The 59,778-nt window shown below is 68.0% G+C and overlaps 5 protein-coding genes across 6 annotated transcripts; 2 read left to right on the top strand and 3 right to left on the bottom strand.

The window, feature by feature from the left end:
• Nucleotides 1-1,113: 1,113 nt before the first annotated feature.
• SORT1 (sortilin 1) lies at nucleotides 1,114-10,630 on the top strand. Of its 2 annotated transcripts, none has more exons than XM_055819702.1 (20): nucleotides 1,114-1,310; nucleotides 3,241-3,300; nucleotides 3,558-3,631; nucleotides 3,757-3,859; nucleotides 3,999-4,163; nucleotides 4,403-4,476; nucleotides 4,682-4,731; nucleotides 4,939-5,069; nucleotides 5,181-5,325; nucleotides 5,682-5,837; nucleotides 6,006-6,112; nucleotides 6,425-6,527; nucleotides 6,615-6,783; nucleotides 6,917-7,107; nucleotides 7,712-7,901; nucleotides 8,027-8,143; nucleotides 8,333-8,441; nucleotides 8,664-8,770; nucleotides 9,010-9,133; nucleotides 9,253-10,630. In XM_055819702.1, exons 3-20 carry the CDS (start codon nucleotides 3,600-3,602, stop codon nucleotides 9,265-9,267), a joined length of 2,088 nt encoding a protein of 695 aa, XP_055675677.1. In that variant the 5' UTR covers nucleotides 1,114-1,310; nucleotides 3,241-3,300; nucleotides 3,558-3,599; the 3' UTR covers nucleotides 9,268-10,630. The 2 variants fall into 2 exon arrangements, with proteins under 2 accessions (XP_055675677.1, XP_055675676.1); XM_055819701.1 differs by having other exon boundaries at nucleotides 1,239-1,310; nucleotides 4,942-5,069.
• A 103-nt stretch (nucleotides 10,631-10,733) lies between these two features.
• CPNE5 (copine 5) lies at nucleotides 10,734-23,519 on the bottom strand. Its single transcript, XM_055819704.1, is given in 22 exon segments — nucleotides 10,734-11,599; nucleotides 12,110-12,183; nucleotides 12,595-12,652; nucleotides 14,235-14,337; nucleotides 14,409-14,536; nucleotides 14,621-14,802; nucleotides 14,911-14,957; nucleotides 15,248-15,309; nucleotides 15,393-15,446; nucleotides 16,153-16,228; nucleotides 16,316-16,357; nucleotides 16,852-16,874; nucleotides 16,876-16,957; nucleotides 17,173-17,276; nucleotides 17,530-17,593; nucleotides 17,692-17,751; nucleotides 18,036-18,112; nucleotides 18,220-18,259; nucleotides 18,747-18,850; nucleotides 20,779-20,825; nucleotides 20,891-20,931; nucleotides 23,411-23,519. Coding segments are annotated over 22 exon segments (1,740 nt in total). The 5' UTR covers nucleotides 23,494-23,519; the 3' UTR covers nucleotides 10,734-11,410.
• Nucleotides 23,520-25,602: 2,083 nt separating this feature from the next.
• Nucleotides 25,603-28,365, bottom strand: PPIL1 (peptidylprolyl isomerase like 1). The gene is given in 5 exon segments (XM_055819731.1): nucleotides 25,603-25,937; nucleotides 27,375-27,443; nucleotides 27,520-27,541; nucleotides 27,543-27,675; nucleotides 28,196-28,365. Coding segments are annotated over 5 exon segments (501 nt in total). The 5' UTR covers nucleotides 28,252-28,365; the 3' UTR covers nucleotides 25,603-25,716.
• Nucleotides 28,366-28,576: 211 nt separating this feature from the next.
• On the top strand, nucleotides 28,577-32,235 carry LOC129785754 (basic proline-rich protein-like). Its single transcript, XM_055819722.1, has 7 exons — nucleotides 28,577-28,632; nucleotides 29,365-29,430; nucleotides 29,510-29,567; nucleotides 30,449-30,776; nucleotides 30,980-31,137; nucleotides 31,345-31,528; nucleotides 31,629-32,235. Exons 3-7 carry the CDS (start codon nucleotides 29,510-29,512, stop codon nucleotides 31,726-31,728), a joined length of 828 nt encoding a protein of 275 aa, XP_055675697.1. The 5' UTR covers nucleotides 28,577-28,632; nucleotides 29,365-29,430; the 3' UTR covers nucleotides 31,729-32,235.
• A 127-nt stretch (nucleotides 32,236-32,362) lies between these two features.
• On the bottom strand, nucleotides 32,363-59,440 carry CELSR2 (cadherin EGF LAG seven-pass G-type receptor 2). Its single transcript, XM_055819950.1, is given in 47 exon segments — nucleotides 32,363-32,524; nucleotides 33,654-33,847; nucleotides 33,849-33,892; nucleotides 34,025-34,231; nucleotides 34,425-34,574; nucleotides 34,675-34,763; nucleotides 35,406-35,536; nucleotides 35,623-35,745; nucleotides 36,433-36,559; nucleotides 36,948-37,024; nucleotides 37,100-37,212; nucleotides 37,831-38,005; nucleotides 38,633-38,815; nucleotides 38,817-38,834; nucleotides 39,263-39,389; nucleotides 40,010-40,177; nucleotides 40,633-40,726; nucleotides 40,729-40,881; nucleotides 41,391-41,517; nucleotides 41,519-41,535; nucleotides 42,013-42,196; nucleotides 42,940-43,149; nucleotides 43,226-43,320; nucleotides 43,804-43,905; nucleotides 44,191-44,374; nucleotides 44,466-44,586; nucleotides 45,155-45,296; nucleotides 45,783-45,795; nucleotides 45,797-45,842; nucleotides 45,844-45,896; nucleotides 45,898-45,957; nucleotides 46,728-46,841; nucleotides 47,003-47,188; nucleotides 47,764-47,778; nucleotides 47,780-47,931; nucleotides 48,008-48,133; nucleotides 48,725-48,827; nucleotides 48,829-48,889; nucleotides 49,587-49,666; nucleotides 49,668-49,745; nucleotides 49,998-50,086; nucleotides 50,849-50,964; nucleotides 51,605-51,627; nucleotides 51,629-51,852; nucleotides 53,269-53,794; nucleotides 53,796-53,914; nucleotides 55,756-59,440. Coding segments are annotated over 47 exon segments (9,192 nt in total). The 5' UTR covers nucleotides 59,387-59,440; the 3' UTR covers nucleotides 32,363-32,502.
• Nucleotides 59,441-59,778: the final 338 nt, after the last annotated feature.

Genomic DNA, 59,778 nt, shown 5'->3' with positions numbered 1-59,778 from the left:
CCCCCTCCCATATCCTCTGGCTATGGGCTACCTGCCCGTTGGGCGAGTGGTGGCCCCCAGCAGCTTGTTGCTGAGGGAGGGGTCCCGGTGCCCTTCACGCACTGACACCCCCCCACACACCCCCCCCCCCCCCGCCAAACCGCCTTTTCTCAGGGGAAGAGGAAGGAAAACAACCGGCCCGGGCGGCAGGATGACACAGCAGCGCAAGGACAATTCACTTTTCGGGACCGGGGGGGTTGAGCAGGAGCTCACCGAGGCTCTGGGGGGTTTGACACCCCCCTCTGCGAAGCTGGAGGTGCCGCGGCAGAGCCCCCCCGGGCCCCCCCTCCGCCTGCCCGGGGGCACCGGGGCACAGCCCCTCACCCCCCTCCGGGAGCTGCCCGGCCCCTGTCGCGCCGTGTATTGCACCAGCGCTCCGGGGGGGCAGGGCCCCGCTCCAGCCCGCTTGTGCAACGTGGCCGACGTGCGAGGCTGTCACCGTCACCGGGCACGGGAGGACCCGGCCCCGCCGGTGCCAGCCCGGGGCGAACGGGGGCGGCCAGCCGGAGTGGGGGGGCACGCCGCTGAGCCCCCTGCCCTGCCGTGCGCCCCCGCAGCCGTGCGCTGACCCCCAGCCTGCCTCCCCCCCCCTCCCCAGGCACTGCGCTTCTCCCGGGACCCCCCAGCCCGGGGAGGGCCCGCGCGGGCGTGGCGGCGGGCCGGGGGCCGGCCTGGCGCGCCCCGGCTACCTGTCGCTTCGGCCAATCAGAAAATCGCTCCGTCTGTCCCCCTATGGCGGCGCAGCCAATCAGAGGCTTGTCGCTAGGTAGATTAGAACCCGGGGTCAAACGCGAGAGGGGTGTGCTCGCACCCATCGTGCAAGAGCTGGCGGCCAGTCGCGGAGGAGGTGGGCGCTGATTGGCAGCGCGATGAGCTAACCGGAGGGCGCGGGGTGGGGCGGGCCGCCAAGGAGGTGCGCCTCGGAGTAGAGCGGCGTCTCCCGCAGCCAATCAGCGCGGGGGGGCGCGGCGCGGGGGCGGGCGGCGGGGCGGTGGCGGCCAATGGCGGGCGGGGGGCGGGGGGCGGCGGGCCCGGGCGCGGGGCGGCGGCGGCTGCTGCCGGAGTCGCCATGGGGCGGCGCGGGGCGGCGCGGCTGGCGGTGGCGCTGGCGCTGGCGCTGGGGGCGGCGGGGGCGGCGCTGGGGCTGCGGGCCCGCGACCCCCCCCCGCGGCGGCGGCGCGGGGGGCCTGGCGGCGGCGGCGGCAGCAGGCGGCGAGGCCTGCGGCGGCCTGCGCGGGATCCCGGCCGCCCTCGGTAACAACACGCACCAGGTGAGCCGGCGGGCGGGGCCGCGGGCCGGCAGCGCCCGGGCGGGGACGGGGACACCCCTAGGAGGGACCGGGGACCCCGGGGACCCCGCGTGTCAGCACCCCCGGCCGGGGGCGGGCGACACCTCCTGCCCGGGCCCTGGCGGTGCCTGGCGCCGGCCGCCGGTTGGGGAGGCGGGACCGGCGGGCGTCACTCCCCGTACAGCTCCGGACGTTCCCCTCCCCACGTCCGCTGGGACAGGCAGACCGGCAGCTCCCCCCATATCCCCTGGGAGGGACAGACACCCTCCTGCATCCCGTCCCATGGCATAGACAGACAGACAGACACCCCCCCGTATCCCCCTGGGACAGACAACCCCCTGCAATCTATGGGGTGGACAGGCAGGTAGACAGACCCCTCCTTGTATCCCCTGGGACTGACTGACACCCTCCTGCATCCCGTGGGATGAACAGACGGACAGACACCCCCCCGTATCCCCTGGGACGGACGGACAGACACCCCCCCGTATCCCCTGGGACGGACGGACAGACACCCCCCCGTATCCCCTGGGACGGACGGACAGACACCCCCCGTATCCCCTGGGACGGACGGACAGACACCCCCCTGTATCCCCTGGGATGGACAGACACCCCCCGTATCCCCTGGGACGGACGGACAGACACCCCCCGTATCCCCTGGGACGGACGGACAGACACCCCCCCTGTATCCCCTGGGACGGACGGACAGACACCCCCCGTATCCCCTGGGACGGACGGACAGACACCCCCCTGTATCCCCTGGGATGGACAGACACCCCCCCGTATCCCCTGGGACGGACGGACAGACACCCCCCTGTATCCCCTGGGACGGACGGACAGACACCCCCCTGTATCCCCTGGGACGGACGGACAGACACCCCCCGTATCCCCTGGGACGGACGGACAGATGGCCCCTGCTCTCCCTGTGCCAGCTGGGGCAGGACAGGGCAGGACTAACAGCCATTCCCAAGCCCCCCCCCCGCCCCCCCCAGCAGGGAGCAGCCCCCTCCCAGCCCCCATGGGCAGGCAGACAGCCGCCGGGGGATCCTGACCTCATCCCTCGCCAGGATGGCTGGGAGTTGAACATTAACTGCAAGGGCGGGATCTGCACCGGGATCTGCTCTGGGATCTGTGCCGGGATCCACTGGCTCTCAGCCACCGGCTACGCCTGCTCTGCTGGCCCGGCTGGTTGCCACTTGGTGGCTTTGCCATCCCAGTTTGACCAGTCCTTTGACTGGTCTTGTGCCGATTCACGTTTCTTTCCCTTTTTCCCTTTTTTTTTCACCCGTAAGGAGATGCCTCCTGCAGAGCGGGGTGTGGGGACGGGGTGGCACTGTGGGGACCCCTTCCTGCCACCTCACCCCCACCCGTGGGTGATGGGGATGGCTGTGGCTGTGGCCTTGGTCCCGCTTCGGGCTTCCCTTCTCCCTGCCTTAGGATGGGCAGAGCCGGGAGCTGCCAGCACCTCTGTCCCCAGGCACCCTACGTGTGTCCCCAGGCACCCCATGTGCCACTAACTACCCCCACCCCACTGCCATCCAGTCACTCCAGTCCAAACCAGTGTCCCCTAGTGCCACCAAGGGGGTCTTTGGCTGGCAGGCAGCTGCCCAGCACCCTGCCTGCTCCGGGAGGTGGATGCAGGTGGACGTGGGCTGTGGGAGCCTTTTCCAGGTGTGGGGGGGTCCCAGCGTGGTGACAGGGGGCTCAGTGGCGCAGAGGGGACCCTCCCTCCCGTGTGCCATGGGGACAGGTTAGTGTCACCTTCCTGGGTGGGTGACAGGGGAAGGCTCCGGGACTCATGTGTCCCCTGCAAAGGGGTGGCCATGGGGCACGCTGCAGCTCTGCCCTGCTGGGGGGAGGGCAGTGCTTGTCCCCCCCGGCTGTAGGAGTGCTTTTGCCATCTCTTCCCTCACAGTGTGTCTTCGATGACCTCAGCGGCTCCGTGTCACTGTCCTGGGTGGGCGACAGCACAGGGGTAAGTGCCGGGGGGGGGGCTTCCCCCCCCCCAAAGCAGCTGATGCCTCTGGAGGGGACACGAGTGGCCCCCTCCTGTGCCCGAGGGGCTGTGGGGCTGGTGGGACCTGAGGCAGGGGCTCATCTGGGGCTGGGACACAGAGGGGGGTGCCTGGGGAGGGGTCAGCCCTTCCCCCTGGGGGGACAGGGGGGAGCCCACGGCCAGGGGGACCTTGGAGCTCCGGGTGTGACCCTGCCTGTCTGCCTCTCCCTGCCCAGGTCATCCTTGTCCTGACAACGTTCCAGGTGCCGCTGGTGATCATGAGCTTTGGGCAGTCCAAGCTGTACCGCAGGTGAGCCCCCTCCCCCCGCCACCCTGGGGACCCGGCGGGTGGCACACTGGGGACCGTGGGGTGCGCCGGGAGCAGCCCCCGAGGCGCTGTGCTGGCTCACCACCGTGATGATCCCTCCCTTCCAGCGAGGACTACGGGAAAACCTTCAAGGACATCACCGGCCTCATCAACAACACCTTCATCCGGACCGAGTTCGGCATGGCTATCGGCCCGGAGAACTCGGGAAAGGTAGGAGGGGCGGCATGCTGGCTTGGCAGCGAGCCAGAGCTGTGCCTGGCAGCCCCCCACCCCGGGCTGGATGGGTCACCGTCATGGTGGTCTTTGGGAGTTGCCGCCATGGCTGAGCCCCCCCCTTCCCTGCACCCAGGTCATCCTGACGGGTGATGTCTCCGGCGGCAGCCGCGGCGGCAGGATCTTCCGCTCGTCAGATTTTGCCAAGAATTTTGTCCAGACGGATTTGCCCTTCCACCCGCTGGTGCAGATCACCTACCACCCCCAAAACTCGGACTGCCTGCTGGCCCTCAGCACCGAGGTGAGGGCTGGGGAGCCAGGATGAGACCCTGGCTGGGGATGGCGAAGGCTACTGGTGGTGCTTCTCCAAGGATCAGCCGGGTTGTGGCTGCGTGGCCTGGGCTCCATCCCCACGCCAGGGGGATGTGTGTGGCCCCAGGGGGGGGGAACACGGCTGGGGATAGGGGTTTGCGGCCCCAGAGCTGGGGGGAGGCTGTTGCGAGGGGTGGTCAGCCATAACCAACCTCTTGGCTCTTGCAGAATGGCCTCTGGGTCTCCAAGGATTTTGGGGAGAAGTGGGAAGAGATCCACAAAGCCGTCTGCCTGGCCAAGTGGTGAGTGGCTGCCCGCGGTGCCGGGGCATGAAGTGATTTGGGGGGGGGGCTGGTCACAGCCTGAGTGGGCAGGGGGACCCCCACCTGCCCACCCGCACCCTGCAGAGCGGTGCCACAGCAAGGGATTGATCTGTGGGCAGTGGCATCCTGAGCCACCATGTCCCACCTGCCTTCGGGTGTGTGTCCCCCCACTTCTCTTCCCCAGGGGTGCGAACGACACCATCTTCTTCACCACCTACCTGAACAACTCCTGCAGTAAGTACCTCTTGATCCTGAGTCACATCTCTGGTGTCCCCATCACTCAGGGGGGTGGGGCTTGGGGGGGGTGATGCCCCAGAGAAAAGCTGGGATTAGCTGGGAATGCCCAGAGCTGGGACACTGGAGGGGGACACAACTCCGGTGACAGCTGACGAAGCTGGAGGCAGCTCTGGGCTCGTTAATCCACTGTCCCTTCTTCTTAAGAAGCTGATCTGGGGTTACTGGAGCTAAAGAAAACCTCCGACTTCGGCAAAACCTTCAAGGTCATCGGCACCAAGATTTACTCCTTCGGGCTGGGAGGACGCTTTCTGTTCGCCTCCGTTATGACAGAGAAGGTCCTTGTCCCCCCTCCTGGTACTACCAGAGAGCGGGCAGCAGCGGTTGGTCCCTGCCTGCAGCTCTCCCCAGCAAGGAGGGTGAAGGATAACGATGCTTTGGTTCCCCAGGGTACCACAAGGCGCATTCACGTCTCCCTTGACCAAGGCGAGACCTGGAACATGGCCCAGCTCCCCTCCGTCGGGCACGAGCAGTTTTACTCCATCCTGGCCGCTAACGATGACCTGGTGTTCATGCATGTGGACGAGCCAGGCGGTGAGTGGCACTGGGGACAGGGACACATCCTGGGGCTGGGGACCACTGGAAACCTCTGCAGCAAGCCAGCCAGCTCCTCACCTGAGCACAGGGCTCTCTCTCCATGCTGCAGCAGCTCTGCTGTGCCTTGGAGGAAGGGCTTCCTCATTAAGGCATCGCTAATTAGCTGGCTGCTTGCTCCGGTTTGCAGCATGCAGGGACCGTGACCACACTGGGTCCGTTTTGTGGCGCTCGGGGGGTTTCTCCTCTCCCCCAGACACCCCAGGGCTTGCTGGTACCAGTGCCAGTTTAGGGGGGCCCCATGGGAGCAGCCCCCCCAGCCCCACCTCACTCCTGTCCCTGTGTCCTTCCCGCAGACACGGGGTTTGGTACCATCTACACCTCCGACGACCGCGGCATTGTCTACTCCAAGTCCTTGGAGCGGCATCTCTACACCACCACCGGCGGCGAGACCGACTTCACCAACGTCACCTCGCTGCGGGGCATCTACATCACCAGTGTCCTCTCCGAAGGTGGGCGGGCCGCGGCTCCCTCCCTCTCCCCAAACTGGGGTTGTGCCCCCCCCAGGGATGGGATCTGGCCCCTGGGGTTGCTGGAGGGGAGCGTGACCCCGGTGCAGGGAGGGGGGGATGGGCTGGGCATCCTCCTGACCCCTCGCATCTTCCTCCTCCTCCCACCAGACAACTCCATCCAGTCCGTGATCACTTTTGACCGCGGTGGGGAGTGGGTGCCGCTGCGGAAGCCCAAAAACACCACCTGCGACTCCACGGCCAGGAGCAAGGAGGAGGTGGGTCTGTCCCCTCCGGGGGTCTCGCCGCGGGTCCCCGGGGTGCCCTCTGCCTTGGCTCTGCCGAGGGGGTGCTCGGGGGGGCAAGCTGCACCTGAGATGCTGAGGGTGCGGGGCCGGCTTTGCATGGGCTGAGGGTTGCGCCGTGGGGCTGGGGGTCACACCACGGGGTGCGTGGCAAGCCCTGAGCAGGCTGGGGGGGGGGGTCCCAGGGGTGCTCCCCAGCACCCACTGGGAGTTAATGGGTGACTCTGCCCGCCCTGTCCCCGGTACCTGCGGGCTCCTGGACTGGCTCTGCTCTTGCGCTTGCAGTGCAGCCTCCACATCCACGCCTCGTACAGCATCTCCCAGAAGCTGAACGTCCCCATGGCGCCGCTCTCCGAGCCCAACGCCGTCGGCATCGTCATCGCCCACGGTACCGAGCCTCACCGGGGTGGGCGGCGGGGACAGGGAGCCCGTATCCGCGTGTGTCACCCCCACAGCTCATGTCCCCCCCTCCCAGGGAGCGTCGGGGGGGCCATCTCGGTGATGAGCCCCGACGTTTACATCTCGGATGACGGGGGCTACACCTGGGCGCGGATGCTGGAGGGGCCGCACCATTACGCCATCCTGGACTCGGGCGGGCTCATCGTCGCCATCGAGCACACCAGCCAGCCCGTCAACGTCATCGAGTACGCACGGGCTCTGCTGTGGAGGGGCGGCTCGCTGGGGTTGGGGGGGGTCCCAAGCAAAGGTGGGGTGGGAGGGAGCTGCGGGAGGTGCCTCCTGGACCAGCCGGGTGCTGACAGACCCCTCCCGTGCCAGGTTCTCGACAGACGAGGGGCAGTGCTGGTACCAGTACGCTTTCTCCAAGGAGCCCATCTTCTTCACTGGGCTGGCGTCGGAGCCGGGGGCGCGCTCCATGAACGTCAGTATCTGGGGCTTCCGCGGGAGCTTCCTCTCCCGCAAGTGGGTCTCCTACACCATCGACTTCAGCGAGCTGCTCAGCAGGACCTGTGAGAGCGGCTGGGGACAGGCGGGCTGGGGGACAGCTGGGCCGGGGACAGCCAGGGCCGGGGACAAGTGGGGCTGGGGGACAGCCAGGAATGGGGACAAGCGGGGATGGGGGACAAGCGGGGATGGGGACAAGCGGGGCTGGGGGACAGCCGGGGATGGGGACAAGTGGGGCTGGGGACAAGTGGGGCTGGGGACAAGCAGTGCTGCTGACAGCAAGCACTGGTGACAAGTGGGACCAGGGACAAGCAGGGTTGGGACAAGTGGAACCAGGGACAGCCAGTGTCGGGGACAGCCAGGGCTGGGTGGGGACAAGTGGTGCTGGGGACAGTGAGGGCTGAGGACAGCCAGTGTCGGGGACAGCCAGGGCTGCGCTGGGGGACGCTCCTGCCCCAGCCCCCGGTGCAGGTAGTGTTCAGGGTGTCTCTGCCAGGGCAGCGTGGCCCTCGGTCCCCTCCGTGGGGACGGGGTGAGGGTCGGGTTGGCACACCCAGCCTGTGGCTCATGCCAGGCGGCTCCCCCCGGCACAGCGCCCTGCCCAGCGCCACGGTGGTGCCATCCCCCGGGGACGTGTCCCTGGCCACCGCTCAGCCCTCTCCTTCGCAGGCGAGGACAAGGACTACACCATCTGGCTGGCGCACTCCAGCGACCCCAGCAACCCCAGTGACGGCTGCATACTGGGCTACAAGGAGCAATACCGACGTCTCCGCAAGTCCTCGGTGTGCCAGAACGGCCGGGACTACATGGTGACCAAGCAGCCGTCCGTCTGTCCCTGCACGCTGGAGGATTTCCTCTGGTAGCCTCCATCGCCTTCTCTCCCACCTGCTGTCCCCGCTGGGGACTGGTTGTCACTCTCCTCCAGCCTGGCTCCTGCCGGGTCCCCCAGCAGGGTCCCATCGTCCTTCCCTCTTCTTCCCGCAGCGATTTTGGCTACTACCGCCCGGAGAACCAGTCTGTGTGTGTGGAGCAGCCGGAGCTGAAGGGACACGACCTGGAATTCTGCCTCTACGGCCGGCGGGAGCTGCTCAAGACCAGCGGGTAAAGCTCGGCCGGCGGCGGTGCCGGAGCCGGGGTTGGGGAGCAGCAGGGTGGAACCCCCGAATTCCTCAGGGAACCCTTCAGTGCTGCACCCGGTGGGGCCAGATCCTGCCCTGTCGCCTTGGATCGGGGCTGGCGGTCCCTGGGAAGCGGCTGTGGGGTCACCAGGTGTCACCTCCCTGTCTCCAGGTATCGGAAAATTCCAGGGGACAAGTGTTCGGGAGGGGAGAGCCCGAGCCGGGAGGAGACGGACATGAAGAAGAAATGCACCAGCAACTTCCTCAACCCCAGCCAGCTGGTAGGTGACGGTGACAGCGGCCGGGGCGGTGACAGCTCCGGGCATCGGGCCAGCTCCTGGCCGTACCCTTGGAGCCAGCAGATCCATGCTGGGCTGGGCCGGGCTGGCTGGATGCTGTGGGGACATCAGGACATTTGTCCCCCGGGATAAATGGGGGTGCTGGTTGTGTCTGGGGGGCTGGTGGTGCCCCCCAGCTCCGGCCACCTCCTCCTCTCCCCACAGGCAGCATCCACCAGCTCCACCCCCATCATCCTGGCCGTCGTGGCCGTGCTGCTTGTCACCGCTGTGGCCGGAGTCCTCCTCGTCAAGAAATACGTCTGCGGGGGCAGGTGAGGAGCAGATGGTGGCTGGATGCTGCGCCCCCCCCCCCCCCCCCCCCCCCAAGCATACGGCAGGGGTGACCCTGCCCATCCCCCATCCCGGCAGACCACCCCCCAGGCAGACCCTGCACCCAGCCGCTCCATCCTGCTCCTCGCAGGATGAGTGTATCCTGGGGGGGGGGACATTGCCAGGGGTAGGGGCAGTGTGGTCATGCCCCCCCCCGCCCCCCCCCCCTTTGCTCCTGCAGGTTCCTGGTGCATCGCTACTCTGTCCTGCGGCAGCACGCGGAGGCCAATGGCGTCGAGGGCATCGACACGCTGGACCCTGGCACCCTGGCCAGCAAGAGCGGCTACCACGATGACTCCGACGAGGTGAGCGCGGGGGTCCCGGTGTCCCCCCACAGGCACCCCAGCCTCCCGGGGGTGTGTTGGGGAGGCAGGACAGGGACCATGCTGGGGACGGGGGGGGTGACGGTCCCATCTCTCCCCAGGACCTCCTGGAGTAGCGGCACCGATGCCAGGGACACCGCCACGCTGCTCGCAGGGACCCCCCACAAGCAGGACCCCCCGCGCAGGCAGGGTCCCCTCGCACGGGGGTGGCTTTGCTGCTGGGGGGGGGACACGCAGGGGTTTAACTTAACTCCACTTTAATATTTCCTTCCAGCGCGGGACAGGGGCTTTTACGATCTTTTTATTTTTCCCTTTTCTGGGTTGTTTTATTTTAAGGATGACTGAGTAGGAACTGCTGTCCCCCGTGGGGAGTAGCCCCCCCGCCCCCCCCTTCTAACCGCAGCATCAGCCCCAGGGTGCTGGGGACAAGCCCTGAGGTGTCACCGCTGCTGGGGGGGAGGGGGGCAGCAGCCAGGCTTGCCTGCAGCCCCCAGCCCCGCTGCCTCTTTCTTCTCCAAAGCAATACAAGCTGGGCTGCCCGCGCCGCGGCCGGGCCCCTCCCTACGCCCCCCAGCTTGGGGTGGGGGTCCCCATGGCCAGGGGGTGTAACGGCCCAGCTCTGGCCCCCCCGGGCTGGCCTTGGCCGAGGGAAATGCAGCAATAATGAATGGAAGCTTGAAGCTCTTTACCGAGGGGCGGGGGGGGGGCTCAGCCCTGGCAGCCCCCCAGCAGGCAGGGGTGCAGGCAGGACGGGAGGGGCTGGCCTGGCCTGGCCCCCCCCCAAGTGCTGGGTCAGTCCTCGCCCCCCCGGCCCCCCCGCTTTGCACCCTGCCAGGATTTGGTCCCAGCACTGTTACAGTCTCCTTACACTGGAAATCTCCTTTTCTTTAGGGGAGGGGGGGGGCTGCACCCCCTGACAGCCCCCCCCACCCCCAGCCAGGGTGCCCGGCTCCTTGTGACCCCCCCCCCCCCCAGCTGGGCTGCAGGGGCTTCGTCTGACCCCCCCCCAAGCTGGGGCACGGGGTGCAGTGGGATGGGGGTGCAGGAGGAGGGGGGGTACAGACCCTCTTCGTACCCTTCAGCCCCTCGTGCCCCACCACGGTTATCGCAATCTGGCCGTGCTGTCATGACATATGGCTTCCGCTCTCGCCCCAGTGACTGTGCAAAGCCTGCTGCCCCCCCCCCACCCCCCCCCCCGCCACAGCACGGTGCCGGGGGGATGGGGGGGGCCGTGGCCCCAGCGCCCCTTGCATGTGCTTCAGCGTCCCCATGGGACTCGCGGGGGGGCAGGGACGGAGCGTAACCCCCTAACTAAAAGCCATAGCCCTGTGCCCCCCCCCCGCCTGGCTTGGGGGGGGGGACACACACCAAGGCCAGTGCAGAGTCCTGTAAATAAACCTGGATGTGTTAATAACTTTGTACTGGTATTTTTCTGTATATTTGCAATATTTGGGTTATTAGAAATAAAGCCAAAACGGACCCTGTGTGCCCTGATCTGTGTCGGGGGGGTGGGACGGACAGTGGGGGGGGTGTCACCCCTTGCAGGGGTGATGCTGGAGGGGGCCCGGGGGTGGCGGTAATTAAAAAGGCTATAATTTATTCCGGTTTAAGGCAACTCAATACAAACCCACAGCAGATGCACAGGCGACAGTGCGGGGGGGCACGGAGGGGGGCTGTCCATGCAAATAGAAAAGTGGAGGGTGGGGGGACACACACAAACAGACCTGCCCCCCCTCCCCAGGAGGGGCCGGCACTTGCTGCCGGAGGATGGGGGGTGCCTATGGGGCTGGGGCGGGGGGGGGGGCATGCATCACCTCTGCGGGGCTGGGGATGCTCTGAATGTCACTGGGGCCACCAGAGGGGACCCCACACCTCGGGAGGGGGGGAAAAGGGTAGGTGGGAGAGCTGGAGACCCCTTGCCCCTTTTGGGGGGGGGCAGGATGCGGTCCTCAGCACCAGTCCAAGGTGTGCCAGGATGGGGTGAGCTGTGATGGTCTGGGCTGGATATGGGGGGGGTCCACCACTGCCAAGAGTGCTTGGCCAACACCAGCGCCAGCGCCTCCATCCCTGACCCCCCGGGGACCCCAGAAAAGGTGATTTATGGGGGGACACACATGGAGTGGGGTGGGACAGGACCCCCCAGGGCCCTGGCAGGGTGCTGCTGCCTTTTATCCCTTGAAAAAGGAAAGAGGGGGCTCAGAAAAACATCCAAGGCCCAGGGCTGGGGTGGGGGGGACACGGGGTGCCAGCCAGGTGCGGTCAGGGCTGGGGGGGCACTGGGGGGCCGGGTGGGTCGGGGCTGGGGGGCGCCGGCTGGGGTTTGATGCCGCGTGCCTTCATGTAGGAGATGAACTGGTCAGGGATCTCGGCCAGGACATCCTTGGCCAGGCGTGCCATGCTCAGCACCGGGCTGTCCCCCCCGTCCAGGTAGTCACGGAAAGGGACAAACTGGGGGGGGGACAACGGGATTGGAGGGACCCCCAGGGACTGGTCCCCCTGGCCAGCATGGCCCTGTGTGTCTCACTCACTGCAGCCCCACATCCCAGTGCCCCTCCCTTCCCTGATGCCCCAGTGTGTCCCCAGATCCCAGTGCACCCCCAGATCCAAGCACATCCCAAGCCCCAGTGCACCCCTTCTTCCCAGTGCAGCCCCCCTCCACGTCCCAGTGCACTCCCCCACAACCCAGCACACCCCCTCGAATGTCTCAGTGTATCCCTCCATGGCCCAGTGCACCCCGATTCCCAGCAGCGCCCCCCCCATGCCCCTGTGCTCCCCCATGCCCCAGTTCACCCATGTCCCAGTGCCTTTCCAGTATGCAGCCCACCTCGTCACCCTCCATGCTGGGACCAGTCAGTGCACCCCAGGAGTAATGGGGCTGATGTGGGGTGCCCAGGGAGCCCTCCACACCACCACCACAGCTGGTCGGGGTCCCCGATCCCCACCCGGGGGAGTTGGTACCTGCACGATGTCACGCTCCGCCACCTTCCCACGGGAGGAGATGCGAATGTCATCCCCATCCAGCTCCACCATGGCTGCGGGGGGGAAAGGTGCGGGGGCTTAGCAGCACCCACGTCCCCCCCACCCCAGGGTGACACCCTTTGACACCCCCAGCCCAACCCCAGCAGCCCCCCAGCCCTGGCAGCTGCAGGCAGGCGGGGGAGCCGGGCTGATTCATCACTGGCAGTTCCCGGGGGAGCTTTAATTTGCCTTCACCGCAGAGCAGCCGGCTGCTGGTGGGGGGGCTGCCCGTGCCCCCCCCACCCCGTACATCCCGGGGGGCTCATTCAGCCCTAATGAACACCTCTGCTCATAACCACCCGCACGCCGGCTTGTGGCAAGACCTGCTGAGCCCCAGTAAAATCCAAGTCCCATTGCCTCGGTGGCCTCCGTGCCCCCTCGGGGGCTGCTGAGCCGGGGTGGGATGGGGGCGCCCATAGCCTTACCGTCGAACTCAGCCTGGCCGACCCCCACGATGATGATGGACATGGGGAGCTTGGCAGCCTGCAGCAACGAGGGAGAAAAAACCAAAATAAGGCACCAAAATTGCTGAAGGCAGCCACCAGCCCAGCTCCCAAGGGTCCCACCCCCAGCATTGGCCCCCCAGCACCCACCGGGCCCCAGGGGACAGGGTGACAGTGGGGTGCTGCGCAGGTGCAGATGGGTACCCTACCCCTTTGGGCCACGACGGGCACCCGGTGCCGAGGGCCAGGATAGACACCTCATCCTCAGGGCTGCGATGGGCATCCCGTGCCCAGGACCATGGTGGGCATCCTTCCCTTGGGGTCAGGATGGGCACCCTGCACCGAGTGCCATGGTGGGCATCGGTGCTCAGCACAGAGATGGGCATCCCATAGCCAGGGCCGCGATGGGCACCCTGCACCCAGGGACACGGTGGGCACCCCGTGCCCGGGGACATCCTCAGTGCCACGATGGGCACCCCCGCACCCAGTGCCATCGGGGGCATCCCTTGCTGGGTGGCACCACGACACCCCCCCAGCACCGCAGAACTGCACCGCCGGTCAAGGGAACCCCTGGGCTCAGCACGGTGCTCCCGGAGCAGCACCAGGCTCCGGAGGGAACCCCAAGGGCATCCCAAGGGCACCCTGCCCCCCCCCCCCCCCTCGCCCCCCCCGCCCCGGCTGCGGTGCCCGCGGGCAGGCAGCGGGCCACTGCGAGGTGCAGCAGCTGCTGGCACTGAGCGGCCCGAGCTGCCGGCACAGCCGCACTGCGGGGATATTAAAGCAGCAAACAAATATTACCGGAGCCGTTCTCCTGCCCGACTCCCGCCAATGCCCAGCATCGCCCCCCGCCCCCCCGGGCACCCCCAGCCCCCTGCTACGGGGCTGATGGCTCCCCCAGCATCCCTGCTCAGCTCCAGCATCCCTGACCCTCCCGACGCCCCACGTATCGGGGAGCAGAGATGGGGCTGAGCTGCTGTGAGGGAGGCTGGGGGATGAGGAGGAGGAGGAGGAGGAAGAACAAAGCTCCCAGCTGGCCCAGGCGCTGGGCTGAGCGGGGAGGGGGGCACACAGCGGGCTGGCGCAGGCACGGCACTTGCGAGGGCAAAGGTGCCGCTGGTGCCTTCCAAGAGCCATCCCGGCGCCAGGATTGCTTTTTCCTTCCCAGGCCCCTCGTGTGGAGGAGGCAGGAGCTGCCCGCCACCCCCTTGGAGGGGACACCGTGACCTTGGCCACCAGCGCCCCCCCCCCCCCCCCCAGCTTGCCCTGGCACCCCAGCAGCTCAGGGCACCCCATGTGCCTGGCTGGGAATCGTGCCCCAGTTTGGGCAGGTTATGGCACCCCGCTATGGGGGGGGACCCCGTGCACCCAGCTGGATGTTGCACCCACTTCGCGGTACCCCCTGCAGGTTGTTGCACCCACCCAGCTCACTGCACCCCATCAGGGGCACCCCAGGCTCCAGCCAGTCTGGTCACCCTGCCACCCTGGGGCTCCCCAGCCAGTTACCGCACCGGCACAGCCCGCAGCGCCCCGTGCACCCCGCTGCTGCGGCACCCCAGATGCCTCAGAGCACCCCAGCCCCGGGTGGTCCTCGCACACCAGCACCCACCACCCGCGGGACTCACGTTGACGATGGCCTCCTTGGTCTGTGCCATGTCCGAGATGACGCCGTCGGTGATGATGAGCAGCACAAAGTACTGGGACCCATCCAGCACCGCTGCCGCCGAGCTGCGAGGGACCCCATGAGGGACACCGGGGTGGGCACGGACCCCCGGCGGGGGGGGCTGAGACCCCCTTACCGGGCAACGTGGTTGACCACGGGGGCGAAGTTGGTGGGTCCGTAGAGCTGGACGCTGCGCAGGCTGCGGTGATACGCCTCCAGGACGCCCTCGATGCCGCTGCACGCTGGGTTGGCCACGTCACCGTTCTGCGGGACAAGGAACGGCGGTGACAAGGACGATACCACAACGTCCCCGACCCCGTCGAACCCCACCTTGGGACAGACCCTCACCAGCGGGAACTCATGGGACACGCGTCCGTCCGGCGGGATCTTGGCGCCGAAGCCGAGGGCTGGGAACATCTTGTCGCTGTCGTAGTCCTGGATGATCTCGCCCACCGCCTTGAGGGCCATGGTGTAGGCGTTCAGCTGGTAGGGGCTCAGGTAGTGCAGCGAGGTGGACTGCGAGGGGTTCCCTGTGCGGGCGGGGGGCTCAGCCGGGCCCAGCCCCCCCCTCCAGCAGCGGTTTGACGAGTCCCCCGCTCGTTAAATACCGCTGGGGACATGCGCAGCCCCGCGCTCACCGTTGGATGCGGTGAAGTCGATGGCCACCGTGAAGTTGATTTGGGTCCTGGGGGGGTGACAGCAGCTTTAGGGCACTGGGGTGGGTGATGCAGGATGTGACCCATGGGGGGGTGGCCAGCCCCCTCCCCGGGCCAGCCCGCAGCCTGGCTCTCCCCAGAGGAGCACCCAAGGATGGGATGTGCCCACCCCCCAGTTCAGATCACCCCCAAATCTCCCTCCGCTGTCCCCCCCCCCCAGGCAGCAGCTGCGGGTGCTGGGGACGCCCTGTTCTGGGACCCCACATCCATCCCCCGGATACAGACGGGGAGACTGAGGCACGTCCCCCCCCTCGCTCACCCGCCCCTGATGTAGTCCAGGAAGGTGTGGTCGGACTCCACGGCGAAGGACAGCAGTGTCACCTGCCAGGGACACCGGGCTGAGCAGGGACAGTGGCTGCGCCCCCCCACCCCCTCCCCTCCCCGTGTCCCCCCCCAATCCTCACCGTCCCCGAGTTCAGGTACTTCTTCTTCTTCATCTTCTTCCTGGGGTTCACCACCTGGGGGGGCGGAGGGGAGCTGCTCCCCACCGGAGCCGCGGCACCCCCGGGGTGCAGGGGGGGCACCACGGGGACCGTAACACCCCAAGGTGGGGAGCAGCACAGGGGGACACCCCACCAGGGTGCAGAGGGGCACCCCGAGGGGGGTGCAACACCCCAGGGTGCAGAGCAGGGGGCTGTGGCACCCAGGGGTGCAGCCCAGGCACCCTGGAGATGAGGACTGCAATGTCCCAGGGGTGCAGCACGGGGACCATGACACCCACGGGTGCAGCACAGGCACCCAGGGGACTATAATGTCCCAGGGGTGCAGCACAGGGACCATGACACCCATGGGTGCAGCATGGGAACCCTGGGGACCGTAACACCCAGGGGTGCAGCACAGGGACCACGGCACCCATGGGTGCAGCACGGGCACCCTGGGGACCGTAACAGCCAGGGGTGCAGCACAGGGACCACAGCACCCATGGGTGCAGCATGGGAACTCTGGGCTCCACGACACCCATGGGTGCAGCACGGGCACCCTGGGGGACCGTAACACCCACGGGTGCAGCACGGGAACCACAACACCCACAGGTTCAGCACAGGCCCCCAAGGGACTATAATGTCCCTGGGGTGCAGCACAGGGACCATGACACCCAGGGGTGCAGCAAAGGGATGGTAGCACCCATGGGTGCCACTGGATCCCGTCCCTGTTTTCTGGCCTCACCTCGTAGACATTGAACTGGCTCTGCCCCCGTGCCAGCTCCCGGTAGCTGGTGGTGAACTCCCCGATGAAGTCGTGGCTGTGGGGTGAGGGGTGGGGAGGGCACTGTCAGCTGGGGGGGCGGGACAGGGTGTGGGGGGGTCCCCAGGGCCACCCCCCAGCTCACCTGCCGTCACGGTCCCAGTCGTACACCTCCACTTTGATGGCTCTGCAAGGCAAGGGGGGGGGGGGGTCACAGCCACCACCTGGCACCCCCAAAACCCAGACCCCCACCCCAGGGGCTGTGGTGAGTCCCTGGGGCCCACTCCCATGGGCTTGTTTTGATGCCTCCGTGGGCCTTTTCCTCCTTCCTCCTCTTCCTCCTCCTCCTCAGGCTTTTTCGGTGGGATATTTTTATCCGCCGTTGCCCACAGCAACGTCCGACATGGGGCCAAGCCGGCGGCACGACGAGCCACCAAGCCACTGCTGATTTTTGTTTGCCAGGACACGCAGCCGGTGACACCCGTTTTGGAGGGGGAGGGACACCCCCCAGGGATGGCTCTGTCATAGCGATGAAGCCCATTGCCCAGATGGGTAAACTGAGGCACGCAGCGTGGGCGTGGGATGCTGGAGGGCTTAGGCACGAGCGTAGGTACCACAGAGACTGTGGGAAGAGGGTGCAGAGCGGCCACCCCCGCCGGCCCTGGAGGACCCACAGCTCACCTGTCGTAGTCGCCGTTGCAGAGGGGCGCGCACCGGGATGGTGAACGCCTGCCACACCGGGTTCAGCGTGTTCCTCACCACCTCCGTCTTGTGGCAGATGGTGAAGCTGGGGGGGAGGAAATGTGGGGGGACAAGGGGGGTCACCCCCGATGGCAACACCCCTCCCACATCACCCTAGAGAGGATTTTTGGAGACACACACCCCCCCAACGCTAGCCCAGCCCCATGGGGACAGGAGGTGTCCCATGGCCAGGGCTGTCCCCCCACCCCTGGTGCCATGAAGGTGCCACTGTGTTTTGGGGAGGGGTTGGGGGTCACTCACGTCCCATCCTCGTTGCTGCGGTAGAAGACCATGAAGGGGTCGGATTTGCCGAAGAAATCCTTCTTGTCCAGCTTGTTGGCGCAGAACTGCAGCGTGGCCACGTCCTGCGGTGGGGACAGGGGAGTCACCAGCCCAGCACCCCCAGGGACATGGGGGGTGCAGGATCTTGGGGGGGTGCTGAGGGACCCAGGACCCATGGGGACACACCGTGGGGACAGGTCAGCCTTGACCCTCATCTTCCTCACCCCAGAGTGAGGAAGACCTAGGGGGCGCAGCCGGGGTATGGGTGGGGGTCTGTGCCCCCTCACGTTACCGGGGTGTCCCCAACCTGTCCCCCCGCTCCCCAGAGCGGCTCACCCGGCAGTTGCCCAGCTCTTCGGCGAGGAGGATGATGGTGCCGCACTTCTTCCCGGGGATGCCGCTGCCAGGAGGGGCCGTGAGCCGGGGGACACACACACACTGACACGGTGACCCTGGTGTCCCCCCGGACCCCCCCAAGCTGGGCACCCCAAAACTCACCCATTGGAGACAGCCGGAGCGGGTCTTCTGCCCCGGCCGTGCGTGGTCACTGTCCCCATCCTGTTGGGACAGACACTGAGGGGTGACAGAGGGGACCCCCCCCCTCCCAAAAAAGCCACCCCCTACCCCCCATGGGGAAGCTGAGGCAGGGGCTGGGTAAAGGACAGGGGGAGCCCAGGGCAGCTGGAGCCGGGGCTGTCGGCACCGGGGTCTGGTCTCCATCCCAGACACCCTGATAAGGACCCGGGCGCGTCGCCAGTGCAGGGAGGGGACACAGGACAGCAGGCAGCCACCCCAGCGCAGGGCCCTCCCCGGGGAAACTGAGGCACGGGGCAGGGGCTCACGTCAGGGGCTTCTCCAGGCGGCTGCCGGCTGAGCCCACGATCTCGCCCAGGGTGCAGAAGGCCTGGCCAAGGAAATCCTGCCGGAGCCGTGGTGTCACCGGGGTCTGTCCCTGTCCCCTCCCTGTCCCCAGCCCCACAGGGCTCAGGGAGGGGGGGTGTGGAACGGGGCTGGCCCCCCACTTACATGCTTGGAGAGGTCGGGGCTTTTGGAGTCCACATCGTACCTGGGGACAAAGTGGGGACCTGTGGCTGAGGCAGCAGGGATGGGGTGGCTGTGGGGACAGGGATGGGGACAGACATGGGGACTGGATGCAGATGGGGGTCGAGGTCGGGCAGGGACAGGATGGGACACAAATAAGGATGGGGACAGGACAGGGATGGGTTAGGGATGGGGACCGGGACAGGATGGAATGTGGATGGGCACAGGGATGGAGACAGGGACGGGGATGGGACGGGGATGTGAATGGGGACAGGGATGGTGATGGTGCAAGAATAGGTTCAGAACAGAGAGGGGGACAAGCACAGGGACCAGATAGTGACAAGGACATGCCTGGGACAGGGACCAGCGCCAGTGCCCGCCTGGCATCCCCAGGCACTGGCTGAGCCACCGCAGCCAGCCCCACGGGGCGGGGGGGGGGAGGGGCTGTGCTGGGGTGCTGGGGGCTGCAGTGGCCAGGGGGATGACACTGGGGGGACAGTGGGGACACTCACAGGTCAAAGCGGAGGTTCTGCTTCTCCTCAAAGAAGTAGTCGAGGACGAACTTGCGCAGGAAGTCGGGGTTCAGGGAGTTGTCGATGACCTCGGTCCGGCCAAACTGGGGGACACAGGGACAGCAGGGTGACACAGGGATGGGGACATGGGGATGGGGACACCAGGACACCAGTGTGACATGGGGATGAGGACACAGGGATGGGGACACCAGGGTGACACGGGGATGGGGACATGGGGATGGAGACACCAGGACACCAGAGTGACATGGGGATGGGGACACGGGGATGGGGACACAGGGAAGGGGAAACCGGGGTGACATAAGAATGGGGACATGGAGACATCGGGATGGGGACACAGGGATGGGGAAACCGGGGTGACATGAGAATGGAGACATGGGAATAGGGACATCGGGACATCAGGATGGGGACACAGGGACACCAGGGTGACATGGGGATGGGGACACTGGGGTGACACGGGGATGGGGACATGGCGACACCAGGGTGACATGGGGATGGGGCCACAGGGATGGTGAAACGGGGATAGAGACACAGGAAGGGAGGAAGAAGGTGGGAGCGGGGACAGACAGAGGATGGGGACAGCGGGGGACATGTGGGACACGAGGTGACACAGGGCGCAGAAGGGGACGTCGGGCCAGGCACGGCGGGACCAGGTGCCCCTTTGTCATCGGGTGCAGGGCTGGCACCGCGTCCTGCCCAGCCCCCGCCTGCTCATTAAGGCCCGAAGCCCCTCAATTATGCCTCAGTTAATTACAGGGCACACGGTGGTGGGGCGGGGGGCGGGAGGGAGCGGGGGGGGGCCAGGGCACCCCGAGGGGTGTCCCCAAGTGTCCCCTCCCTGGGCACAGCCAGCACCTGCTGGGGCCGGCAGCGCCCTGATTGGCCAGCTGGCTGCATGCTGACGGCTCATTGGCTGGCTGCCCGGCACCCCAACATGCTCCCCAGCTCCCCAGCGTGCTGATTGGCTGGCTGGCTGCACCCCAGCAAGTTGATTGGCCAGCACCCTGACATGCTGGTTGGCTAGGTGGCCAGCACCCCAATATGCTGATTGGTCAGCAACCCAGGATGCTGATTGGCTGGCTGGCCAACACCCTAATGTGCAGAATGGCTGGCTGCTGCACCTCAGCCGGCTGTTCCTCACTGGTGATTGGCCAACGGGCTAGCACCCCAACAAGCTGATTGGCCAGTTGGCCAACACCCCAATGAGCTCATTGGTAAGTATCCCAACATGCAGTTGGCCAGAATTTGACCTGCTGATTGGCCACTGGGCCAGCACCCCAAAGTGCTGACAACCAGAACCCCAACATGCTGACATGGTGATTGGCCACCTGGCCATCACCCCGACATGCTGATTGGCCAGTTAGCCATCACCCCAACTTGCTGATAGGCCAACAACTTACACGCTGATTGGCCAGCTGGTTGGCACCCCAACATGCTGATTGGTCAGCACCCCAACATGCTGATAGGCTGGCACCTAACGTGCTGATTGGCCAGTTAGCCATCACCCCAACATGCTGATTGGTCAGCACCCCAACATGCTGATTTGCCAGCTGGCTGGCACCCCAAACATGCTGATTGGCCAGTTAGCGATCACCCCGACATGCTGATTGGTCAACACCCCGACATGCTGATTGGCCAGTTAGCCATCACCTCAACATGCTGATTGGTCAACACCCCGACATGCTGATTGGCCAGCTGGCTGGCACCCCAAACATTCTGATTGGCCAGTTAGCCATCACCCCAACATGCTGATTGGCCAGTTAGCCATCACCCTGACATGCTGATTGGTCAACACCCCAACATGCTGATTGGCCAGCTGGCTGGCACCCCAAACATGCTGATTGGCCAGTTAGCGATCACCCCGACATGCTGATTGGTCAACACCCCGACATGCTGATTGGCCAGTTAGCCATCACCCCAACATGCTGATTGGCCAGCTGGCTGGCACCCCAAACATGCTGATTGGCCAGTCAGCCACCACCCCGACATGCGATTGGCTGCCACAGGCACTGACCTCGCGCCACTGGCGGCTGCCGGGGCGCTGGGTGTACAGCACGCACACTGCGGGCACAGGGTGGGTCAGGGGCGCCGGGGCCCCCCCCCGCCCCCCGTCCCGGCACACTCACGCGGGTCCGACTTGGAGAAGGTGTCCTTGTCCAGGAGCTGCCTGCGGGGACGGGGCGCGGGTGAGCGTGAGCGTGAGTGTGAGTGCACGGCTGCGCACGCCAGGCTGTGCTCCGTGCTGGGGTGTCACTGGGAGTGGCCACGTGTCGGGACGTGCAAAGCCACGTGCTGCACGCTGGGCATCTGCGTGTGCACGGCTGCACATGCTTGGCAGCGGTATGTGCACGGCCACGTGTTGGTGTGTCGGTGTGCACAGCCACGTGTCAAGTGTGCACGGCCGCGTGTTGGTGTGCACGGCTGTGTGTGGGTATGCACAGCCAGGTGACAGTGTGTTGGTGTGCACAGCCGCATGTTAGTGTGCACAGCCATGTGTCGGTGTGTCAGTGTGCACGGCCACGTGTCAAGTGTGCACAGCCGCATGTAGGTACGCACAGCCAGGTGACAGCATGCACAGCCAGGTGACAGTGTGTCGGGTGTGCACAGCCATGTGTCGGTGTGCACAGCTGCAGGTCAGTGTGTCACTGTGCACAGCTGCGTGCTGGTGTGCACAGCCATGTGCCCCTTTATGTCAGCGTGCACAGCCAGGTGACAGAGTGCACAGCCAGGTGTCGGTGTGTCAGTGTGCACAGCCGGGTGACAGTGTCTGTGCACAGCCATGTGTCAGTCTGCACAGCCAGGTGTTGTGTCGGTGTGCACAGCTGTATGCCGGTGTGCAACAGCCGTGTGCCGCTGTGCACAGCCAGGTGACAGGGTGTGCACAGCCACGTGTGCCCCGCGCTGTGCGTTTGGGTGTGCGCGGCTGTACATGCCCTGTGCCGCATGTTGGGGTGCACAGATGGGGGGGTGTCGGGGGGGGGGCACAGCCGGGGGTGTGTGTGTGTAAGGGGGGCACAGCCATGGGGGGGGGATGGTGCTGGGGGGCACAGCCATGGGGGGGGGGTGTCACAGCCGGGGGTGGTGTGGTGGTGGGCACAGCCACGGGGGTGTGTGCTGGGGACACACAGCCATGGGGGTGTGTGTCGGGGGAGCACAGCCGTGGGGGGTGTCGGGGGCAGCGTCCCATCCCCCCGCGCAGCGCTGCCCACCCGGGCCCCTGCCCGCTGCCCGGTGGAGTGGGAGGAAAATAGGTCAGAGCGGCCGCAGGCAGCGCGGCCGGGGGGGCACCCAGTGCTGCGGGGGGGGGGCGGAGGTTCAGCTGCCCACGCCGGGGGGGGTCGGTGGCATGTCACCCGCCCCAGCCCCCCCTCCCGGTCCCCAGCACCCACAAAGGAAGCTCCCTGCACCTACCCCCCCCCCCCCAGCCCCCCAAGCTGGCACCCGCATTAGGGCAGTACCACCCCAGCTCCCCCAGTACCTCCCACTGCCCCCACCGAGTGCCCCCTGTGCCCCCCCCACTCCCCCCCAGCAACTGCCTCCTCTTTCCCAGTGCCTCCCAGTGCTCCCCGTTCCCCCAGTATCCTACAATACTGACTGCCCACCACTCCCTCAGTGCACTCCACTGCCTCCCAGTATCCTGCAACACCAACTCCCCCCCAACTCCCCGCTGTCTCCCAGTGCCTCCCAATATCCTACAACGCCGACTGCCCCCACTCCCCAGTGCCTCCCAGTAGCCTACACCACCAACTGACCCTCCCCTCCCCATAGCCTCCCAGTATACTACAATGTCGACTTCCTGCTGCTCCCCACTGCATCCCAGTGCTTCCCAGTACCTACGACACTGACTGCCCCCCCGCTTCCCCCCCGCTCCCCAGAGCCTCCCAGCACCTGCAACACCGACTGCCTGCCGCTCCCCAGTGCGTCCCAGTGCCTCCCAGTGTCTACAACGCCGACTGCCCGCCGCTCCCCCCCACTCCCCAGTGCATCCCAGTGTCTCCCAGCGCCTGCAACGCCGACTGCCCGCCGCTCCCCCCCCACTCCCCAGTGCATCCCAGTCCCACCCAGTATCTACACCACCTACTGCCCGCTGGTCCCCCCCACTCCCCAGTGCATCCCAGTATCGACAACATCGACTGCCCGCCGCTTCTCCCCACTCCCCGACGCATCCCAGTGCCTCCCAGTACCTACAACGCCGCCCGCCCGCCGCTCCCCCCCCACTCTCCAGTGCCTCCCAGCACCTACTGACAGCCGACTGTCCCCTGCTCCCCAGTGCGTCCCAGTGCCTCCCAGCATCTACAACGCTGACTGCCCGCCGCTCCCCCACACTCCCCAGTGCCTCCCAGTATCTACAACCTACTGCCGCTGCTCTCCCCCCCCTCCCCAGTGCCTCCCAGTACCTACAACACCGACTGCTCGCTGCTCCCCCACACTCCCCAGTGCATCCCAGCGCTTCCCAGTACCTACAACGCCGACTGCCCGCCGCTCCCCCCCACTCCCCAGCGCATCCCAGTGCCTCCCAGCAGCTACAACGCTGCCCGCCTGCCGCTCCCCAGTGCATCCCAGTGCTTCCCAGTACCTACAACGCCGACTGCTCGCTGCTCCCCCCCGCTCCCCCAGTGCCCGCCGAGCCCCGCCGAGCCCGGTACCTGCAGGACACCGTCAGCTCCACCCGGGTGGCCGGGACGGGGCCGGCGCCGCTGCCCGGCTCCGGGGCGCCCAGGCCCGCCATGCCCCGGGCTGCGCCGCTGCCCCGCTCCGCCGCCCCCGCGCCCCGGCCCGGCCCCGCCCCGCGCCCAGGGGCTGCCCCGGGGGTTCCTGCGGCCCCGCCCCCAGGGTCCCGCCCCCAGGGTCCCGCCCACGCCCCGCCCACGCCCCCCGGCATCGCCCCCGGTACCGGCCCCCCGGCATCACCCCCGGGTCCGGATCCCCGGCATCGCCCCCATCCCCCCGGTACCGCCCCCGGGTCCCCTCGCGGATCCCCGGCATCAGCCGCGGACCCCCGGTACCGCCCCCGGCATCACCTGCAGACCCCCGGTCCCGGCCCCCGGTCCTCCCGCGGACCCCCGGCATCGCCCACGGACCCCTGGTACCCGCCCCACAGCATCGCCCACGGAACCGCACCCGGGTCCCCCCACGGCCCCCCGTACCGCCCCCCAGCATCGCCCCCACGTCCCCCCACACTGCCCCCCAGCATCGCCCCCGGGTCCCCCCACAGCCCCCCATACCGCCCCCCAGCATTGCCCCTGGGTCCCCCCCCAGTTCCCCCCGTACCGCCCCCCAGCATCGCCCCCACGTCCCCCCACACTGCCCCCCAGCATCGCCCCCGGGTCCCCCCACAGCCCCCCATACCGCCCCCCAGCATCGCCCCCGGGTCCCCCCACAGCCCCCCATACCGCCCCCCAGCATTGCCCCTGGGTCCCCCCCCCAGTTCCCCCCCATACTGCCCCCCAGCATCGCCCCCACGTCCCCCCACACTGCCCCCCAGCATCGCCCCTGGGTCCCCCCACAGCCCCCCATACCGCCCCCCAGCATCGCCCCCGTGTCCCCCCACAGGTCCCCCCATACCGCCCCCCAGCATTGCCCCTGGGTCCCCCCCCAGTTCCCCCCATACCGCCCCCCAGCATCGCCCCCCGCGTCCCCCCCACAGCCCCCCATACCACCCCCCAGCATCGCCCCCCGGGTCCCCCCACAGGTCCCCCCATACCGCCCCCCAGCATTGCCCCTGGGTCCCCCCACGGATCCCCGGCATCGCCCCCAGCCCCCCAGTACTGCCTCCGGCCGCCTGGTACCGTGTCTTGGCATCACCCCCGTCATCACCCCCAGCCCCCCGTCATCACCCCCGAACCCCTGGCATTCCCCCGAGCCCTCCCCCGGCATCACCCGGGGGCTCCTGGGACCCCCAGTACCCCCCTGGGACCCCCTCAGTGCCATGGGACCCCTCTGGGTACCACCCGCTCCCCAGGGAGAGTCCCCAGTGCCCCCTTAGCCAGCCCCTCCAGTGCCCCCCATGGCCCCAGCACCTGCAGACCCAGGGTCCCCCAGTGCACCCAGTTCCCCACTGCCCTCGGCGTGCCCCAGTAGCTCCCAGTGCCACCCCTGCACCACCCCCAGTATCACCCAGTGGCTCCCAGTCCAGTCCTGCATCCTGCCCTGGCACCTCCCAGTCCAGTCCGTAGTGCTCCCAGTGCCTTGGCCATGAGGATGAGGGGCCACTGGGGTGGGGCTGTACTGGGGACACTGGGCAGACTGGAAGCCAGACTGGAGCCCCCAGGACTGCTGCAGCCCAGGCATTACTGTAGGTCCTACAGAAACAGCCAAGGGGCCTGGGGGGGCTCTGGGGCCCTGAAGCGGGGGGGTACCCAGTGCCAGAGAGGGGACACACACACTGCGTGTTGGCATGGGGACCCCTGTGCATGGGGACCCCTGTACCAGTCCGGGGGTCCCCAGCACTGCATGGGGGGGTGTCACCCCCTCAAAGCCCAGTGAACTAGTGGGCCTGTGATGGGGGGCATCCCTGGGGTCCCAGGACACTTTTTTTGGGGGGGGGCATGGCGGAAAGGGCAGCACCCCTTGCCCTCCCCAGAGCTGGGGTGGGGGGTCAGTTGGGGTCCCCTGTCCCCCCCCAACTCTAGCCTCACAGCAGCCGAGGCCAGCGCTGTGCCCCAAGGGCTGGGGGGCGGGGGGGGCACCATGCCCAGCTGCTGCCTGCAGAGACACGATCCCAGGGAGCGGGGGGGGCAGCCCCCCAAGCCCCTTTGCAGGGGGGCACACACAACCACGACGGGGCCACCTCCTCCATCACAGCCCCCCTAAAAAAAAAATCCCACCACACGGGGTGTCACCACCGCGTCCCACCGCTTTTATTACAACCAAGCGCTACAAACCGGAGGCTGGAGGCGGGGGGGAGGGGGCATAGAGCACAACCCCCCCCCACCCGCCCCCCGCAGCCCCCCTACCCTGAAGGAAAAGCCTTGATGACCTTGACGTCGTCCAGGGGCCGGTCCTGGGCGTTGGTCTCCACCATGGCCAGGCGGCCCAGCACCCCCATGCCCTGGCAGACCCTCCCGAAGATGCTGTGCTTCCCGTCCAGCCACTGCGCCGGGCCCAGCGTCAGGAAGAACTGGCTGCCGTTGGTGTCTGGCCCCGCGTTGGCCATGGCCAGGATGCCGGCACCTGAGATGGATGGAGGGATGGTGTTACTGGTCTGGTCTGGGGGGCCCTGGGGGTCTGGGGTGGGGTGGCCTGGTATGATGGGAGATAACGCCACCCCACAGGTAGGGTGCTGGGGAATATGGGGACATGCCACCCCCGCAGACAGGGTTCTGAGGGACATGCAACCCCGTGGCCAAGGTCCTGGCAACATGGGGGACACGCCACCCCATGGCCAAGGTTCTGAGGGACATGGCACCCTGCAGACAGGGTTCTGAGGGACATGCCACCCCATGGCCAGGGTTCTGAGGGACATGGCACCCTGCAGACAGGGTTCTGAGGGACATGCCATACCATGGCCAAGGTCCTGGCAACATGGGGGGACATGCCATCCCATGGGCAAGGTCCTGGTATTATGGGGGACACGCCACCCCATGGCCAAGGTTCTGAGGGACATGGCACCCTGCAGACAGGGTTCTGAGGGACATGCCACCCCATGGCCAGGGTTCTGAGGGACATGGCACCCTGCAGACAGGGTTCTGAGGGACATGCCATACCATGGCCAAGGTCCTGGCAACATGGGGGACATGCCATCCCATGGGCAAGGTCCTGGTATCATGGGGGACACACCACCCCCATGGCCAAGGTTCTGAGTGACATGCCACCCCCATGGCCAGGGTTCTGGGGGATATGGGAGACATGGCACCCCATGGCCAAGGTCCTGGTATCATGGGGGACACGCCACCCCATGGCCAAGGTTCTGAGGGACATGCCACCCCCGCAGACAAGGTTCTGAGGGACATGGCACCCCATGGCCAAGGTCCTGGTATCATGGGGGACACGCCACCCCCATGGCCAAGGTTCTGAGGGACATGCCACCCCCGCAGACAGGGTTCTGAGGGACATGCCATACCATGGCCAAGGTCCTGGCAACACGGGGGACACGCCGTCCCATGGCCAAGGTTCTGAGGGACACACCACCCCATGGCCAGGGTTCTGAGGGACATGCCACCCTACAGCCAAGGTCCTGGTGTCACAGGGGACATGCCACCCCATGGCCAAGGCCCTGACAACATGGGAGACATGGCACCCCCATGGCCAAGGTCCTGGTATCATGGGGGACATGGCACCCCATGGATGTGGTCTTAGGGAACATGGGGAACATGCCACCATGGCCAGGGTCTTAGTGGACACGGGAGACATGGCACCCCATGGCCAAGGTCTTGACAACACAGGGGACATGCCACCCCATGGCCAGGCTCCTGGGGGATATGTCACCCCAAGGCCAAGGTCCTGGTATCTTGGGGGACATGGCACCCCATGGATGGGGTCTTAGCGGACATGGAGGACATGCCACCCCATAGCCAGGCTCCTGGTATCATGGGAGACATGGAACCCCACGGATGGGGTCCTGGGGGCCACGCCACCCCACACGTGGTGTTGGTGACAGTTCCCACTCACCGGTGAACTTCAGCTCGGGGTGCAGCTCGTCCTCAAACTGCTTGCCGTAGATGGAGGCACCGCCGCGGCCTGGGGAGGGGACGAGGGGGGCTCAGCCGGGACCCCCCAGCAGGGCAGGGGCCGCGGCGAGGGGGGTGTCTCTCACCGGTGCCGGTGGGGTCCCCCCCCCTGCACCATGAAGTCCTTGATGACGCGGTGGAACTTGGTGCCGTTGTAGTAGCCGCGGCGGCAGAGCTCGGCGAAGTTCTTGCAGGTGCGGGGGGCGTGTTTCCAGTACAGCTCCAGCACCAGCGGCCCCATCCTGCACCACACCAGCACCGGCACCGGGGGGTCACCCCATGGTGCCCCTCACAGGGGCTCAGACCGGCCCGGCCCCGGGGGGACGTGGGGCTGGCAGGGATTGGGAAGGGGCAACCGGGACTGGCTGGCACTGGGGATAAGGGGGGGCTAGCTGGTACTGGGCGGGGGGGGGCGGAACCGGGACTGGCTGGTACTGGGGGAGGGCAATCGGGACTGGCTGGTACTGGGGGATAACGGGGGCTGACCAGTACTGGAGGGGGGCAACCAGGACTGGCTGGTACTGGGGGATAACGGGGGCTGGCCGGTACTGGGAGGCACTGGGGGCTTCCCAGCATCCAGGGAGGCTGGGAGCTGTCTGGGACTGGGGGCCATGGGACACCGGGGGCTGTCCGGTACCGGGAGACTGGGGGCTAACGGACACCGGGGGGGCACCTGGGGCTGCGCGGTACCGGGGGGCCGGGCCGAGGGGGCGGGAGGGGCCGCCCGCTGCCGGTACCGGGGAGGGCGGCCCCGCCCCTTACGTGGTCTCCATGGAGACGGTGGGCGGCTGCCAGGAGTCGGGCGGGACGGCGGCCATGCTGCTGCTGCCGCTGCCGCTGCCGCTGCTGCTGCTGCTGCCGCTGCTGCTGCCGCTGCCGCCGCCGCCGCTGCTGGTGCTGCTGCGGGCGGAAGGGCCCCGCGCCTCCGCGCGCTTCCGGGGACACGCCCCTTCCGGCGGCGACCAATAGGAGAGCGCGGTTGGCGGGGCGGGGGCGAGGAGGCGGGCCAATCCGCGCGGCAGGCGGGCGCGCCGCTATTGTGACGCAGGGGAGGGGGAATTCGAACGAGGCCACGCCCTCTCCGCTGGGCCACGCCCCCTCCGCGCGCGCGGCGAGCGGGAGCCGGGGGCGGGCGGCGGTGAGCGGGGGGGGGGCGCCAGGAGCGGAGCGGGGCCAACCGGGAGCGGGGGCGGGCGGCGGTGAGCGGGGGCGGGCACCGGGAGCTTGGGGGGGGCACCGGGACCCCCGCGATGGCGGAGGAGGGAGCGGAGACCCTGCGGTGGGGGCTGGGGAGTCCTCCGGAGGTGGGGGCGGGGCCGGGGCCCCCCAGTGCGGGGATGGGGTCCTCTGGGGATCGGGGTGCGGGGCTGGGACCCCCCGATGCAGGACAGGGACCCCCCGGTGGGGGCTGGGACCCCTCAGGATCGGGGGTGCTGGGCTGGGACCCCCCGGTGTGGGGCTGGGACCCCTCAGGATCGGGCTGCGGGGCTGGGACCCCCCCGGTGTGGGGCCGGGACCCCCCAGGATCGGGGTGTGGAGATGGGACCCCCCCGGTGGGGGCTGGGACCCCCCAGGATCGGGGTGTGGAGATGGGACCCCCCGATGTGGGGTTGGGACCCCTCAGGATCAGGGTGCGGGGCTGGGACCCCCAGGATCGGGGTGCTGGGCTGCGACCCCTCGGTGTGGGGCTGGGGGTTCCCCGGGTGGGGGGCACGGGGGTCCCCACATCTGGCCCCTCAGCCGTGCCCGCGCCAGCGGTGCCGTCCCCCGGCAGCACAAAGCCCGACTGTGCTGGCACTGGCAGTGCTGTCCCCGGGCGCTGGCCGGTGCCACCCGGCTGCCCCACTGGGGCTTGAGGACACAGGGTGGGGGGTTGTGAGGACACGGGTGGGGGTCATGGGTGACGGGCGGGTGTCGTGGGTCACCCTCAGCTCGCCCCCAGGCAGCCCCTGCGCTGGCACCGTGGGCCGAGGCGGAGGCGATGGCGGAGGAGCGAGGTATGGCAGTGCCAGCGCCGCGGCCCCCCCATGTGCCCCCCGCGCTGGGGGGCCGGGGCTCACCCGCATGTCCCCCCAGATGTCCGCTTTGTCACCGAGGAGAGCTTCGACTTCGGGCTCCTGTCCCCTTCTGACAGGTGAGGGGGGGGACAACCCACCCCATGGATGGGGTCCTGGCATCGTGGGGGACATGCCACCCCATGGATGGGGTCCTGCAGGACATGCCACCCCATAGACAGGGTTAAGGGGGACATGGGGGACCTGTCACCCTGTAGCCAAGGTTTTGGGGGACATGGGGGGACAAGCCACCCCATGGATGGGGTCCTGGGGTATGTGGCACCCTACAGCAGGGACACTGGGGATGTGCCACCCCATGAACAGGGTCCCAGGGGACAGTTGGGATGTGCCACCCCATGAATAGGGCCCTGAAGGACATGGGGTAGCACGTCCCCCATGAACAGGGTCCTAGGGGACACGGCACCCCATGGCCAAGGCCCTGACAACACGGGGGACATGCCACCCCATGGCCAGGCTCCTGGGGGGATATGGCACCCCATGGCCAAGGTTCTGATATCTTGGGGGACATGGCACCCCATGGATGGGGTCTTAGGGGACATGTGGGACGTGGCACGCCACGGCCAAGGTCCTGACAACATGGGGGACATGCCACCCCATGGCCATGGTCCCGAGGGATGTCAGCCCCATGGCCAGCCTCCTTGGGACATGCCACCCCATGGCCAGGCTCCTGGGGGATATGGCACCCCATGGCCAAGGCCCTGGCATCATGGAGGACGTGGCACCCCATTGCCAGCACCCTAGAGGACACGGGGGACGTGCCACCCCACGAAGAGGGCCCTGGGGGACATGGGGGTTGTGCCATCCTGTGGCTGGTGTTCTGGGTGGCACGGGGCAGGGGGGACATGCCACCTCCTGGCCATGGTGGCAGATGACACGGGGCGGGGGGGGGGGGGGGCGCTCAGGGGGCCAGGTAGGGCTGACGCTGCCCTTCATCCTGCAGCCAGGAGGAAGAGGAGGATGAGGGTGAGGCGGGGGGCGCGGGCCGGGGGGGGCAGCGGGCGCTGGAGCCCCCTGCACGGTGCCCGGCTGGAGGAGATGGTGCGGGAGGCCACACGCCTGGCAGCGCAGCTGGAGCAATGTCACCTGTCCCCCCTCGGCACGCCACGGCCCCCGCAGCCCCCGCCGCGAGACCTTTGTGGTGAAGGACAGCCCGGTGCGGGCACTGCTGCCCACCGTGGAGCCGCGGGGACCCCCCCCCGGCCACCACCCGGCCCCCCGCCAAGCCCCGGGGTGCCCCCACTGCCACCACCATCCCCAGCACCCGGAAGGTAGGTGGCACCTCGGGGGGGTCCCAGTATGGCCCCACATGCTGTTCCCACCAGGGCTGAAGTTCTGGACACCCCCCCACTCCCCAAAACCCGTCTTGGGGTGGGGGACACCGAGTGCCACCTGCATGTCCCCAGTGCCCCCCCCACCCCAGCACTGGGCGGCCACCGACCAGCGTCCCTGTGTGTCCCCTCTCTGCTTCCAGGTGTCACCCAGCTGTCACCCCACAGCGGTGCCCAAGGGACCCCCCCGGGGCCAGGGTGCCCCCCCCCAACCGGCTGGGCCCCCCTCGGCCTTGCCCTGCCCAGGGGCAGGGGGCTGCAGCCCGGGGCAAGTCAGAGCCCCTCCAGGTGGGGACAGCAGGTACCGGCTCTGCGCGGGGATGGGGACAACATGGGCATCTCCGCCGTGGGGCACCCGCGCCATGGGGACCCGCACCCCACCAGGGTCCCAGCACCCTGGGCCAAGTGGGTGCCAAAGCCACCCCCAAGCCCCACCGCGGGGTGGGGGTCTGGGTGCCCCCGCCGTGGGGTGCCCCCGCCGTGCCCCCACGTGCCCTTCTCTCCCCAGGCCAGCCAAAGGTGAGGGGGGGCGCTGCCCCCTGCCCCCCCGCCACCCGCCAGCCCCGCACCAGGGCCACCACCGTCCCCGTCCCCTCCAGCCGCCCCCCTGCCCCCAGCGCCATCCCCAGGGCACCTGGACGGACCCTGGCGGGGGGGGGCTGCACCGGGTGGGAGGGCACCCGCGGCCAGAGGTAAGGATGGGTGCTGCTGGCGGGGACGGGGGGGCAGGGGGTTGCTCCCCCCCCCCGTGCCTCAGTTTCCCCTGCCCCATGGCTGCTCTCCCCATTGCAGGTGTGGGGGCGGCACGGGCAGCCCCCCCCGGCCACTGGCTCGGGGTGCAAACCCGGACCTGCCCCCAGCCGCCTCCGCCCCCCCAGGAAGACGGCGATGAGCAGCACCCCGAGGTGACACCCCCCCCACCCCCGGAGGAGCTCGGGGTGCCTGTTCACCCCCCATCCTGGTGCATGGGTGAGGAAGGGGGGATCTGGGGAAACTGAGGCACGGAGGGGTGGGGAGCACAGAACAGGCCCCCCCCAGGAATGAGGCAGAGGCGCAGGTTGGATTTTGCTTTAATTACAAAAGGTCACATCAGCAGTAGGAAACCCCCCCCTCACCCCTCCCAGCAACCAGGGGTCCCCCACCCCCCCCCCCCCGCAAACACCCTCTGCTGGGTGCCACCTGCCCCTGGGTACCACCGCCTGAGCCTCACCCTTGGGCAGGGGGCAAAGTACTGGGGGGGTCCACACATCCCTGCACCCTACAACTGATTCCCCCTCCCACTATGTGCCCCCCCCCAGCTCCCCACCTGGGGGGGGTTGGCACCATGGAGGGGGGGGGATCATATATCCTTTTTTTTGTATTTTTCATGTATTTTTTAAATAAAACCCTTCACCGGGCATGGGGGCTGTGGATGATGCTGGGGGCGGGTGGGGGGGGGCACCCTATGCCACATCTGTCCCCCCAGGGTGCCAATGGGCTGAGGGGCAAATCCCTGCCAGGATCCAAAGTGCAACTAGGGGGGTGTCTGTGGCTCCCTGCCCCTTCCTGATGCCCCCTCATCCCAGTGCCACCCCCTGTCCCGGTGCCCCCCCTCCCATCCTGGTGCCACCACCCTGTCCCGGTGTCCCCAGCACGGTGGCATGGGCAGGGAGCGCCCGCCGGGTTGTTAGATGGAGGTCTCGTCGCTCCTGGGGAAGGGGGGGGTGGGGTGGACAGACAGACGGGCAGGGGGTGGGCACGAAGTGGGGGGAGGAATAAAAAACAAGACAGACGGATGCGTGATCGGGGGTGAGGCGGGTGCCAGGGTGCCCTCCGCGCCCGCAGCACCCAGCGCTCGCCCAGATGGGGGGAGATGGAAGGGGGGGGAGGGCAGGAGCCCCCCGGCCCCCGCAGGTTAATGGAGAAAATTAAAAAACAGAAATCTGGGCGGGGGGGGGCGGAGAGGAGAGAAGAGGGAGGGTTAGTGCCTGTGGGCAGGGACACCCACCCCCCCCCCTGGGTGCCCACCACAATGCCACCCCGCTCCTCTGCTCCCCATGGGCATGGTTAGACCTGATGGGCACCCAGTGGGTGTCAATGGGCACCCAGCGGGCCATCAATGGGCACCCAATGAGTTTTCTTAGACCTGATGGACACGCAACAGGCACCCTGGCACCCAGTGGGCACCCAATGGGCATCAATGGGCACCCAATGGGCCATCAGTGGGCGTCAATGGGCACTCAACAGGCACCCTATGAGCATTCTTAGACTTGATGGGCACCCAGTGGGTGTCAATGGGCACCCAATGGGCATCAATGGGCACCCAACGTGCCATCAATGGGCACCCAATGAGATTTCTTAGACCTGATGAAGATGCAACAGGCACCCTTGCACCCAATGGGCACCCAACAGGCCATCAACAGGCACCCAATGGGCATGGTTAGATCTGATGGACACCCACCAGCCATTCTTTCACCTGATGGGCACCCAACAGCCAGTCTTGCACCCAATGGGTGCCCAATGGCAACCACAGCACCTGACGGGCACCCAACAAGCAGTGTTGCACCCAATGGGTGTCCAAAGGGAACCTTGGCACCTTGTGGACACCCAACAGCCACCCTTGCATCCAACAGCCATTCCTTCACCTGATGGGCACCCAATGGCAGCTCCTGCACCCAACGGGCACCCAACAGGATCCCTGGCAGCTGATGGGCACCCATCGGGCACCCGAGCACCCAAAGGGCGCCCAGTGGGAACTCTTGCACCCAACGGGCACCCAACAGCCCAGCCACCCTTGCACCCAAGGGGCACCCTGGCACCCATCCATCAGGTACTCACTCGGAGCCGGAGGAGTCCTCGTCCACGGTGCCTGCCTTAATGCTCATGGCGATGGGGGTGACGCCGCTGAGCTGCTCCTGCAGGGTCTGGCGAGGGCGGGGGGCGGCAGTGCCCCCCACCCGGCTGCCCTCACTGCCTGAGGAGGCGGCGGTGCCCGCAGGGGGTGGCGGGGGGGGGGGCGAGGCGCTGGGTGCTGCCCCGCTCACTGATGGGGGGCAGGCACTTCTTCTTCAGGATGCCTGTGGGGTGGGGGCATCACCCAGGTGTTGAGGTTTTTTTTTTGGGGGAGGGGGGAGGGGGCGGAGTTCCCAGCCTTGAGGTGCCCCCCACCCACCCTATAACACCCTCTTGGGTGCGGGGCGTCCCGGTACCTTTGTGGGGGTGGGGCAGGGGCAGCAGCAGGGGGTCCCTGGGGAGTGCCTCGCCGTTGAGGCGGGGGGGTTCACCCCGGAGGGGTCCCTCGCCCCCCGCCGGCTCCACCCGCAGGGTCTCGCTGCCCCCGTGCCCCTCGCTCTCGCTGGCTGTTGTCACGAATTCCCCTGGCCAGTATGGCTGCCCCGGGGCCACCAGGCTGTCACCTGCGGGCAAGGGGGCAGACCCCTCCATCAGCACCCCACACAGCTTGAGGGACCCCCCCAAATCCATTGGGTGACCCCCACTGGTGCCCCAGACTGGGTGAGAGACCCCCATCCCCACTGGGTGCCCCCCATCAGCACGCTGGACAGGCTGAGGGACCCCATCCCCACTGGGTGTCCCCTACGCTGGCATTACCGGAGGCAGGGGGGGCCAGGGGGGGCCCGGGCAGGGTGTCCCAGCCTGGGGGGACACCCTCGTCCTCGCTCTCGGAGGAGTGCGTGGAGCCGTAGGAGCCACTCCGGTCATCCTCCAGCGACAGGTCACTGTCCGAGTCTGTGTCGTGCTCTACCAGGGGGACACGCAGGTCAGGGGGTGCCCAGGGTGTCGTCCCCCCCCAGCTCTGGGCCGAGGCCGGGTGCACTTGTTGCACGCGTGGTGGCCCTACCCTCGGGCTGGTCCTGGGTGTCGAGGAAGAGCCCCCCCGGCTCGGCCAGTGCCTGCTGCCCTGGGCTGCCTGCCAGCCCCGAGTCCTCCCTGCCAGAGAGCAGAGACCCGCACCCATGGGTGCCTGCCATCCCTCCCCGGCCACGCTGCCACCCTGCCACCCATCAGCGTCCCACCACCCACCCCATCACCTCACTGCCCCACCATCCCATCACCCTGCCACCCCCGTGTGCTGCCACGCCACCACCCCAACCCATCACCCTGCCACCCAGCACATCACCCCACCACATCACCCTGCCACCCCGCCACCCAGCACATCACCCCACCACCCTCCCACCCCAACAACCCATCACCCTGCCACCCCAGAACCATGCCACCCTGCCACTATGCCACTCCAGCCATCCCACCACGCTGCCACCATGCTGCCATGCCACCAACCCATCACTTCGCCACTGTGCCACCCCACAAACCCATCACCCTGCCATCCTGCCACCCCAGCATCATGCCACCCTGCCACTGTGCTGCCATGCCACCAAGCCACCATCCCACCAAGCCATCACCATCCTACCAAGCCACCATGCCACCAAGCCACCATCCCACCAACCATCACCATCCCACCAACCCGTCATCCCACCAACCCACCAACATGCCACCCCAGCATCATGCCACCCTGCCATGGTGTGGCCATGCCACCCCGCCATGCTGCAGATGTCACCGTCCCAGCGCGGGTACCGGCGCACGAAGGGGATGTAGCTGTGGTGGCTCTTGCCGGAGCGTGCGGTGCTGTGCAGGGAGCCGGTGGAGCCGCCGGTGGGTGCCGGGTACAGCCGCCCCGCCACGTAGGTGCTGTCGCAGCCATAGGCCTGCCAGGGGGATGGGGACATCACAGCCATGGCGGGTGTCCCTTGTCCCCCTTGTCCCCCACCCCCCCAGCCCCTCCGGCACTCACGGAGGTCAGGGTGGATTTGGTGGCCAGCGCGGGGTCGGGGCTGCGCCTGCGGGTGCAGCTGAGCCGCAGGCTCCTCCGCACCTCCTTGCTCAGCACCACGCAGAAGAGGAAGATGAGGGGGCCCTGGGGTGCAGAGGGGGGGACACGTGGGCATGGGTGGTGGCTGGCCAGCCCCCATCTGCACACTGTGAGGGACCCCACTGGCACCCCAGGCAGGCTGAGGGTCCCCCATACCCACAGGGTGCCCCCCACTGACACCCCAAGCAAGGGACCCTCTGTGCCCACTGGGTGCCCTCCCAAAATAGGTGAGGACCTCTGGTACCCCCCAGGCACCCCCCAAAAGCAGGGCTCATTGCTGGGGTGCCCCCTGTTCCCATCACCCCCCACCCTGTGGCCCCACGGGTGTCCCCAGCCGGGCAGCTATAGGGGCAGGGGTATAGGAGTATAGGGGTGTGGAGACACATCAGGATGTGGGGAGGTGTAGGGTGACACTGGTATGGGGGATGGAGGTACTGGGGGCTCAGGGTGCTATAGGGAGCTATGGGGAGCACAGGGGTGGGGTGGACCCAGAAAGGGATGGGTTAAAGAAGGTGTAGGGGGGGGGTGTAGGGGCACAGAGAGATATAGGGGTCAGGGGGGAGGTATAGGGGACAGGGGGATGCAAAGGATACAGGGGCTGCAGGAGGGTATAGGGGCATGGGGAGGTATAGAGGGTATGGGGAAGCATGGGGGGTACTGGGGGGGCAAAACCTGTGCAGAGGGTGTAGGGGGGGGTGTGGGTGCGGGGCGGGGGGGGGCGACCCTGGTCACCTGGAGGCAGTTGGAGATGGCAAAGAGGTAGTGGAAGAGGAGAGCGTCGCTGTTGACGGAGAGCAGGGCCAGGAGCCAGGCCAGGCTGGGCAGCGCCAGCACCACCACCGCTGTCTGCAGGCCGGAGCTGGGGGCACCGCTGTCAGCCCCTGCCCGCAGCCCTGCCCGCAGCCCTGCCCGCAGCTCTGCCCGCACTGCTGGTTCTGGTCCCCCACAGGCAACAGGCACTGAGGCCGCCTCCCTGCCACGGGCCCCCCATCTGCCCTGCACCCATGGGTGCCCCAGCTCCCTGCACTTCACCTCCCACGGCTGCCCCAGCACCCCGTCCCCCCTCCCACCCACAGGAACCTCAGCACCCAACACCCCCCCCCGCCAGCTAGAGGCACCCATGCTCCCCATGCCCCCCTCCCACCCATGGGTGCCCCAGCCCCCCGTGCCCCACCACCTCCCATGGGTGCCCCAGCCCCCCGTGCCCTGCCGCCACCCATGGATGCCCCAGCGCCTGGGTGACTCACGCCGTGCCCTTCTTCTCGAAGCCCTGCGGGGTGGTGCAGGTGGCCCTGGCCGCCAGCACGAGGAAGAAGATGCTGACCTGCAGAGGCAGCGGGGTGAGCAGGTGGCGGGGGGCACCCAGGGGTGGCCCCAGCCCCCCCAGCCCCATACGCACGGCCACGGCGCAGGCGATGGGCCCCGCCAGGCTCCAGACCAGGCTGTCGTGGATGGAGAGCCAGCAGAAGTCGGGGTTGCCGTAGCCCTCGGGGTCCAGCCCCACCGCCAGCCCTGCCGGCACAGGCAGCCTCAGGGGCGGGGCCACGGTGGGGCAGGGCGTGTCGGTGAGGCAGGGTGGGGCTATACGCTAGGGGGCGTGGTCATGCTAGGGGGCGTGGCTATTGCACTGGGGGAGTGGCTCTATGGGCTGTGGCTATGACATGGGGTGTGGCTATGTGCTTGTGGTGTGGCTGTGATATGGGGTGTGGCTATGGCATGGGGCGTGGTTATGTGCTTGGGGTGTGGCTGTGATATGGGGCGTGGCTATGGCATGCGGCGTGGCTATGTTCTTGGGGTGTGGTTGTGATATGGGGCATGGCTAAGTGCTTGGGGCATGGCTATGACACAGGGCGTGGCTAAGACAGGGCGTGGCTATGACATGGGGTGTGGCTATGTGCTTGGGGAGTGGCTGTGATATGGGGTGTAGCTGTGATACGGGGTGTGGTCATGCTGCTGGGGGTGTGACTATATATGGAAATGACACCCCAACTTCCCCAAGCTGATCGGGGGAGGTGGTTCAAGGGGCGGGACCAAACCCAGAAGGGGGGCGTGGCCATGCGGCAGCCACCACCGGGGAGGTGGGCATGCCAGGGGCGGGGCCCGGCGGGGTGGGCGGGGCCCTGTGCTCACCGGTGATGAAGGCGGGCAGCCCCCAGCCCAGGACGTGGTAGAAGCGCATGGGCCCGCGGTCAACGTGGCGGGGCTCGCTGCGGCGCCGGTAGAGGTGCAGCCCCTCCAGCAGCGCCCAGCCCACCGCGCTCATGTAGAGGAACTGCAGCAGGATGGCCACCACCGTGCACGCCAGCTGCACCCCGCACGTCAATGCCACGCCCACGGCCCCGCCCACCACACCCACAGCAGTCCCGCCCACACAAACTGTGGGCATTGCCCCTGGAGCTCCACCCTCTGCGGCCACGCGCATCATGCCCACGGGAGCCCCACCCATGCAAACCACAGGCACTGCCCCCTTGGAGCCCCGCCTCTTCTGCAGCCCCCGCCCATGAAAGCCACACCCCTCACTGTAGCTCCCTCCTCCCCCATTAGCCATGCCCTCACCCCATCCCACCTCCTTAAGGGCCCCCACCCTCTTGGGGACCCCCACCTCAGGGACCCCCACTCCTTAGGGATCCCCACCACCTCAGAGACCCCCACCCCCTTAGGGGCCCCCCACCCCATGGACCACCACCCCCTTAGGGGCCCCCACCTCCTCAGGGACCCCCACCCCCCTTAAGGTATCCCCCACCCTCACCCTCTTAGAGATGCCTCACCCTTTTGGGGGGCCCCACCCCTTGAAAAGACCCCCCCCATGAGGCCCCACCCCTTTGAAAGCCCCACCCACAACCAGGCCCTGCCCCCCAAGACCCCCACCCACCACGATGCCTTGGCAGTGGGGCACCCCCCCCTTGGCCCCACCCGGCCGCGCCCCACGCACCGGGAGGTCGGCCTGGTTGATGCCGAGCAGGAAGACGAGCTGGGCGAGCAGGAGCGCGGTGGCACCGTGGCGGCGGATGCTGTGGCGGTTGGAGCGCAGCCCCCGCAACCCCCCCAGCGCCAGCACGGCCAGCAGCAGCCCCGCCAGCCCCACGCCCAGCGAGGCGTACGTCAGCGCCGCCAAGTGGCAGGATCTCCCCGTTCTGCGGCACAGGGGCACCCGTTGGCATGTGCCGGGCATGTGCCCCCGGGGCCACGCCCCACGGAGACACACCCCCCAGGGCACGCCCCACTGAGATGTGCCCCACTGGGGCACACCCCACAGGGGCATGCCCAACTGAGACACGCCCCTCGGAGACACACCCCACTGAGACATGCCCCCAGGGGGCACACCCCCTGAGACACACCCCACTGAGACACGCCCCCCGGGGACACACCCCGCTGAGACACGCCCCCTGAGACACGCCCCACTGAGACATGCCCCCCGAGGACACACCCCACCGCATGGCACCTGCCCAGCCCGATCCCCCCACACCAACCCCATCCCCTGTGTGCCCCATGTCCCCAGCCACCCCCATGCCCCAGGGTCCCCTGTCGTCCCCCTCCCATCCGTCCGTGTCCCGTGTCCCACCTCGCGGCGGGAGATGTCCATGAGGACGGCGAAGCTGGTCAGGTGGTGGCACTGGCAGCTGACGTGGCTCCGGTTGCGGAAGACGATCTCACAGCCCCGCGCTGACCAGCCGCCCGCGCCGCCCGCCCCTGCGCCGGCACCTTCAGCCACCGCCGGGGACAGCCACCCACCCGGGACACCCACCCACCCAGGGACACCGACCCAGGGACACCCATCCAGGGACATCCACCCACCTGGGACACCCACCCACCCGGGACACCAACCCAGGGACACCCACCCACCTGGGGACACCCACCCACCCGGGACACCTGCCCACCCGGAGACACCCACCCACCCAGGGGCCCCCACCAGCACTCTGTCCCTGACACCCACCTGTGACACCAGGGACAGGGCTGCCACCCTAACGTCTTGCCCCCATGCCACCCACCCATACCAGGGATGCCACCCACAGCCCCATCCCCGTGTCACCCACCAGGGTCTGGGCTGCCCAGCATGACCCTGTCCCTATGTCACCCACCAAGAGCAGGGCTGCCCGGCGTGACCCTGTCCCCGTGTCACCTGCCAGGGTGGGCACAGCCATCCCCATGCCACCCACCCATGACACCCAGGGACAAGGCAGCCTCATCCTGGCACCACCCACCCAGCGGTACCCACCTTGTGCCACCTGTCCCTCCCTGCCCGTCAGGGCTCCCGCCCCACTCTGTCCCCATGTCCCCTGTCCCCCTGGGTGTCCCCATCCCGGCTCACAGCAGGGAGTGGTTCCAGAAGACGCAGATGGGCTTGGAGCGCTCCTGGGTCTCCAGCAGCCGGAATTGGAGGGTGATGGGCTTGGCCAGCGCCCGCGGGGCCTGTGCCCCCCCCGCGTGCACGCTGATGCTCACCACCGGCGTGTTGATGATGGGGCGCTTGGGCACCCTGGGGGGCGGTGGGGTCAGGGTCCCCACCCAGGCACGGGCACCCCGCCACCCTTGCCGGTGCCCTGCTGTCCCCTGGCACCCCGTGGGTGCCCTCCCCAGCCCCCCCATCTCCCAGCACCCCCTTGCTTGGGGATGCCCTGGGGACACCCCTGTCCCCATTGTCCCAGTGCCTCACAGATGCACTCCATTGCCCCGGCTCCTTGTGCCGCCACCCTCGGACATCCCCTAGGCACCCCTCCTGTGCCCCCCCCCCAAATCCTGCCAGCCCACGGGCACCCTTCCCAGTTCCTCCCCAGGGAACCCTGGGCATCCTGGGGGGACCCCCTTGTCCCCCCATCTCCCAGCACCCCACGGATGCTCTCCCTCGTGCTGGCACCCCATGGGCACCTTCCCCAGCGCCCCCTGCCCCCACCGTGCCCCTGGCCCCCCGCTGCCCCCCAGTCCCATGGGCACCTGAGGCTGCGCTTGTCGGTGTCGTACTGCTCGGGCAGGAGCCCGGCCAGGGTGCGGTAGATGATGACACTGGCGATGGCCTGGCCCTCACCCAGTGCGGGTGGCGCTTGCGCCGGGTCACCAGGGTCACCTCCTCCTCCTCCTTTTCTTCCTCCTCCTCCTTCTCCTCTGCAGCCTCTTCATCATCATCATCCTCCTCCTCCTGCCTGCCTGTGCCCTGTGCTGGCTGCCCGTGCCCAGTGGAGGGGTCTGGCGTGCGCACGCAGGGGGCTGGCATGACGCTCTGCCAGCACCAGGGTCCCCAACTCTGCCAGCCCCATGGCCACACTGGGGTGCCCCCCACTCTTGCCAGCCCCATGCCAGGGTCCCCAGCTGTGCCAGTCCCACAGCCGTACCAGTGTTCCACAAAACCTGCCAGCCCCACCCTGGGGTCCCCAATCTTGCCAGCCCCATGCCATGGTCCCCCCAGCCTTGCCAGCCCCATTGCCACACTGGGGTCCCCAACCCTGCCAGCCCCACCCTGGCGTCCCCCAATCTTGCCAGCCCCATGCCATGGTCCCCCCAGCCTTGCCAGCCCCATTGCCACACTGGGGTCCCCAACCCTGCCAGCCCCATCCTGGGGTCCCCAACCTTGCCAGCCCCATGCCAGGGTCCCTCCAGACCTGCCAGTCCCACTGCTACACTGGGGTCCCCAACCCTGCCAGCCCGTGGATGTGCTGGGGTGCCCCCCCATCCCCCCATTCACCCCCTGGACTCACGCCTGCCCTCGGGGGGCCGGAAGACGCTGTCAGGCAGGATGACGGTGGTCTCCAGGTCAGGGGGCTTCTCCCCCCGCAGCGCCTCGTAGCGTGGCAGCCGGGTGCCCGCAAAGCTGCCCTTGTCCAGCCCGCACCACCGACACCACTGTGGCACCGTGTCACCCCAGGGCCCTGCGGCACCCACGGACCCGGCACCCCACGTGCCCAGCACCCACGGAACCCACCACCCATGGACTCCACCACCCCATGTGCGCGGCACCCATGGCCCCTGGCACCCACGGTGCAGGTCCCTGGGCACGTGTCCCCCGGGCACACGCATGGCAGCATCCCTCGTGCACACACACGCAAGTGCCCCTGATGCCAGGCACACGTAGCAGGGGAGGCGTGGTGTTCATGTCCATGTCACAACGCACATGTGTTTTCCCTGGGCACACGCAGACCTGTGTCCCCTGGCACACACATGCCCATGTCCCCAGCACATATGTCCTTGTGCACACACATGTCCTTGGGGCCACACGTGTCCCCAGGCACACGTGTCCCCAGGCATACCCATGCCCACGTCCCCAGCACCACGCCCGCCCCAGGCACGCGCGTGCCCCTGCCCCCGGGGGTCCCCACTGACCGATGTTGGGGGTGATGATGGTGAAGGGGCTGAGGTAGGTCTGGGGCATGTTCTGCGCCAGGGCACTGGCGTAGTCCTCGAAGTGCTTCAGCAGCCAGGCCGTGCCGCCCTCTGTCTGCTGGATCAGCTCCCAGTGCCGCTTGTTGCTGGCATCCAGCAGGGCACTGCCCACCCGCAGCAGGTTCTGCCAGGATGGGATGGGGTGGGCCGTGCTCCGCATGCCCATCACCCCGGCATCTGGGCAGGGGTCTCCCCTCCCTCCCTCTGCTGTGCTTCCCTGCAAGGCTGGGGTACCCTGGCACTGACAGCTGGCGCTGGGTGGGCTGCAGACCCGCCAGGTTGAGTGGGTGCCCATCACCCTGGCATCTGGGCTTATGAAGGGGGGCACTGAGCCCACCCCACATGCAGCTCAGCGATCCCCTGGGGTGTGGGGCATGGAGGAGGTGCCCTGGCACTACCAGCTGCTCCCAGGCACCCCCTGCCCCAGCACCCACCCCATTCCAAAAGGTGCCCATCACCCTGGTGTCAGGCCTCTGCCAGCCCACACTCCCCTGCAGCTTAAGGCACGGAGGAGGGGCCCTGGCACTGTTCAAAAGGCTGCCCATCCCCCCGGCATCTGGGCTCCTGTACCAACACCCCCTGTGCCCACGTGGGTGCCCATCACCCCGGCATCTGGGCTCCTGTACCAACACCCCCTCCCCAGGTGGGTGCCCATCACTCCAGCATCTGAGCTCCTGCACCAACACAGCCCCTGACAGGTGGGTGGGTGCCCATCACCCCGGTGTTGGGGCCCCTGCCCCAGCACCCCCTCCCCACGCAGGTGCCCATCGCCCTGGTGCCTTGGTACCTGCACCAACACCCCTGTCCCCAGGTGGGCGCCCACCACCCTGGTGCCCGGCCCTGCCCGAGCCCCCCGGCGGTGCCCACCTCGGTGAAGTGGACGTCCTGGGTGGCGGCGAGGCGGAAGCCGCGCTGGGCGCTCTCGTGCTGCAGCAGGCGGCTGGCCAGCCGGTACGCCAGCCGCAGGTCGCTGCCAAAGTAGCTGCCCGTGCGCCGCGTGGCATCGTGCAGCTGCAGGGCCACGCGCCGCGATTGCGCCGGGTCCAGTGCCGACTCGTTCCGCGCCAGCCGCTCCGCCTGCCAGGGGGCACCGTCAGAAGGGACGCGGCGGTGGCACCCATGGGTGTCCCCCATGCCGCCCCCCGGCACTCACCCAGCCCCGCAGGGCGGCGAAGGCCAGGGAGCTGCAGTTGAAGAGGTTGGGGGGCAGCCAGCCCTTGTGCTCGTCACAGTGCCGGACCGCTGTGCCTGTGGGACGGTGGCCCAGCAGTGACACCGTGGTGTCACCCCCCTGCCCTGGCCCCGGCAGTGACGCTGCTAGGTCACCCCACCCTACCTCCATGCAGCAATGCCACCACGTCAACCCCTGGCCCATCTCAGCAATGCCACCGCTATGTCACCCCCCCATCCCATCTCAGCAATGCCACCGCTATGTCACCCCCCTATTCCACCTCAGTGGTGCCACCACCATGTCACCCCTCTGCCCTTTCCCAGCAGTGCCACTCCGTTGTCTCACCTCATCTCAGCAGCGACACCGCGGTGTCACCTCCCTGACCCCAACCCCGTGGTGACACTATTGCATCACCCCTGCGAGTTCTGTCCCAGCAGTGCCACCACAGTGTCATGTCCCCTCCATCTCAGCAGTGCCACCATAACGTCACTCCCCTGACCCCATCCCCATAATGCCACCACGGTGCCACCCACCATCACGTCCCCACATCCCCCACCTACCGATGGACCCCCTGGGGCAGGGGGCAGCGGCGGGCAGTCCGAACCGGGTGCGGGGCCACCAAATGCTGGCCTCAATGGCACGGGGACAGCTGTCATAGTTGACTGCAGGGCAAAGCGGGGTGTCATGCCAGGGGTGACACAGCATGATGGCAGGGGTAACAGCAGGGTGCTGGCAGGGGCACCCAGTTGCTGGCACCCAGGGTGACAGCAGGTGACACAAGGTGATGCAGGGTGACAATGGCATGAGTTGCCAGCACTCAGGGGTGACAGCAAGTGACACAGGGTAACAGCAGGGTGATGGTGGCACCCAGAGTGACAAAGGGTGATGGTGCCACCTGGTTGCCAGCACCCAGGGTGATCCAGGGTGACAGTGCCACCGTCACCCACCTTCGCAGCCGCTGGCGGTCACCTCAGCGAAGGGGTTGTCGCAGCGGTCGCAGTGGCGGCCGATGACACCAGCCTTGCAGGGGCACTGCCCGCTGGTGGCATCGCAGAGGCGGGACAGGGACCCGGTGGGGTAGCAGTCGCAGAGCAGGCACGTGTCGCTGCCCGCAGGCCGGTAGTGGTTCTCCTGGGGGGGTGGCACAGGGTGGGGGAGGGGGGTGGCACCATCCCCTGGGGCCACCAGGGGCACGGGGCGCAGGACGGGGACAGGGACGCACCTTGCAGCGACACTCGCCCGTCGTCTTGTTGCAGTCGGGGTCGAAGCCCTTGGTGACATCGCAGCTGCAGGGGCCGCAGGTGGGGTGGCCCCACCACCCCCGCGGGCATGGCTGGGCCTCCCTGCCCGGGTGGCACGGCACGGCACGGTGTGGCACGGCGCGGCACAGCCCCCGCGGCTGGTGCTGCCCGTCCCTCGCACAGCCACCCCGCTGCTTGCACGGCCAGCGTGGCTCTGGCACGAGCACCGTGCCCACCCCCACCCCTTGCACGCCCTACAGGGCTCTTGCACGCCTGCTGTGCCCCGCCGGCCCACCCTGCCCTTGCACAACCGCCGCCCCCGCCACACAGCCACTGCACGCTTGCACAACCACCAGGAGTCTTGCACGCCTGCTGGGACCCTTGCACGGGCACCGTGCCCTCCCTGTGCCCACCCTGTCCTTTGCACAGCCCACTGTGCCCCCTCCGCTGTGCCCTCCATGTGCCCACTCTGTCCCTTGCACGGCCACCGTGACCCTTGCACACCCGCTGTGCCCCTTGCACACCACCGTGCCCTCCATGTGCCCCCCTGCCCATTCAACACCCACCATGTCCCTTCACACGCCCACCCCCACCCCGCAAGAGGGATGGGCACACACAAATGACAGGTGCCTGTCACACTCGCGTGTGCCCGTGCATCGCTGCCACTCACTTGTGCTCACAGTAGGGACCAAAGTGACCCTGGGGACACTCGCACGTGTAACCGTGTGCCGAGCCCGGCTTGCGGGCACAGGTGGCCGGGGACTGGCAGGGGTTGAGGGCACAAGCGCTGACACAGCTGTCACCAAAGTAGCCTGGGCACAAGGGTGGGCACGGTTGGGGACATTGTAGGGAGCAGGTGTCACCAGGGAGGACAGTGGTGTCACGGGGGGGTGGGGGGGGGTGGCTGTGCCCTGGGGACAGTGACAGGGGGTGGCACTGCCCAGAGAGGGAGGTGGTACCCAAATGACAGGGGGATGGCAGCACCCAGGGAGGGTGGCAGTGCCTTGAGGACAGTGACAAGGGTGGCGGTGCCCAGGGAGCACAGCAATGCCCTGGGGATGTGTGACAAGGGGGTGGGCAGTGCCCTGGGACATTGGCAGTGCCCAGGTGATGGTGACCAGTGACAGGTGGGTGGCAGTGCCTTGGGGACAGTGACAACGGGCTTGACAGCGCCCAGGGAGCACTGGTGGGGAGATGTGGTGCCTGGGGAGGGGGGGTGACACCACACCGAGGGCAGCAGTGCTGGGGGTGACAGCACCCGGGGGGGTGGCAGTGCGGGGGTGTCCCCGGGCGCTCACCAGGGTGGCAGGCGGCAGGAGAAGCTGTCCCAGTCGTCGCTGCAGTAGCTGTGGGGGGGCAGGGCCCGAGTCGCAGGGGTCGGGCAGGGCGCAGCCCCCCTCCACGTTCACCTCGCGCCGCCTGTGCCACACTCAGTGCCACCGCGCTGGCCGCCGTCTCGCCCACGCGCACGCCCTGCATCGCCGCCGCATTGTCACCGTGCCTCAGTTTCCCTCACTAGAACCCAGGACTCCCCCGTGCCACCCCATACCCCCCCGCAGCAGTTACGCCTGTGTCCCTGTCCCCATGCCCAGAGCCCGGGGTCACGTCCTGGGTGTGACAGCAGGTAGCAGCAGGGTGACACTGGTTACCCAGTTGCTGGCACTCAGGGTGACAGCAGGTGACACAGGGTGACAGCAGGGCGATGGTAGCACCTGGTTGCTGGCACCCAGGGTGACACCGGGTGATGGTGCCACCTGGTTGCCACAACCCAAGGTGCCACAGGGTGACAGTGCCACCGTCACCCACCTTCGCAGCCGCTGGTCGTCACCTTGGCGAAGGGGTTGCATTGGCTGCGTGTCCCATGTCCCCATGCCCTGTGCCCATGTACCCCCTGTCCCCACTCGATGTCCCCATGCCCTGTGCCCATGCCGTGGCACAGTTAACCATCCCCCACAGCCACGTGCCCATGTCCCCATGGTCCTGTGCCCAGACGTCCTGTGTCCCCATGCCTTATGCCCGCACCCCTGTCTCTGTCCACTGTCCCCACTCAATGTCCCTGTGCCCATGTCCCCATGTCCTTAACCACGCTCACATGCCCCCCACGCCCTGTGCCACATCCCCAAGCCCACACCCCCCAGCCCTTTGCCCACACCCCCCGTGCACCACACCCCCCCTTGTCCTGTGCCCACCCTGCACCCACAGCCCCCCTGCCCCCCCACCTGGTCCCCCCTGCCCGCCCGTACCTGCAGGCACCCACGGAAGCCCTGCTCCACGGTGCCACCGTCCCCCGCCAGCCCCCCCACGCTCAGCGTCCGCAGCCGCAGCCCCTGCAGCTCCCCAGCCACGTCAGCCACCGCCTGTGGGCACGGGGGGGGCACAGAGACACCCGTGGGTGCCATGGTGGCACCCACGGGGAGGCACAGAGAAACCCATGGGTGCCATGGTGGCACCCATGGGATTAGCAGGGTGGGCTGCCCGCCCTCTGCCTCAGTTTCCCGCTGCCCCGCAGCGTCCCAACCTGGTGGCGGCCGTAGTCGAGGGCGAGCAGGAGGAGGGTGGCGGGGGGGGGGCGGCCGGGGGCCCCCCGCAGCTCCAGCTGGAGGTGGTGCCAGTCGCCGTCGTTGACCTTGGCGTGGGGCAGGCGCAGCCAGGCCAGGCGGGAGCCCCCCTGCCAGACGCCCGCCTCCGCCTGCCCCTCGCTCAGCTGCCAAAGGGACATCAGTGCCCCCGTGCCCCGGGGGGGGGCTGCTGCCCCCAGGGCGACCCTCCACCAGGGCACCCCCCCCCTCCCCAGGGGCAGCCCGCTTCAAGGGTAATCTGTCCCCCAGCACTGTCCTCCAGGGGTGACACTCCCCAAAGGGCAATACACCCCCTAAGGTGGCACCCCCCCTGGCACTGCCACCGCCCCCAGGGCAATACCCCTCCCAAAGTAAACAGCCCCCCCGGCAATAACTCCCCATCAAGGACAATAACCCCCCCCGCATTGCCCCCAGGGTGATACCCCCCATGCCAGTCCCCCTGGGTGATACCCCCGTGCCATCCCCCCATGCCATCCCCCCGTGCCAGCCTCCCCGGGTGATACCCCCGTGCCATCCCCCCATGCCATCCCCCCGTGCCAGCCCCCCTGGGTGATACCTCCTATGCCAGCCCCCCATGCCAGCCCCCAAGTGATACCCCCCATGCCAGCCCCCCATGCCAGCCCCCCTGGGTGATACCCCCGTGCCATCCCCCCGTGCCAGCCCCCCCGGGTGATACCCCCCCCCACCAGCCCCCGCACACCTGCAGGGTGAGGGTGGGCGCGGGGGCCGGCGCTGGCACGCAGCAGCAGCCCCCGGGGGTGGCGGGTGCGGAACATCAGCGCCAGGTGCCAGGGCACGGTGACGGGCAGTGCCAGCCCGCTCCAGGACATGCGGCTGCTGCCCAGGAACCGCTGCGGGCTCGCCATCTCTGCGGGGGCATGGGGCGTGGGCCGGCTGCCCACCCCCCCGCGGACCCCCCGCGCCCCCCCAGTGCCCACCGGTACCTTCCTGGCAGGTCTTGCCCCCGAAGCCCAGCGGGCAGCGGCAGCTGAAGCTGTCCCACTCGTGCACGCAGGTGCCACCATTGTGGCACGTGCTGGCGTCACACAGCGTCTTCTTGGCAGGACAACCTGGGGGGGGGGGGGCGGGGGGGGCATGGGGCTCACATCCTCCCCCCCCATCATCCAGGACCCCCACGGCCTCTTACCTGGAGGGGCACTGAGACCCCCCTGGGCACTGGGTGCCAAGCCCCCCAGACCATTCCCCAGCCCCACGGTGCTGGCACAGTGCCAGCCCCAGCCCCCAGCCAGCCCTGGCACCCCCACCGGCCCCATATGGCCCAGCCCCCTGCCCCAGAGGGTGCAGAGACCCCCAGGCACTGCCCCAGCCCCACGTGCCCTTGACCACCCTCCAGCCTTGGCACCCTCTGCCCCCATGTCCCCATGCCCAGGGGATGCAGCCCCCCACCCCCGCCTGGACCCCCACCCAGCCCTGGCACCCCCCTGACCCCAACCTGCCAGCCCCATGTTTTCACAGCCGTGGGGCAGAGACCCCCAAGCACTGCCCAGCCCCGTGCCCCTTGGGTCCCCTTCCCACCCCACAGCCCCAGCACCCCTGACCCACCCAGGGGGCAGAGCCCCATCCAGCCCCACATCCCTGACACCACCTTCACCCCAGCCATTCCCCCAGCCCTGCGCCCCCCTGCCCCCCGTGCCCCCCACCAGGCAGGGTGCCGTTGTTGGCGATGAAGGCGGCCATGTCGATGGGGCGCTGGTCGATGTGGAGGTGCCGCATGCACCCCACGAACTGCCGGCTGCGGATGGGGGAAGCTCTCGGGCAGGGTGGGCACGCCGCCCAGCAGCAGCGGCCCCGTCAGGTCCAGCGACCTGCAGCACCCACCATCACCCATGGGGATCCCGAGGGACTCCCAAGGGACCCCTAACTCTCTCCCCACCAAGGGGACCCCAAGGGAGCCCCCACCCACCTCCTCACCCACAAGGACCCCCAAGGAACACCCCACCCGTGGGGACCCCAAGGGACCCTCCACCCACCTCCTCACCCATGGTGACCACAACGGATCCCCAAGGGACACCCCCACCCATGGGGACCCCAAGAGATCCTCCACTCACCTCCTCACACATGGGGACCCCAAGGGACCCTCCACCCACCTCCTCATCCATGGCAACCACAAGGGATCTCCAAGGGACATCCCACCCATGGGGACCCCAAGCAAGCCCCCACCCACCTCCTCACCCATGGTGACCACAACGGATCCCCAAGGGACAGCCCACCCATGGGGACCCCAAGGGACCCTCCACCCACCTCCCACCCATGGTGACCACAACGGATCCCCAAGGGACAGCCCACCCATGGGGACCCCAAGGAAGCCCAAGGGACTCCACCACCCATGAGGACCCCAAGGGAGCCCCCACCCACCTCCTCACCCATGGGGATCCCCAAGGGACCCCTGCACCCATGGGGAGCCCAAGAGACCCCAAGGGACTTCTCCACCCACGGGGAACCCAACGGACCTCCTACACCCATGGGGACCCCAGGGGACCCCAAGGGACCCCCCCACCTTACTTCTTGCTGCCTGACTGGGTGCCCTGGGCAGCGCAGGAGTAGTTGCCCAGGATGGGGCCGAATCGGAGGGCCATGCCAGTTGTCACAGTCGTCCACTGTCACCACGGCCACCTTCTGCTCTGAGGGGCCTTGGGGCAGCCCCGACCGCCCCAGCACCGGCTGGGGGCAATGCCTGAGCTCTGGGACCTGTGTCCCCCCTGTGGCCTTCATCCCACTCCTCACCCTCCTTCCTCCCCCCAGCCCTGCTGTCTTCCATCCCCCCAAACCCCCACCTTCCAACCCTCCATCCCCCCAAACCCCTATCCCACTCCCCCCATCCCCCCCATCCCCTCTTCCTCTGTCCCCAGCAAACCACCCCCTCACTCCCCTCCACCCCCCATTCCCCCTCCCCATGCCCCCCAGTGCCCCCACCTTGTTGTAGTAGTGGAGCTGGACCCGGTGCCACTGCCCATCACTGACACCGCCTGGCACGAAGGGTGACACCGTGGTGGTGGTCTCACCTGCAGGCACCAGTGGTCGGGCTGCAGGCACAGCCCGGGGAGGGGCACGGAAGGGGGAACCGGAGGGATGGGGGTGCCAGGGCTGCAGTGCCACAGGGGGAGTGCCAGGGATGGGATGCAGGAGATGCAGTGCCAGGCAGTGCCCAGAATGCAGCGCCAGGGACGTGGCGTATGGGAATGCAGTGACAGGGAGTGCCAGGGATGTGACACGTGGGATGCAGTGCCCAGGATGTGATGCCCAGGATGCATGGCTGGGGCACAGTGCCAGGCAGTGCCTGGGATGCAGTGCCAGGGGGGATGTTATGCCTGGGATGCAGTGCCAGGCAGCGCCCAGGATGCAGTGCCAGGGTATGACACACGGGATGCAGTGCCAGGGATGGGATTGCCTGGGATGCTGTGCCAGGCAGTGCCCACGATGCAGTGCCAGGGATGTATTACCCAGGATGTGTGCTGGGGATGCAGTGCCAGGGATGCTATCCCCAGGATGCAGTGCCAGGCAGTGCCCAGGATGCAGCGCCAGGGGTATGACGCATGGGGTGCAGCACCAGGGATGCGTTTCCCAGTATGCGTGCCTGGGATGCAGTGCCAGGGACATGATGCGTGGGACGCAGTGCCTGGGATGTGACGCATGGGATGCAGTGCCAGGCACTGCCCGGGAGCACAGCACGGGATGCAGTGCCCGGGATGCGATGCCCGGGATGCAGTGCCCGGGAGGGAATGCCGGGGATGCCGTGCCGGGCGCAGCAGGCGCGGTGCCCGTACCTGCCGAGAAGGTGAGCTGGACCTGCTCGCCCACGATCTCCAGGGCCACGAAGTCGTGCTTTTCGTTGAAGCGCCCATTGTAGAGCAGGAGCCCGTCACGCTCCTTGGTGGCAAACCTGGTGTGGGGACAAGTGCCAGGCTCTGCCATCACCCCCCAGCCCCCTACCATGCCCCCAAACATGCCCCATCACCCCACGGCTCCCGTACCCCATCACCTTGCACCCACCGGGACACGCTGGCACCCATCACACCCTGCCCTCACAGGGTGCCCCCCAACCCACTGCCCATGGGACACCCACTGCCCCCCACCCTATCGCCCCACATGATGCCAACCACACACCCATCACCCTGTACCCCAGCACCCCACACCCCAGCACCCCATCTCATGCCAGCAGGGCACCCAGCACCCCATACCGCATTGCCCATGGGACACTCATCACCCCACACCCCGGTGATGCCAGTGGGGCACCCATCATCCCATACCGCACTGCCCATGGGACACCCACCACCCCACAACCCATCATTCCATGTGATGCTGGTGGGGAACCCACCACCCCACATCCCAGTGATGCCAGTGGGGCACCCAGCACCCCACACCGCATTGCCCATGGGACACCCACCACCCCACACCCCAGTGATGCCAGTGGGGAACCCAGCACCCTGCACCGCACTGCCCATGGGACACCCACCACCCCACCATGTGATGCTAGTGGAGAACCCAGCACCCCCAACCCATTCGATGCCCCCTGGGCTCACGTCAGGGCGAGGGTGAAGTGGAAAGCGCTGGCGGAGGCCGCGGAAGGTGAGGAAGGAGCGCGGGGGGAAGCTGCGGGTGCTCATGGTGCAGAAGGGCTTCTCGTAGTGCCCGGGGGGGCACTGGCAGCGGAACCCCCCCACCAGCAAGTTGAGGCAGGTGCCCCCGTTGCGGCAGACCCCCGGGGTGCAGCGGCCCCCCCGGGGCGCTCAGCTCGCAGCGTTCCCCCTGCACAAGGCCCAGCTGGCACCTGGCACCGCACCAGGGTGCCGGCCACCCCCGGGACCCCCAAACTGGGGGGGTGGGGGTGGGGATCACCGCTCCCCCCCCCCCCCCATCTCCAGAGCAGCTTTATCCCCAGCTCCATCACCATGGCAACTGCCTCCCATCGCCATGGCAACTGAGACATACTCCCCCTCCCGCATCCCCTCCCCCACCCAGCTGGCACCCCCCCCCCCCCAGGTGTCCCGTGGGGCCTGGGGGGACCCAAGGATCCCCAGGGCAGGTGGGGGCTGTCCCCAGTGCCACCAGTCTCCCAGTGCATGTCCCCCACCAGGCCCAGCCATGGTGGGGAGCAGATGGCCGGCCACTGTGGTGGGGACAGGGTGTCCCAGCACCACAGGGGGTCCCCAGGTGTCCCCAAGGCTCTGCCCCCACCAGTGCCCCCCCAGCCTCCTGTGGGGACCTCACTGGGGTGGAGGGACAGGGAGAGGGGACCAGACATGGAGGGGGATGGCAGGATGGCGGGGGTGGGTGAGGGGAGAGAGGGCAGAGGGAGTGGAGCTGGGTGGAGAGAGAGAGGGAGGGAGGTGGAGAGATGGAAGAAAGGAGGAAGATAAAGGTGCTGGAGACAAAGGGGAGGAAGGAGGGAGCAGGGATGGAGGAAGGAAGGAAGGGGGGATGGAGAAGGGACGGAGGAGGGATGGAGGAGGGACGGCCAGCGGGGGATGGCTGACAGAGGACAGCTGAGCACGGAGCAGATGATGGAGGGCCAAACAGGAGCTGGAGGAAGGGCTGACCACAATGGATGGTGCAGGGCCAGCAGAAGGGCTGGATGAGGAAGTCTGATGAGGAATGGGATGAAGGCTGATGGGGATGGATGATGGAGGGACACTAGAAGGGAACAGTTGATGGCACCCCAAAGGGATGACGGGGATAGATGATGGAGAGCTGAGGAAGGGGTGATGATGGAGGGTGAAGGGGTGTTGGGGGAAGGATGATGGAGGGATGGAGAGCTGAAGGGAAGGAGGAAGAAGGGATGATGGACAGCTGAGGAAGAGGTAGAAGGAGCTGGTCGGAGGGATGATGAAGACGGACACCAAGAGGAATGGATGGATAGATGGATGGAGGGCTGAAGAGGAGCTGGATGAAGGGCTGATGGAGCGCAGCCAAGAAGGGGCAGATGAAGGGGAGCCGGCTGAAGGGTTGATGGGGATGGACACCAAGAAGACAGGATGGGTGGATGGATGGATGGATGGATGGATGGATGGATGGGTGGATGGGTGGGTGGGGTGGGTGGGTGGGTGGGTGGAGGGCTGACAGGGAGCCGGCTGAAGGGCTGACGGGGATGGACACCAAGAGGACAGGATCACTGCTGGAGGGCTGAAGGTACTGGGACAAGGTGACACCAGGGGACGGCGGAGGGAGGGAGGTGCCAGGCTCTAACCAGTGAAATCCTCGTGGCACTCGCAGGTGTAGCCGCCCTCGCGGCTCCGGCACCGCCCGTTGCTGCCGCAGGGGCTGGAGTAACAGAGGTCGATCTCCGTCTCGCAGTAGTCGCCGGTGAAGCCTGGCGGGCAGCGGCAGCGCAAGCCGGTGACGGGATGGATGGGGCGGAAGAGGATGGTGTCAGAAGCCAGGAAGGGCGCCGAGCTGTCGAACTGCAGGACAGAGACGCAGCGCATGTAGTTCTCGCAGGGCTCGCGCAGGCAGATGTTGTCGTCGAAGGGCAGGACCCGCTGGGCCGAGATGGCGGCCAGCAGCGAGCGGTTGAGGTAGAGCCGCTCCTGCAGCTCCTCTGAGGAGAAGAAGCGGGTGCCGTGCCCCGCGGCAGGCAGCAGCACCGAGAGGCTGACGTTGAGGATCCGGGCTGTCCCCACATCCGTGTCCGTCTGGATGTTGAAGAGGACGACGCGGTGGCGGGGGGTGGCCAGGACGGCCGCCACCCCCTCCAGGAAGCGGCTGAGCAGGGGGGGACAGGAACCGCTCCTGGGACATGTCAGCCAAACGCAGGGTGATGCTGTTGCTCAGCATCTCATCCGTGATCACTGTCACCCGCAGCGTGCACTGCGCCGTCGCGCTGTGGACCCCATCTGTGGGCAGGGGAGGCGACAAGAGGGGGTCAGGGACAGCACCAGCCACCGCAGGATGGGGACAGTGGTGATGGGGCACCCACCACGTGGCCACCATGGGATGGGGACAGTGGTGGTGATGGGGTACCCACCGCGTGGCCACCACGTGATGGGGACAGTGGTGGTGATGGGGGGTACCCACTGTGCCTGGCCACTGCAGGATGGAGACAGTGGGATGGGGATGGTCTGGCTATGGGGCAAAGCCACCATGAGATGGGGATGGCAGGATGGGGATGACGCTCGTTACGGGGCACCTGGGATGGGGACTCAGCCACCATGGAATGGGTCTGGCACTGGCTACGGGGCACCTGTCCCACTGGGCCACCATGGGATGGGGACAGCGCTGGCTATGGGGTGGCACCGGCTATGGGTGCCCATCCCACTCAGCCAGCACAGGATGAGGACAGTGGGATGGGGACCCAGCAGTGCTGTGGGGTGGGGTGGGGGAGCAAAGGCTCAGCCGGCACTGAGGCACCACCTTCCTCCTCCTCCTCCTCCTCCTGGCCAGGATGAGGGGCAGTGGGACACGGGACAGATGGGGAGCGGGCAGCAGGTGGACAGATGGACGGAGGGGAGCGCAGGGATGGCCGGGGGGGGGGCGGAGAAGGGGGTGATGCCGGGGGGGTGGCGGGTGTCCGGGGCTGCCTGGTGGCCCGTGGCCGGTAGCTGTCGGAGGGGGGGGTTGCCATGGCTGCAGCCGCGGGGGGCCCAGCTATGGCCGGACCCTTTGTTCCCCTCCTGGCTGCCCCCACGCTGGGGGGGGGGGGGCACAGCCTGGGCATGGGGTCTCCCTGCCTCCACCTTTTGTGCCTTGGGCCCCCTGCTTGTGCAGCTGGAGCAGGGACCCCAGCCCACCGGGGGACAGGGGGTGATGTGGGACACATGGCTGGGGACAAGGGACAGCACGACATGGCCCGTGACTCAGTTTCCCTTCCTGCCTGGCCAGCTGCTCCCCCACCCCGGGGTGACCCCCTCCGGCAGCACCCACCCCCCCCGGCCCCAGCACTGCCAGCACAGCCCCACCTTGGCCTCTTCCTGCCAGTGCCCCCCCCCCAACCAGAACGCAATGGGATTGGGGACCCCCCCAGGGGAGAGGCCAGGGTGCCCGCATCCCCCCCCCCACCACCCCAGACCCTGTGCCCCCCCCAGACACAAGCATTGGCGTCTTCTGGAAACACATGCATTGGGGGTGCCACCCCCCCTCCCCCAATACTGCACTGGACCCTGCCCCCCCCCATTCACCCACCAGGCCCCCCGTAACATACAATAACAGTATCAGGACACCCCCCCCAGGCAGACATCAGGCTCTGTTGTCCCCCCCCAATACACGTACAGGCCCTGCACCCCTCAGACACACACAAACGGGTCCTGTACCCCCCAGCCACCCACAGCAAGCTGCCAGGACCCCCCCACCAAATACACACACAGGGTCCTCACACCCCTGCGACTCCTGCTACAAGGTCCTGAACTGCCCCCCTAAAAAAAACATGCACAGGGGTATCGTACCCCCCTCCCCCCCGCCAGACACTGCAGGGGTGACACTGGGGGTGGGGTAGGACAAGGGGGTGCTGGGAAGCCCAACTGCCTCCAGCCAGGATGTCTGGGAGGGGGGGGCACAGCATCCCCATCCCCCTCCCCCCAGATCTGGAGGGTGGGGGCAGCCAGGATGTGGTGGGACCCCAAAACACCTCAGCTCTATGCAGAAGAGTCAGAGGGGGTGGGGGGCACCCACAAGGGCTTCCTCAGCGCCAAACCTTACCTCCCACCCCCCAAGCCACCCCAGCCCAGGATGGGGGTCTTACCTGAGACAGAGACCCTCATGACAGCCTCCAGCGGGCGGTTGTTGTCCAGGGCAGGGCTGAGGCGCAGGTCCCCACTGTGGGGGTCCAGCAGCACCAGGTTCAGCTCGTTCCCCTGCTCGAAGGCGTAGGTGAGGCTGTCGGAGACATCGGGATCATGGGCCGGGATGCGGCCGATGACTCCCCCGGGGAAACTGCCTGAGCGGTTGGTGATGTAGTTGTTGAAGAGGATCTCAAAGTTCTTGAGTTGGGGGCTGTTGTCGTTGGCGTCACGGAGGCGGACGTGGACGGTGGCCCGGCTCACCAGGGGGGCCGAGGTGGCTTGGACCACCATGACGTACTCCGCCTTGGACTCGTAGTCCAGGTCAGCCAAGGCAGTGAGCTCGCCAGAGAAAATATCCAGCTGGAAGACCTCAGGGATGTTGCCCTCCACTATTTGGTACATGATTTGGGCGTTGGTGCCCTCGTCGGGGTCAGTGGCCGTGATCCGGGCCACCACCAGCCCAATGGGGCTGTTCTCTTCCACAAAGATGTCAAACTCATCCCGCTCAAAGACGGGCGGGTTGTCATTGACATCCAGCACCGTCACTTGGATCTCCACCGGTGTCCGCTTGGCTGGGACCCCCTTATCGACGGCGAATGCCCGCAGTGAGTAGAGTGGCACATTCTCCCGATCGAGGCGGCGCAAGGTGCGGACGATGCCTGAGGTGGACTCGATGATGAAGTCACCATCCCCATCATCACCCCCTTGGAAGGTGTAGAAGACCCTGCCGTTGAGCCCCGAGTCGCGGTCAGTGGCAGAGACCTGGAGGACGCTGGTGAAGGCGGGCACATCCTCGTAGACGGAGCCCTGGTAGGAGTCGCGGAGGAACTGGGGCGCATTGTCATTGACGTCGCTCACCAGGATCTCCAGGTAGGTGGTGTCAGACTTCTGTGGGATGCCATTGTCACGTGCTGTGATGGCCAGGGTGTAGGACACCTGGTCCTCATAGTCCAGCTCCATCTGGGTGGTGACAGCCCCCGTCTCGGCGGCGATGCGGAACTGGGGGATGCTGTCCTCCATCAGGTAGGTGATACGGGCGTTCTCCCCCGTGTCCTCATCTGTGGCACTGATGACCACCACCGTGGTGCCCACTGGCCGGTCCTCGTTGACGTTGACAGTGTAGTGGGAGCTCTGGAAGACAGGTCGGTGGGTGTTGGCATCAGTGACATTGACGACCACCTGGGCCGTGTCCTGGCGGGTGCCATCGGAGGCAGCGATGGTGAGCAGGTACTGCCGCTCCAGCTTGTAGTCCAGTGGCAGGGCGAGGGAGATGAGCCCACCGCCGCTCTGGCTGGTGATGGAGAAGCGGTTGCGGGTGTTGCCGCTGGAGATCTGGTAGGTGATGACGCTGTTGGCATCGCGGTCGACAGCAGAGACAGTGAGGACGCTGGTGCCCACTGCTGCGTCCTCGTTCAGGCGGGCGCCATACTCCCGTTGTGTGAACTCGGGGCTGTTGTCATTGACGTCCAGGATGGTGACGCTGACGCTGGCCGAGGAGGCCATGGGGGGGTTACCCTGGTCCTGCGCCTCCACCCCGAAGCTGTAGAAGTCGACCGCCTCCCGGTCCAGCTCGGAGGCCACTACGATCCAGCCGGTGCTGTTGTTGATGGCGAAAGGGAAGCCGGAGCCAGTCTCCAGGAGGGTGTAGACCAGCCGGCTGTTGTCACCCGAATCGGCATCAATGGCCTGAACGTGGATGACGGAGTAACCCACCGGCACGTTCTCCAGCACGGTGGCCTGGAAGGGCGTGCTGACGAAGATGGGGGCGTTATCGTTGACATCCAACACCTGGATGGTGACCAAACCGCTGATGTTGGAGAGGGGCGGGCGGCCACCATCCTGTGCCCGGATCCGTAGGGTGAACTCCTTGCTGACCTCATAGTCCAAGGGGCTGACCACGTCCAGCGCGCCCGTCTGCGCGTCGATGTAGAAGTGGCCACGGGTGTTACCGCTAACGATGCTGTAGTGCACCAGGGCATTGCTGCCTTTATCACGGTCGGTGGCTGTCACTCGCAGCACGGCTGAGTTGGGTGCCACATCCTCGGGGACCTGCGCCACATAACGCTTCTCACTGAACTGTGGTGCATTGTCGTTGTCATCCTCCACGGTGATGCGGACGGTGGCCGTGGCACTGCGGGGTCCTGGGTCCTGGCCCTGATCCGTGGCCTCCACCAACAGCTCAAAGGCCTCCACAGTCTCACGGTCCACGGGGCCGCGGGTGCGGATAACACCTGAGCGGGAGTCAATCTCGAAGACCTCATTGGCGCCACCAGCGTTGAGGAGACGGTAGAGGACGTTGGCGTTGGGACCGGCGTCACCATCGGTGGCCCGCACCGTCAGCACCTCGTAGCCCACCTCCAGGTTCTCCCGCACGCTCTCCCGGTACTCAGCCTGCTCGAAGGCTGGGTCGTGGTCATTGGCGTCACTCACCGTCACCGTCAATGTGGCCATGGCACTGCGCCGGGGCGTGCCATGGTCCACCGCTGTCACCCGGAAGACATGGGTGCTCTTGCTCTCACGGTCCAGGGGGGTGGCGGTGGTGACGGCGCCGGTGATGGGGTCCATTGCGAAGAGAGCGTCAGAGCGGCTGTCAAAGAGGGCAGCCATGGTGTAGCGCAGCTGGCCTGCGTCCCCCTCATCGGGGTCCACCGCTGTGACCCGTGTCACCGGTGTCCCCGCCGGCCGGTTCTCCCCCACCGAGGCCTGGTAGCTGGAGGGCTGGAACTGCGGTGCCGTGTTGGGGCTGCGGCGCCGGCGGGAGCGGCTGTGGGTCACGTGGCTCCCGGTGGCCCCCCTGGTCGGGTGGGCCCCAACGTCCCCAGTGCCCGTTCCCCCCCCAGTGCTGCTGGTATCGCTGGGGACTTTCCTGGCATCCCCGGTGCGTCCTGGATCCCTGGTGGCTGTGGAGACTTGGGTGCCCCCGGTGTCCTCAGCGTGCCCGGCGTCCCCGCTGCTCATCACGTCCCTGGTGCTCACGGTGTCCGTGGGGGTGTTGGTGTCCCCAGTGTCCCCGGCATGCCCGGCGTCCCCGCTGCTCATCACGTCCCCGGTGCTCGCGGTGTCCATGGGGGTGTCAGTGCCACCAGTGTCCCCAGCGCGCCCGGCGTCCCCGCCGCACCTGGTGTCCACGGGGACACGGGTGCTCCCGGTGCCTCCAGCGTCCCCGGTGCCGCCGGTGCCTCCATGGCCTTGGGCACCGCCGGGGCTCCCGCCGCCTCCGGTGTCCCCGGGGCTCCCGGTGCCGCCGCCGCCGTCCCGGCTGGAGGCGCCGCCGCCGCAGCCGCCCGCGGCCGGGGAGGGCCCGCCGCCGCCGCTGTCCCCGGTGCCGCTGGAAGCGCCGGTGCTCGGCGCGGGCCCCGCTCCGCCGCTGTCCCCGGTGCCGCCGGAGCTGCCGCTGTCCCCGGTGCCACCGCGGGGCTGCAGCTGCCGCAAGAGCGCGCCGGGCGGGCAGGTGCCGGTGCCGGTGCCGGTGGCGGGTCCCGGGGGCGGGCGGCGGGGCTGGCCCGGCGCGGGCAGCGGCAGCAGCAGCAGCAGCAGCAGCAGCGGCAGCAGCAGCAGGAGCGCGGCCCCGCGGGCGGGCGGAGCGCCCATGGCGCGGTGCGGCCGCTGCCGCCGGTGCCCGCTGCGCCCCGCGCCGCCGCCTGCGCCCCTCCCGCCGCCCGCGCGCGCCCGCCGGGGCGGGGCCGCCCGCCGCACCGACCTGCGCCGCGCTTAAAGGCGCCGCCGCCCCCCCCCGGGCCCCGCCGGCGGCACCGGCCCCGCCCGCACCGGCCCCGGCACCAGCACCAGCACCGGCCCCGGCGGCAGCGCGGCCCCGGCGCGGGGGGGCTGGGGCTGGGGGCTTGGGGGGAGGGGTGGCTGCACACTCGCGGGGGGGGTGGGGGGGTGCCCGGGCCACGCACCCGCGCGCAGGTTGCAGGCGCACGCCCGCGAACCGCGCACATGGAGGCTGCGCGCACACGCGTTGCACACGCAGAGAACGC

Source organism: Falco peregrinus, chromosome 16 (genome assembly GCF_023634155.1).
Source record: "Falco peregrinus isolate bFalPer1 chromosome 16, bFalPer1.pri, whole genome shotgun sequence".
Lineage (NCBI taxonomy): Eukaryota > Metazoa > Chordata > Aves > Falconiformes > Falconidae > Falco > Falco peregrinus.
The sequence above is the reverse complement of the archived record's forward strand: the minus strand, read 5'-3'. Positions and strand labels throughout refer to the sequence as shown.

Coding starts and splice junctions, on each gene's coding strand:
- SORT1 (XM_055819702.1), top strand. CDS start 3,600: ATGAGCTTTGGGCAGTCCAAGCTGTACCGCAG. Junction 4,164..4,402: donor TGCTGGCCCTCAGCACCGAG/GTGAGGGCTGGG, acceptor TGGCTCTTGCAG/AATGGCCTCTGGGTCTCCAA. Junction 6,528..6,614: donor CGGCATCGTCATCGCCCACG/GTACCGAGCCTC, acceptor CCCCCCTCCCAG/GGAGCGTCGGGGGGGCCATC.
- LOC129785754 (XM_055819722.1), top strand. CDS start 29,510: ATGTCCGCTTTGTCACCGAGGAGAGCTTCGACTTCGGGCTCCTGTCCC. Junction 29,568..30,448: donor CTCCTGTCCCCTTCTGACAG/GTGAGGGGGGGG, acceptor TTCATCCTGCAG/CCAGGAGGAAGAGGAGGATG. Junction 31,138..31,344: donor CCTCCAGGTGGGGACAGCAG/GTACCGGCTCTG, acceptor TTCTCTCCCCAG/GCCAGCCAAAGGTGAGGGGG.